Source organism: Pyrus communis, chromosome 8 (assembly GCF_963583255.1).
Source record: "Pyrus communis chromosome 8, drPyrComm1.1, whole genome shotgun sequence".
NCBI classification, from domain to species: Eukaryota; Viridiplantae; Streptophyta; class Magnoliopsida; order Rosales; family Rosaceae; genus Pyrus; species Pyrus communis.
Genome location: NC_084810.1, coordinates 6073961 through 6135018, shown reverse-complemented (window position 1 = coordinate 6135018; position 61058 = coordinate 6073961). Strand labels below are relative to the sequence as shown.

At 38.3% G+C, this 61058-nt stretch overlaps 7 protein-coding genes, 1 non-coding gene and 2 pseudogenes across 8 annotated transcripts; 7 read left to right on the top strand and 3 right to left on the bottom strand.

The window, feature by feature from the left end:
- Window positions 1–537: 537 nt before the first annotated feature.
- LOC137742846 (monodehydroascorbate reductase, seedling isozyme-like) lies at window positions 538–4091 on the top strand. Its single transcript, XM_068482794.1, has 4 exons — window positions 538–754; window positions 1456–1553; window positions 2269–2317; window positions 2384–4091. Exons 1-4 carry the CDS (start codon window positions 538–540, stop codon window positions 4021–4023), a joined length of 2004 nt encoding a protein of 667 aa, XP_068338895.1. The 3' UTR covers window positions 4024–4091.
- Window positions 4092–7767: 3676 nt separating this feature from the next.
- On the top strand, window positions 7768–9293 carry LOC137742845 (uncharacterized). The gene is made up of 4 exons (XM_068482793.1): window positions 7768–8024; window positions 8309–8379; window positions 9080–9169; window positions 9267–9293. Exons 1-4 carry the CDS (start codon window positions 7901–7903, stop codon window positions 9291–9293), a joined length of 312 nt encoding a protein of 103 aa, XP_068338894.1. The 5' UTR covers window positions 7768–7900.
- A 653-nt stretch (window positions 9294–9946) lies between these two features.
- Window positions 9947–12459, bottom strand: LOC137742761 (uncharacterized). The gene is made up of 6 exons (XM_068482708.1): window positions 11913–12459; window positions 11735–11812; window positions 11007–11041; window positions 10837–10892; window positions 10462–10557; window positions 9947–10223 (listed from the first exon to the last, which is right to left on the bottom strand). Exons 1-6 carry the CDS (start codon window positions 12315–12317, stop codon window positions 10165–10167), a joined length of 729 nt encoding a protein of 242 aa, XP_068338809.1. The 5' UTR covers window positions 12318–12459; the 3' UTR covers window positions 9947–10164.
- Window positions 12460–13349: 890 nt separating this feature from the next.
- On the top strand, window positions 13350–13422 carry TRNAF-GAA (transfer RNA phenylalanine (anticodon GAA)). The gene has a single exon. It is a non-coding gene; the product is annotated as a tRNA-Phe (tRNA).
- A 7154-nt stretch (window positions 13423–20576) lies between these two features.
- Window positions 20577–21827, top strand: LOC137741901 (protein ULTRAPETALA 2-like; annotated as a pseudogene).
- An 827-nt stretch (window positions 21828–22654) lies between these two features.
- Window positions 22655–25587, bottom strand: LOC137743679 (lysine-specific histone demethylase 1 homolog 2-like; annotated as a pseudogene).
- Window positions 25588–27846: 2259 nt separating this feature from the next.
- Window positions 27847–29238, top strand: LOC137742844 (uncharacterized). Its single transcript, XM_068482792.1, has 2 exons — window positions 27847–28081; window positions 28445–29238. Exons 1-2 carry the CDS (start codon window positions 27847–27849, stop codon window positions 29236–29238), a joined length of 1029 nt encoding a protein of 342 aa, XP_068338893.1.
- Window positions 29239–40144: 10906 nt separating this feature from the next.
- Window positions 40145–41482, top strand: LOC137741666 (uncharacterized). Its single transcript, XM_068481364.1, has 2 exons — window positions 40145–40376; window positions 40692–41482. Exons 1-2 carry the CDS (start codon window positions 40145–40147, stop codon window positions 41480–41482), a joined length of 1023 nt encoding a protein of 340 aa, XP_068337465.1.
- Window positions 41483–52229: 10747 nt separating this feature from the next.
- On the top strand, window positions 52230–53329 carry LOC137741626 (uncharacterized). The gene is made up of 2 exons (XM_068481321.1): window positions 52230–52359; window positions 52483–53329. Exons 1-2 carry the CDS (start codon window positions 52302–52304, stop codon window positions 53271–53273), a joined length of 849 nt encoding a protein of 282 aa, XP_068337422.1. The 5' UTR covers window positions 52230–52301; the 3' UTR covers window positions 53274–53329.
- Window positions 53330–54977: 1648 nt separating this feature from the next.
- LOC137742077 (receptor-like protein kinase THESEUS 1) lies at window positions 54978–58608 on the bottom strand. The gene has a single exon (XM_068481823.1). The coding sequence runs from the start codon at window positions 57842–57844 to the stop codon at window positions 55316–55318; it is 2529 nt and encodes an 842-aa protein (XP_068337924.1). The 5' UTR covers window positions 57845–58608; the 3' UTR covers window positions 54978–55315.
- Between the last annotated feature and the right edge of the window lie 2450 nt (window positions 58609–61058).

The following is a 61058-nucleotide window of genomic DNA, read 5'->3' as shown; positions in this document are numbered from 1 at the left end:
TCAGTTTATTTGAATCCGAAGGAAATCCAGTTCCGTAAAAAATAGTCTAGTTAAAAGAGTGACTTGTGATGACAAAGTCTACTGAAATAGATTGGACCTGAATATTTCCCTCCAAATTGTCGACTACAGTTCGGATCGCTGGTTTAATCAGGTCGGTCGGATTCATACCTACCCTATCAATTTTCAATGTATTTTCTAATTTCTTTCATGGAATGGTGTATTTTTTCACATCATTATTAAATGGTTGTAATGTTTATAACTATATTTATTATTGTTGAATAAATATAAATTCTGAATTTTATCTTTATTTATTAAATAAATTTTAAAATTTAAACTTGTTAACGATAATATATAAAATAACAAATATTACCACCACTAGAGAATTGGAGGAAAAATATTCCTTTCATGGAAAGAGTACTATGGAGTATGGACACCTTGACCCAAACCACCAACCATTGGCAGTGCCAGTGAGTTGTCACTTTCCCTGTCTTCACATCGCCTGAGCAGCTGAGCTTGAGCTACTGCAAAAATGGGGATATGTATTTCATTTCCGGCACAATCGATTCACTGAAACGGAACGCTCCGGATGCAACGGCTGCCAAGAGCTTGTGCTACACCGCGTACGGTTATGGGTCAGCCACCGTCACCAGAATCTATAACGCCGTCAGAGGCGAGGAATCCCGGTCCAAGTTTGTCCTGTTCGGAACGAGCGTCGTTAAACACAAAGCCGACGAGGGCCTTAAAAGCGTCCCAGGTTTACTTCCAATTTCATTTACATTTTTCGAATTTTGTCTTTCAAATTAAAAAAAAAAATTAAAATTTAGGACGAACTACTCTCTCTTTGCTTTTGAAGAATTAATTGTGTTTATTTATTAGTGTTTTTGTAGTTTATGAAATCTTGATCACGGATAATTAGGAAATAAAAAGAAATTTGTAGAAATAATTTGGTTCCTTGGACCTCGTCGCACCAATTCACTTGTCCCAACACTCTAATTTTTGCAACTTTACGTCTTGTTACATGTATCACTTAAAGATATTGTTACTCTATGACCTCGCGGTGCTTGATAAACATTTCGTTTTTTTGTTTTTCATTTGCATTGTTTGTGCTCGAGATAGAGGAATATGATCATATGAGTGGAAACTATGGAAGAGAAACAGTGAAGGGAGGGTGGTGGAAGAAATGTATGAAATAAAAACTTGAAAGTGAAACCAACTGAAAATTGTTTCCGGTTTTTGGTTTTCATTTTTGTGTACCATTACATTTACATTTCTTCCACGTCTCCTGCGTCATCCTTCCATCCTTCATCGTCTTTCCTCCAACTGTAAATATGTTGCTCAAACTTTATAAAGTCCGGGTTCCATGAGTTTCCAAAGTGTTGGTGTCATGCATTGATGCGGAGTTTGTTACAAGCCTAGCCGGCATTTGTTTTCTACTAACTTTTAGGTGGATTTTAGGTTACAAAATTCTTTCCAAATCACTTCGTGACGTTAAAGAGTCCGATAACCAAACTTCTCAAAAGGAGTCTGATAAAGAAAAAGTGCATTTGAAGGCGGTACAGGCTGATCTAGACGGATTCAAGAAGGAATTCAGTGAATTAATACAGGAAATTACACAAGCAAGAGGAGATAGATAAGCCATGTGCAGATTTGAAGTCAGCTGATAAGATTCGTTCGAAGATGTGATGGAGGAGTTTATGGGCGGGCATTTCTTGGACGATTTAATTGTTTTTTCGCCGGGAAACCTAAGAAGACCATAGGAAATGGAAGGCAATGCCAGGTACCGAGTGAAGATAGGTGGAGCTATGATCACTATTAGTCATGACTTTGTACTGTGTGTCAGGGCCGGACCTGAGTTTTTAGGGGTCCTGTGCAAAACGTAGATGGAGGCCTTTCATTTTTTTTAATGTTATATTTCTTTATTTATTTTTTTTCCATTTTTTCATCTATAAAATTAAAATATTACAAGTTACTGCAACAAAAATAAGTTGTTTGATCGGCCAGGTTTTTTTCCTTACCTTCAAAGGTCCTAGTTACATGTTGGATGCGTTTTTATTAACCTAGCACATGGGCAATAAGGAAGAAGAGCTAAACCGCTAGTGCTAGAAGCACAAATATAATTGTCTTTTGCATCTGATCTATTTTATATGCATTAGTATACATGTAATGAAAATTTGGGGGCCCTTCCGAATCGGAGGCCCTTTTGCACACCTTCAGGGCCGGCTCTGCTGTGTATCTCTAAGTGCATTTGCAATTCCATCTGTTTTATAGAGGGGCCTAGACTTAAGATTTCGCCAAAAGCTTTTTATTTGGTTGATTAGTGTAGCTCGAAATAGTTGGGATGTGATTAGTGTAGCTCGAAATAGTTGGGATGTGATTAGTGTAGCACGATGGTTAAAGTATCAACAAAACTTTGAAGTTACTAATATGAACACTCTAAGAGAAATGTTGGAAGAGCTAATTAGCCAAAGTGAAGATGTAATCGAAAAAATAGAGGCCGAGCCTCTCCTTCTAAGTAAACCACAACGGGATGAAGTCTACGAGTGGTTAGAGAATGTGGCAAGGATCAAAACTCAAATACTAACTATTGAAAAACTCGGCGAACGGAAATTTCTCTCGATTGCACATCTTGCAAAGCTTGTTGATGAAAAAATTGGAGAAGTTGAAGAATTGCTCGAAAAGGGTAGTCTCTTTAGTGAGATTTCCAGTAAGAAGTCGTTTAAGTACGTGATCATCGGTGGTGGAGTTGCAGCTGGATACGCAGCAAGGGAGTTTGTCAGGCAAGGGCTTGAACCTGGTGAGTTAGCGATCATATCCAAAGAAGCCGTTGCACCTTATGAACGTCCGGCACTTAGTAAGGGCTATCTGCTTCCTGAGGGAGCTGCAAGGCTTCCGGGGTTCCATGTCTGTGTCGGAAGTGGAGGAGAGAAGCTGCTTCCGGAGTGGTATGCGGAGAAAGGCATTGAATTACTTCTTAGCACAGAAATAGTCGAAGCAGATCTTCATTCAAAGATCCTCACTAGTGCAACTGGGGGAATGTTTGAATTCGAAACTTTGATCATTGCAACTGGTTCCAGAGTTATAAGGTTGACAGAATTTGGTGTGCAAGGAGATGATGCCAAAAACATTTTCTACTTGAGGGAAATCAGCGATGCCGATAAACTTGTGGAGGCAATTAGAGCCAAGAAAAACGGAAAGTTAGTGATTGTTGGAGGAGGGTACATTGGTCTCGAAGTCGGAGCAGCTATTAGAATCAACAAATTCAATGTCACCATGGTTTTTCCGGAACCGTGGTGCATGCCTCGGCTTTTCACTAAAGAGATAGCCGCTTTCTACGAGGGTTACTACGCCAATAGAGGAGTTCAAATGATCAAGGGCACCACTGCAGTAGGGTTCGATGCTGACACGAACGGAGAGGTAAAGGCAGTGAAACTCAAGGATGGCAGGGTGGTGCAAGCTGACATTGTTGTTGTTGGTGTCGGCGCAAAGCCTCTAATTGATTTGTTCAAAGGGCAAGTCGGTGAAGAGAAAGGCGGAATCCAAACTGATGGAATGTTCGAAACAGATGTCCCTGATGTATACGCCGTGGGGGACATTGCTACTTTCCCTATGAAATTGTATGACGACATGAGAAGAGTTGAGCATGTTGACCATGCCAGAAAATCAGCCGAGCATGCTGTGAGAGCTATCAGGGCAAGCGAGGAAGGGAAGTGGATTGAAGAGTATGACTATGTGCCGTACTTCTACTCCCAAGCCTTTGATTTGTCTTGGACGTTTTATGGAGACAATGTGGGCGATCTGTTGCTGTTTGGGGACCCCAATCTGGCATCAAACCAACCGAAGTTTGGAGCAGCATGGATCAAGGACGGGAGGATTGTGGGAGCGTTTTTGGAGGGAGGGACAGATGCAGAAAACAAGGCTATTGCCAAAGTTGCAAGGGCACAACCTTCAGCTGAGTATCTGGATACACTGAATAGGGAGGGCTCTTCCCTTGATATTTCCATGTTAACAAATTCCCACATATAATTTGGGAAGTGAGTTTAATAGGTTACTGGAACTGAACTCTATATATTTATGTTGCACCCTCTATAAATTTCAACAGATTGATAATGTGTGTCCTGGATTTGATATTTTTCAATTCTTCACAGTTCATTCTCTGTATATATTCCTTGGATTGGAAAAGAAAAATTGCCTTCATAATTTCATTGCTCTTTCCTTCTCTTTTCGCAATGCATTTAGATCCTAACTACGTTCTTTGTGAACTCGGATGGATGAGCGTGTCAACAGGATTACGTGAACTTTGGTTGGAACAACACTAAGAAAGCAAAATAATAACTATCAAATAACATTTAACGACGGTGGATATTTTGGACAGAAAATTGGTTGAGTTCTTGGTACACGCACTCGTGATTGTTTCTCGTTCTCCATTTTTCCATTGTTTTCTATCGCTGCAGGTAGGAAGCAAGTGCATCAGATTCTACAGGAAGGATTAAAGGATCAACCACCCCTTTCAGCATCTCCTGATGACAAGAAGAAACCGGAAGATCTTAAGTTGGTGATGGAGGAAATGCACGCGAACATGGAGCAGATGCAGGAAGGCACGGATATTGTGAAGCAACAATGTAAGACATAAGGGCATCCAAAGAAGATGCCGGATGAAGGCGTTCAGGGTTCAGATCTTCTGCAGGACAATAAGAAAAGGATCTTCATTCGTTCGCGTCTTTAGAACGAGATTTAATGTTAATGACCAAATGCAATGTGATATAGTATTGGGGATAAATCATATTTTACCAAGCATCCATTACTTAGTAAATTTAAAATACCATTTCATTCTGAAGTGAGATTTGTTCTGTATGATATGAATGTTTATGAACTTGAGTTGTGTTAGTATTTTTGGAGCAACTCCTTCGACAATCCATCAATTTCTCAAATTTGTTGTGGTGTATACATTTGCTTTTCTGAAACATAAGTTTTACATATCAACAACATTGTTATACTAAATTTATTTGCTAATTTTGTTGATCAAATGATATATCTACGCAAATGTAAGTACAATATGGATTAATAATAAATGAAATTCAGAATGAGCTTAAATTTCAATAAAATGAAATATTGTCCCATGATTTGGTGGGTATAACACTCAAATTATTAAGCAAAATTTTTTCCCAAAAGAACATTGGAAATTTAGTTATGTCCCATTAATCATAGACCTTGTTTCACCATGCGCTTTGACCTTTCAATTTGTGCCAACACTTCATGCGGTTTTTGTTAATTATCTTGTCAATTTGAGGGTTATTTTTGTCTGTTTAGTACATTAAAAACCTTTGAATTTACTGTAGTATGTAAATGTATACTTTTAATAACATTTGTTGTAAATGTAGCGTGTTGTTGACATATATGCCCTTGAAATTTTGGTGATGTGCATAGCACGAGATGGAATTTTCGGATATTAGAATTTACATACATGAATTGAAAGTCTAGGGATCAGAAATTCAAATTGGAAGTTCAAAGAACAAAGTGAAACAATGTTTTTAGACATCATTAAAGTTTTCTCGATGGTTTGTTTATACTTATTTTCTCTACATACGGAGCTTATATGAAATACGTCGTTTTGTTGATACTTTCGATTGATGTACAAAAAGGAAGTGACTTACATGATATATAAAGGGAAGCGACTTACAATGCACGAAAATGACACAATAACAATATAACGGTGCTGACACACTCCGATCCGGATATCCAAATGAACATTGAAATCGAGGCATGTTAACAGACATTTGGAAGGTGATGATGCTATAATATGCAAATGATAAGTAAAGTGTACGAATAAATTAAAACCAAAGTCTAGAACTAAATTAGACAAAGAGTGACAGTGCGTATGGCGGGAAGAACCCTTATTACAAATGCATGTAGTGTCAGAGCATAAAAGTGCAGTAAATGTAAGAAAATTCTCATCTTGGAGAGGACGGATATTACACAAGTAACATGAAATAGAAGTAGATGTCAGAATCCCCCAATGAACCCTTGCTCCCCATAGAGTCCAACTATTAAGTCCTGGAGGAACGCAAAGAAAAAGTGTAGGTGGGCAAAATAAGTATTTACCAAAACTTTTGCTTTTCGTAACCCAGTGACCTGTAGTTGTAAAACCCATAGTTTCCAAAATCATAATATGTATAAGTATGCAAAACCAACACGAATGGTATAAAAGTAGTTATACTAAGGACACTGGAAAATCACAAATGTGTCAACAAATGTAACAAATATGCTCATAAAAAATGCAAACACACAAGTCCATGTATAATGTAGCTACATGCACAGGTTAGGCATAATAATCTACGATTGAATACTACATACATGTGAAGCTAGCGCTAAGTATGTCGCATACGAGTCCTAAATGCAAAAACAACTAGTACATATTGGCATCTACAATGAATCCAAAATGAGCATAACAGTGGCATGTAAACATACACATGAAGTTGGTCTTGGCCCGAACAAGTACTATAGACATCCATGTAAGCAAGCATGATGAGTAGATAAATTATGAATGATTATGCCACCATAATTTCATAAATCTCATCTCAACCTCAACATGTAACATTTCTAAGTAAAAGCGTGGCATGGTGTAAAACATTCATAAAAGCCATCATCGAGACTATATAAATATAGTAGAGGTTTGAAAACAAAGCTCACTCACTCATATGTCGTTGGGTCGTAACCGCCTTATCTCGTCTAGCCTCTGTAATCCTCAGAGTGAGTCTCTCCTATATGAGAAACCACTATACTATTTATTACACTAATTTAAGGGTGCAGAATTCAAATCTGACCTCGGTTTGGCCTAAAGGTGGCAAAAAAACCGTGAAACCGAACGAAGAAGTCACAACTTGTAATTCAAGGTTTCGAATTCGCGTGGATCCAAGGTTGAAATTCAACGTTCGAATCCGCGTAGATCCGAGCATGAAATGCTCCTAAGGATGATGGTGGGTCAATTTGTGACCACAAACTCATCCAATTCAACGAGATTTAGGTCGGAATGGCCTGGCCGTGTTCTACAAAAGTCACTGGAAAAGAAACAGTGGTGATTAGCTTCGAATCTCACTCGTATGAAGCATATCCTCATGTACAATGGAAGGGAGATAGTGGTCTAGTGCACGCAAATAAAAAATAAAGTAAAATAAATTGGATTTGCTAAAATATCTGAGTTTTGTAAAATCTTTCTTGAGTAGTGTTGTTCATACCATATTTTCATACTATCTTAGGTGACATTTGATGTGGATAACCACATCATTTGAATTAATTAGATTTTTAAATTTAGTTCATTATTTAATAAACTAATAATTAAAAAAAAACTAGTTAACTGAATGATGATTGTGGTATACAAGGAGTCTTTCTTCTTCTTTTTCTTAGGTTTTACAAATTTTTCAAATGATGTGGCTGTTCACATTAGATGTCACTTAAGATGATATAGAAATATGATATAATAACATGATACGGATAACATTAATCATCTTCCTTTGGTTTCAAATTCTATTCTACTTTGCATTCACACGTTTGTATTAACGAGCACTCCTAAATATGAGAAGAAACGGAACAAAATATGAAATACTCTCAAATGTCCACGTAAGATTTCCACGTGCCCTTCTCGGAGTATTTTTGTATTTCACAAATTGGGAAATATAATACAACAAAATTAGGGACGGCCGTAACCGTGCAATGGGGAAGTCCCCGTAGAAAGAGGAAACCAAAAAACATAGAAGGGTATTTATGGAAATTCAGAAACAATTTTCTTTCCATTTGCGCTCAGGTTTCTTCTACATTGTTCCTTCACCCTCGTGTAGCTTCTCTGGACTTCCACATATTCACTCCGAGCTGACAACCTTGCGTAGAGAGATCAGACCACCGAACAATGGCGGCATGGACAGCGACGGCCCGTCAAGCAGCGAATATGGCGCGGCTTTCCTCTCCCAAATCGGCATCCACCGCAAAACCTGCTTCCCTCGTCCATCGGCGCAGTCTTGCCGGCGGCGGCGGTAATTCATTCGCCCTCGATTGACCTCTTTTCGTTTCATAAATAGCTCCCCGTTTAATCTTTTTCCTTTACTCGTTTGCGTTTGGTTGCTCAGAAAGTGTGAGAAAATATGTATGAATTGTTTGGGAAAATCTGTATGAATTGTTTGAGAAAAAGCGATGGGGTTATCAACTTTAAGCCAGTGCCCATGTCATGAAAGTTTTTGGAAAATCTAAATTATCCGGTCCACTATTTGTATCAGTGAATTGTTTACTTGATATTGTACTTGTTTTGACCGTGTTGCAGATCATCATGGACCTCCGAAGGTGAACTTTTGGGAGGACCCAATGCACCCATCTAAATGGAAGGAAGAACATGTGAGTTTTATATCATGTTATTTTTACCCTTACGTGTTCCATCTATTCTGTCTTGTCCTTAATGGTTTTGTTGCGGTTCGCTGTTGAGACCATCGGTTACTTATTTACTTGAGAAAGGTCTTGTTTTGGCATGATCATTCTTGTGGTCACGTTACGCGCATTCTCTAGCCCCTTAGTTGTGCTTATTATGTTCCGAGGAAGATCTATGCAAAGTCAAAACTCCATGTTTAATTTGTCCAAGTTTATAATCAATGGATAGCTCGCCGTTATATGTTTTGTAGCGTCAATCAAGAAGTTGCACCCCCAGGGTGAAATAGAAATCCGGAATGGATAGCTCTCAGTCCCTTTGTGATATTGAGGAACGAATTACCGGTGCTATGTATGCACTATGCAGTGGTCCTAGACTCCACTCCGAAAAGGTGGTATGTCTGTGAGAATGTTTGAATGCTACTATTATTCAGGGTGTATATTGAGGCTCTAGTCCATATGATAATGTGGGAGAGGAGGAGATATGCTGGGGAATGTCGTTAAGTTGTCTGTTGAATTACTCGGTAAAACAAGACAAAATGATCTGGTTAAGTCCTCACACCAAAATAAGTGGATTGCTTTCAACAATGTTGCATGCGAGCGCAAACTTATTGTTCATGATAGTCAAAACTCGCTTTGCTTCACCTGGTTTTTTCTTTTTGGTCCCTTACAGTTTGTGCTCGTCTCTTTAGCTGGATGGGGGACGGTTATATATGGGGGTTACAAGCTCTTCACAAAGAGCAAAGAGGATAAAAAGGACGAGGTATTATGTCTATTTCATTTTCATGTCATGATCTCATGAAACTAAATAATCAATGTGTTAAGTGCTTTCTCATACTCTATTATGTGGTTGTATCCAGTATTTAGTGTCTTGGGGCCGCATCTGAACCGTCAATTCTCAACCCTTGCATTATAAGTTATAGTATGAATGCAATGTAGGAAGCTCTGTTTGGTGTTGAGAACTTGGCCGCATAAAATGATTTGAGTTGCATGAGTTGGGTGGCTTGTTTATGTATGCTGTTTATGCAGTGTCTTGACGCACGTTTCACCTGCTAGAGGTGTTTTCTTTTGTTCATCAAAGCATTTGATTAGTTGTAGCTCTTGTTGGATGACTTGCATATTTTTGAAACTTTGAAATAAGTGTGCACTTGATGAAGTCTTCCTTATCTGCTTCCTTTTTCTTGCAGAGAGTTGAAGAACGGCCACACTAACTTTCGGGGGACCTGAATGTATGTGCAAATAAATAAACTGTGTTTTGGCGTTGGAATAATATACATTGAGGATGCGCTTTCTGATGTTACAAGACACAGTACATTTTAAGGCAGTTTCTGTTGTACATAGCAACTTTGTAACTACACGGTGCCTGTTCACTTTATCAACCGTTGGTTTTGCATATGGTGGATATGTTCCTCCCGACGCACCCAAGTTTGAATCCTCCTCCGCACCTCATAACAATGAATGGGCAAAAATTTGTCTCATAGCCTTATATGAAAGAAAGTTGAGTGAGCAATTTGCGAAAACTTAGAACAAACACAATTGGTTCCGTATGCTTCATCAAGCACAAGGGCAATGCAAAAGAATGCATGCAGAAAATGAACAATTCACGTCCTTAAATAATATACAACGCACGACGCAAAATGTTCTTTCGAAGCTTTCCAAATACAACTATTATGTTGTCTGTTCTATATGTGCTATTTTCCATTATCTACGAGTAACCAAATCATTTCGAAACATACGTAGTTTTTCTTCCAAGCAACCTCAGTCTGCATCTTTTACTTCTGCTTCGATATCAACGACTGCCTTCGAAGAATCCTTCCCTGTAACCAGTGTCAGCGCTCAGAAAACATATTGATTGGACGCAAACACTGATATAGAAAAGTCCTACGATTTATGGATTCATCGATGCTTATGAGTCGATTTATACCCTTCGCCCTTAATGCAGATAAAAACGAAAGCAATGGTGACAAGAAAAATGCAGACGTTAACGATCATCAAATGCAGGCTCTCAACATATGATCGGGAAGAGAAAATGGCGACAGGGGTTTCAGGGATAACCTCTTGTGGAACGGGTGAAGTCGTTGAATGCCTGCCCAAATGTTGTAGATTGTTTGGAGAATTTTATAGGGTCCATTACGAACTTGTCGTCCACCACTGGAATTAAAGCACATCTTAGAACATGAGGCAACATCAACAATACTTTCCCATCAAATACCAAAAGAAAATCATTCCTACTAGGGACGCCGTAGTGAAATGGCATTGCTCTACTGACAGGATAAAGCAGGGGTTCATCAACACGAAAAAACTCATGTAATATAGTCAGTAATGGTAACGAACGTATAAGGTCTGCAGAGTGCAGAAAGCTAAGAGGCAAAAAGCCGCAAGTATGATTTGGAACTCAGAAAAGCAAGAAACCAAAATATGAGAATGTACCTGAGAAAGGTTGACTACAGTAGGGGCACAGCTGCAAATCATCATTTAAAGTAGACCTGCAAGATAGGCCAACTTTCATTCATAACAATCCTTAGGAACTAGAGCATAACAATTCGATATAGGTATCCGTAAGTTAGCTTGGCATTATAACAGATTTCAACAGGTCTTACTTGAAAATCTGGAATGCGTTTCCACAGTTTGGACACTGCAAGTGCATAAAGAAAAGAAATCATTCAAGGCACAAGACTGCAGAGTAAGAATCTAAACGTAACATTGGAAAAAAATCACCCTCAGGATGGTACTCGAAAAATACTTGATTAAGAGTCGATAACATTTGAGTGGAGAGTTCAATAATTTTTGTACGAACAAGTATCATTCAAGTACTCAAATTTTTTTCAATTATTCTGCAGGTAACATGCATTCCTCTGATACTTCTCCCGAAGGGAAGAATGAACTGATTACGATTTGAATCCTTCAAAACCATGTATCCAAATTATCTACTTATAAAGCAGCTGCGATACAGTTATTTGACATCAAGACATCTAATACTGCAAATATTCTCAACTCCTAATGAACCAAAATCACAGAGCGTTTCGGTAAACCATCCATTCTTCATATATCACCCAAATTAAAAGATCACTAGTTTGAAACTTAACTCCCAACACACGCCAAAACATTATGTAAGACCAACATATCTAGCAGACAAAACTAATATAAACAAAAGGTATTAGCTCCCTATCCTGAATTACTAGTCAATGTTTGCAAATGCATAGAGGGAAATGATCAAGATGGGAACATGAAAATTAAAGCAACAATTGAGTTGCGATTTTCCGGCAAAACCCAACAACAGAAATTCGATACGCAGTCAAAGAAAACTTAAAAGTTGAAGTTGGCTTACACTGTCTTGAACCATATCGCGCCCTGCCCACCACAGAAAAGCACCCACACCAACAATTGGTACAAGCACTGCAATCAGCTGCATATCAAAACCCATCAATTTCATTAGACATACACAAAACAGTAGTAACATACCCAGAAATCTTCAGAAACGTTAGAGAGAGAGAGAGAGAGAGTACCCAAATGGAAACAATTGCATCCAAAAGCCAGCCAAGCTGCCCAGTAAAAGAAAGATAAGTCAATCCAATAGCCACAGCCAAATTACCCAGAAGTCTAGCAGTGGCTCCGTCATCCTTCCCACCACCACCACCACCGCCTCCGCCACCATTAAACCCACCAAACCCCTGATTCGACCTCACCACGACCTCCCTTTTCTTGTTCTTGTTCCTCTTCCACCCTTCATCTTCCACCAAAATCCCATCCCTGTCCCAATAAGCCTGCAACCTGAACTTGCTCTGCTTCAAAAACCCAATCTTTGTCCTCGATAGAGGAAAATATTTGATGGGTTTCTTGCTTATCTCATTGTGCAAACTGCTCAGCCTGTAAGCTAAGGAACTGATGGAGATTCGAGCGACGGTTGCCATTGAAAAGATTGGAAGCTCTTAAGAACAAAACGACCCAGTATCTTAAATCTCTGGTTTCAAACTTCTCATGGTGGGATTTGGCTTGAGTGAGAGGGGAAAAGATAATTTCTCTTTGGATTTGGCTTTTCTACTTTCTCGTGTGTCGATTTGGTTTTTCTACGTTCAGCACTGCACCAACTTCATCTGACGATTTTGGTATTTACCACGGATATGTGACCAACAATCATGCAGTTTCAGATGTGACTCGTGGACGGTAGTTGAAAAATGATTTCTACGCACTTTTTATTATCACATTGGTGTTCTTTGTATTATTATCTTATCTCTTCTTTTCTAAAGCCATTTTTGTTTATGTTTTGGTATGTAAATATAACACATAACGCGACAATCAAAAATCTTCCACGAGCACGACAAAGTTTATTCGAAAGTTTTCTTTTGTTTGAATTGTCATCTTGCACTTTTTATTTCATAAAAACGTAATTTAAAAAAAGAAAATTATTATTAGCACTCTAAAATTACAGCTGGATACTGATGAATGGAGAGATTCATTCGTATTAACATCGCGATATTGTATGGACAGATTCCATCATATTAGAGCTTGCTTACTATGGAATGTTGAATTGGGTTGGATCCGTTCATGATAAACAACATCTTGACCGATAATTTAATTGTTTGAAATTTTCAAAAATTCCAGAATCCCAAATTTAATCAGGCGACAAAGAGACAGTCGAACACCGAGCACGAAGCATATTAAAAGGTCAAGCTAGGTCAAGCTATGTCAACTGTGGCCGTTTGGTTGTAGAGAAAAACGCTTGCTTCTTCCGCTGCGAAATTTTCTTGCGTTTCTGGAGAGCTATGAGAAAATAAGCAACTGGTTTGTTGGCTGGTTCGGATTGAGATTATTGGGCGCTAAGAGAGGGAAGCGATTGGAGGCTTGGAGGTTGGAGCTCTTTGAACTTTAATGGTTGCAGAAATAGAGCTCAGATTACACAATATCTTATGTATTCAAATATGATATCCTCTGATACATCAACAGCGGGGATAGCTCAGTTGGGAGAGCGTCAGACTGAAGATCTGAAGGTCAGGTGTTCGATCCACCTTCACCGCATTTCGTCATCAATTAATTTTTTTTTTTTTTTTTTTTCTGTAGAAGCCGAAGGAGAAGCTCCGAGTCCGACCCGTCAAATCATAATAAACCATATCGCAACCACTCATGCAAAGGTTATCACGGTGGTGGTGGTGGTGGTGGTGGTGGTGCGACATAGAGTGAATATGGTGGCGTTAGAGACAAAATGGGATAAGAGAGATCAAGATTCTGTGTTCAGAGTCTGCGAATTAAGAAATCAAAACCATTTAGTTTCAATCTTACGACTCCAACTAGCCCTTCTCACTACTCCACTTTACATATCCCAAAAACTAAAACGGTCGAATCTCTCTCTTTTGAACGTCCGGATCTCTCATTTGCAATTCCCAACACCCATTTCCATAGTGGATCTCAATGCGAAGAAAAGGGGTGGGTGTTTTGGTGTTTTAGGATAGGGTTTTTGAAGAAAAGAGTGTGAGTTAGAGAAATCCGAACCACTCAGTTTCAATCATACGACCCCTACTAGCCCATCCCACTAATCCACCCAAAAACTAAAATGGTCTAGATCTCTCTCTGTTGAATGGTCCGGATCTCTAGTCCACAACTCCCAACACCGATTTCTAGAATGGATCTCAATGCAAAGAATAGGGGTGGGTGGTTTGGTATTTTATGATAGGGTTTTTAAAGAGAAGAATGTGAGTTAGAGAGGGGGTGGAAGAGGGCGGCAAACACTGCATCGCAGTCAGAGCTCATGAATCTCCGAAAGTAGGACAGAGGTGCACGTTTTACAAATGAGTTGTAATTTGGCAAGAAAAAGTAGCAAAGCTGCCAAATTTCCTAATATCATTAGTGAAACTTGTCAATTCAGCATTCATTCTTGCACATAATTGCATTGTATTCAAAGTTCATTCGACGATTTATGTATAAATATGTTCAGTGAATTGTAGAGTTTTCAAAATTTAAGTAAAGTATGTAAATGCCTCATTAATGTGAGTCATTTCAACATATTCCGCAACATATAGGTATGTTGTGCCTTATGATCTGTTGGGATGTCCCTTATAAAATGAGTTGATTTCCAAATTAAACTTTGAGATGTGCCTTATGATCTACTGGGGTGCAGGAACACAAGGTTATGGCAGGAGAATGTCGAGCCACCTGAGGTGTGTGTTATGTGGTGGCAGTAATTCGTAAGGTCGGATGACACATGTACAACAAGTTCACAATTTAAAACCACATAAAATGCAAAATAGGAGGAAAATAAGGAAATATAGTAATGTAAGATACTTGCAAAGTTACAAAGCTAGGCATCAAACTCCTCTTCACCATATCCCTCCAAGACTATCTCCATGTCGGACTCAAACTCAACTTCTTATCATCTCCTTCCATGTCCTCATTCGATATAAAATCTTCTTCATGAAGTTCTCGTACTTCAACATTTTTAGAACTCCCCCTAGGCTCTAGGGAACTACATACCTCCGATGTCTCTATAATTCCTGAGCCAAGCTCAAGTTCTTCATCACCACCCACCACAATCCATCCTTGAGCCATACTAGCTTCACTTGCAAGTAGTATGTCCACTTAGACTTAGATAGGTTTTTTTTTTTTTTTTTAACTTCAAAAAAAAGAAAGAAAAAAAAAAAAAAAGCCCAACCGATTTGCAAGAAAACACCTCAGGTCACCATCGCCCAGCATCTAGGCGGCCGCCTAGGTCCTTTTTTAGAACACTGGTAGTAGCTATAATACTTATCATTAAATAATAGTTATAGCCAAGCCTAGTTGCGTGAACTTGTAATTAGCCGAAATATTAAAGTGTTGATTGTATGAGGAAGTTCAGCTTGACCCTAAATCCACAGGATGCTCCCTACAGACCATAAATAGGTAGCAAGTAATATTTATAACACTTCCTACTAAGTAATAGGAACAAGAGTTTTTATCACAAATGGTCCCAAAAATTAACTCACACCATCAAGATGGTCCTGAAATTGACCCACACCATCAATATGATCGTTGAAATTGAAAATCAATCAATGTAGTACTTGAAAATATGTGTCGCAAATCAATATGATCTTTCCGCCATAATTCTGTAAAAAAATTTATTATATGCTGATGTGGGTTTAATTATTAATTAAAAAAGTTGTCTAATTACCTTTTTGCACAATGGATTTTTTTTTCTTTCTTATAATAGGGCCTACTTTGAAGAGAGCTCCCTTCTATAAATTCTCAAAGGCATAAGGCTTAACCAAGGCCTAACAGGGGGTGGGGAAATAGTTTTCAATCAACAATGGACGCACCTCGGTTATAACCTCATTATCTCAAGGCAGACCTCGTCATTCTTTGCATCACCAGACCACTAGGGAAGTGCCGAATGAGCTCTCTAAAATTAAGGTTGTGAGAGTGCTGATCGCCTAAATGTTAACGATGATGTCCCAGAAGTCGTTGCCAATAGGCCAAGCCGTCACCAAGGGTGATCTCGATCCAGGTTCAATTCGGTGAAGAGCGTTGAAGTGTGTAAAAATGAGTGTATTGAGATTTTTTTAGAGAATATAGAGCCCATGGGATGTAGAAATGTGGATTGAGATCAGAGGTGATTGCAGGACTGGGTTTTGGGTTGATAATTTTTTTATTAACTATTAAATTATTAAGCCTATTTGTAATTTTTTTTAAAATTTAATTAGACTTTGTGACCCATTTATGTGTCACATCACCACATAACATAATTTTTTACAGAATTGTGACAGAAGACCTTGGTTTGAGATACTTACTTGAGGGACTACATTGATCAATTTTCAAGTTCAGGGACCCTTTTGATGTTGTGGGTCAATTTTATAGACCATTTTGATGTCATGGGTCAATTTCAAGGACCATTTGTGAGAAAAAAAAGACTTATGAGATTCATTTATGTGCCACATCATCACTTAACAAATTTTGTAACAAAATTGTGACGGAATGACCACATTGATTTGTGACCCCTATTTCACGGACTACATTAATTGATTTTTAATGTCATAAATCATTTTGATGGTGATGGTCAATTTCAAAGACTATTTGTGATAAAAAAAAAAAAAAAAAAAAACCCGCAAAATAATGGTTACTGGGTGACATTAACAAAATCGAATTTATGGAACATAGGAAACAATTCTTTTACATATATAAAATAGTGTAACCTTTGTCCACATTCCAACACTTGGTGCTCGTGCTCAAATCTAATAAGGTAACACTTCTTTATTTTAATTTAGACGGTCAACCTAGTATGTTAGGTATTGACATATTTTCTTTTCATTTTCCAAGTTGGTCAATGACTACATATATATATTTTTTTTACTTTGAAATTCTTCGTTGGCATTGATTACCATGTTATTTCTTGCTTAGTATTCTATGTTTGTAATTATATTCGAATTTTAATCAAAAGTGCTCAGTCGCATGGTATTACCAAGTAAAAGTCACACGTGATGAGAAATGATTGAGAGGTTTTTAATCTTTATTTCTTTATCACATTTCTCATTTTCTTTAGATTTAATTAATATGTATAGAACTTAGCCGCGTATCGAGTGTATCGTTTAGTACGAAGTAGACGAGTGAATCATCTTTTCATTTGTCCATTAATGCACATTTTGGAAAATGTGTAAATTTGTTGTACTATTCTAGCTGTGAGAGCAGATATTGGTCAGTCTTACGTTTTATTCCCAAATTTGAATTTAATTATAATTCCATATATGTGAAGGGGGCTGTAGTTCTTATCACCATTTATGTATTTAGCTCTTGAGAATCAACCAGTAAGCGAGATTTAGAGTGAGAAAAGACAAAAAATTTATATAAGCACCCAAAAAACCTTGAAGAAGCTTAGATATCAGATTTATCTGCTCAAATGGGCCGAGGTAACTCTGATCTATTCAAGATTTTCTTGTGTATATTGTTTGGAATCATTCATGAAGATCAAATGTCATGCATGTCTAATTAGATATGTAATCTGCACTGATATGTTAAGGGAAGATTTTTATACAACCATTCTCTTTTTATGAACTCTCATGTTTATGTATGTTTATTAATTATTTTATTCATTTGATCCAATAGTAAAAAATAGACTAAGACGTGTAAGAGGAGAAAAAGAGTGTAATAAATCACATATTTGTTGATCCATGGCCGTCTTTTGATGTACACGCCTTTGAACTCGACCAATTTTTTTTTTTCGTTTCCAATTTATTTATAAGATTTGGATGAGATCTAAGAGCTTTAATGAGGTTTATGAATTTATATCAACTTTTGTTAAGAACAGACTTAATTGATCGATTTTCCTAACCACTATTGTATTTCATTTAGTTTTATTTTTTGTCTATATTTTAATGTTAACTTTCCCAAAACCTTGTATCTTTTTCGCACCGAACCCAAATAATTCAAAACTAGTACATATTAATTGATTATCATTTGACTTTTCTTTCTTTTTTTTATTTTTTATTTTTTTTATTCAATAACTGTCGTCGTCCAATATGATTAGAACTTATGATAAATCAAATGCATTTTACCAATCACAGTTTACAATGCTCCTTTCAATAGTAAAGGATTTATTTTGGAGCGTATTTTTCAGTAAATGCACTTAAATATAGTCAAATCACTTTATATTTTAGGTCAAATCGGACAAATGGTCATTGTGATCCTAATGTATTCGGAATATAAGTAAAAAAATTCGGATTTAAATCTATATGGTATAGTCTGTTAGTAAATTTAATCCAAAAGTATTAGTTCCGTTAAGTATCTATTAAATACATGGATATAATTGTACTTTCACAAAACCTTCTTCCTCATGCTTTATGTGTATCTTCACAAAACCATATCTGAGATCAACCTCATCACTGATCTCGATGCCATCCCACTCAGAGCCCTGAATACACTTTCCACAAATCCATCTGCTACAACTTTGGCAGGGATACCTAGGACCAATACTGGTGGTGTTTGTATTGCAATCGCAACACATCTTGCTGTCGTTACTGGGCATATCAAACTCGCCAGACAAAACCCGCGAGTACCTAATTTGTCTATTTGATCTTAGTAGTGAACGATCAGGTATACCCATTGAATGGTAACAACCCAACAAGAAGACTCTTTTTACTTTTTTTTCTCAAGAAACAAAAACACTGGCCTCGAAATTTGTCAATGATATGACCTCTCAGCTTTAAATAAAGAAGAAGAATTACAACCCAAAAATGAAAAAAGAAAAGCAACTTACTTTATTAATATCATGGTTCATTGCAGCAGCAGCTTTCATGGTCTGAAGATTAGTGCGTACTCTGGTATTCATCTTTTTTTCTTTCTGGAAAAAAAAAAAGAGATAAACAAACTATGATGCAAATTTAATGCATCCTGAAAAGATGAACAGAGGGATGACAACTAGAGAGAGAAAGAACGAGAGAAAGAGAGAGAGAGAGAGAGAGAGAGAGAGAGAGAGAGAGAGAGAGATTAATTATATTTCATCTATGGTTAAGAGAGCGGGAAGGTTGAAGTGGGTAAGACTCGGAAAAAGAAATGGTTCCATTTGTTGTATTTAGGGCTCTTAGTGGGACGGCATCGAGATCAGTGATGAGGTTGATCTCAGACATGGTTTTGTGAAAATACACATTCCAGAGAAAGCATGAGGAAGAAGGTTTTGTGAAAATACAATTCTATCCATGTATTTAACGGACACTTAACGGAACTAATACTTTTGGACTAAATTCCTAATGGACTATACAACATTGGTTTAAATCCGAATTGTTTTACCATTTAGGCTATGTTTCGAATACCTTAGGACCACAGGAACCATTTGTCCGATTTGGCCTATATTTTATTATGTTTGAATGGAATAACTAAAAGTTCATTTTGAGTGAGCTTCTCTTGATAGATTTTTTTCCCCTACTAGTATTTTTGCGTAGATCCGCATAACTACTCAAGTTTTATGTGCACTTCAAAATAATGGCGGACTCAACATGAGGTCATTGGTTATCCTTGACCCCAACAACTTCAAAAACCTTACGTATATTTGTTTGTATATTATATTTGACCGCTATAAACAGCTAAGGAAACTAAATTACAACCTTCTCCTCCTACTTTTATTTTCTTCTATCATACTTGTCTTCATTTTCTCTTTTCTTGTAAAAAGTACTTTAGTTGAAATACCTTGACAATCTTCAATTACTGCACAGTATCCTGCATCCACCGTTTACAAGCCTCTACAAATGTTGACGTATGTCGGCATAAACCTTTGGCATATGTTGACAGGAATTAGAATATGCCTACTAGATGCTTAACGAAATGACAACTTTTTTTATTGATATTATGATCCTATTATTTGAAAATCCTGGTTATGTCAATGTTTCAAAACATGCCTCTATTTGGCTATATAAGTTTTGTTTTATTTTTAAGTACACCTCTTAAGTACACCATCTATTGGTAGAAAAGATACGGCATCCATGTTCATAGTATAATTCGAAGGACATATATAAAATCGTCCTAATCCTAATCAATCGTCCTTAATTTGCTTTTATTTCTTTTAGTTTTCTCAAACTGCTTTTGTTTAGACCTCACAGTTCATGTTTATGTTAATTGATAGGCACAATCATTCATCAAAAAAATACATAAGTGACATTGAGAAAACACGGATATTGTCTATACAACCTTTCAAGGAAAATGGTATTTACACACCTAATTTTTAGAAAAATCTTAAACTTCTGCCTCCCACGTCTGTTAGTTTATATGTTTTTTAGCTCTCCTTTGCTTTTATTCAATTTCATGGTCAAAAAATTCAGAAAGGGTGTAGAGAGAGAATAGCGTGTGAAAATTATTTTCCGGAATTGTTAACGTGTATGCACCTTAGCCACCCCCACCCTCTCTCTCTCTCATCATTTCCACGTTTTTCTACCTCTGCATATGGTTGTTTAGGTGTCAATGATGAGTGCATTTCGGCTTCATTACGACATAACAAGGTTTCAAACACAAAAACACTCCGATAAAAATTCTCACTTCTTGTCGTGCTATTTCTAACAAGTTTTCGTTGATTAATTTTCGATGCATATTGATCCAGATCATCTCTTCTAATTATTTTCATCGTACTGGTGCTTTTATTTTTTTGAGTCACAGGTGCGACGACATCTAGTAATTCATCTGCAGCTGCAAGGGCTATCGAGATCAGAAATGAAAATCGAAAGATCATGTTCACCGACGAAGATATTAAACCAGTCGAGAACTTATATGGACTTGAGCGAGGTCCAAATTACATCGAAGTCGTTTGTGGCTGTACGAGCAAGAAGTACGGCGACTCTGTAGGAAAGCTGAGAATTTCCTCCACAGGGCAATTTTCGATTATTTGCCAATGCCTCTCATCATCTTGCAACGAAGGTACTCACTCTAATTTATCTAATTACCTGATATGGTATCGGAGAGGTACTTGTTTGAAACCATGGATCTGCATTCCCACCTGCATTATTTCTCGATCAGTCTACGCTTCATCCTGCCCGTCGACTGAGAGAAGCACAAACTGATCAAAAAATAACGTACGTTGCACATACCTACACACCTGCATGCATGAGGCTAACTTTGATACACAATACGTTGTTGGCTAATTTCTTGAGAACTAAGCAAGCTTTTACGTGCAATTAACGCAGTGGGGGTCTTAAATTGACACCCGATGAATTCGAGAAGCATCCTAAAGAAGGGGGGCCCAGAAAATGGAAAAGCAACATCTGGGTTACGATGGACGAAGATGGTCAGAAAGTGCCACTCTGGAAAACTGGGCTGATGAAGTTTTACAGGCATGCCTCAAACGAAGGCCAGTTAGGTTCTACTATTCGGCGGCGATGGAACCTTCACAGGGATGAACTGCTGCGCTGCTTCAAGTGCAAGAAAGAACGCAGGTTTCGCCTGCGGACTAAAGAAGAGTGCAGAGCCTTCCATAATGCCTCAAGGAATAGAAGATGGAAATGTGCTGACCACCCCTATGACATGTGAGTCTCTATCCTCTTTCTCCATTTTAATTTTTATGCACTTCATTTTTATTATTTCATGTCTACTACCTAGAAAAACTTGGTGATTTATTGTACTAGTAAATGTCATTTTTTGTAAGTCTGAATCATTGATCATGTTTTCATATCGGAGCATTAAGATTTCGTTAACGAGTTCAGAACTATCTTGAAATGAAATGAACATTCAGTTCAATGTATTGTCAGTTCAATGTATTGTGTATTTTGGAGATTAAAAAAAGGTCATTTTTGTTGTTGTTGCATGATAAAGAATAAAGTGTAGTGATGAGGAAGAGCGTGAAAGTCGGAAGAGCGGCAGGGGATGTCCTCATGCTTCCACATGCCAGGGTTGCACTTCCTGTGTGTGTAGGGTGCGTCAACTGCCGCTACTCGGACTGCAATTGCCGCACCTGTATTGATTTCATGCACAATGCCAAACCCTAATTAAACTCATCCCTCCTTTTGTTTTAGCTTTAGGTTGCTCCTTGTTCTACCACCCATGTTCATTTTGATGAGTTTCCTTTGACAGTAATGTGCTTTGTACTATTTATCAAATGCTACTCGGAATCAGAGAAGTCAGCTGATATGATTTCATGTATTAGATTATGGATTTCGTTATACATATAAACGTCTTAATAAACACTCGAAGGTCTTGAAACGGAATAATTTCAAAACTGAAGAACAGACAAGGGACTTAATTGTCGATTTCCACATTCAACTTTGGAAACTAGACAAGAAATTATCTTCTAAATTTCTATCAAACTGATTCAGGACTAGAGGTGGTTTAGTTAAGTTGCTCACATGCTGAAAAAATCATTCGATGAAATTAATTACAAAACAACTTCAGAAACTAGACACAAATTGCACCAAAATATGTCACCAATAACAGGTTTCTGCCGTCGCCCTTTTCAAACACCCGACGAAAATAAGAACCAGCACATCAATGCATCAACAGATGCTATATGGAAAAGTTCGATAACTTTCATTGTCTATTGATAATCTGTTCCCTATTAACATGGGATCTCCAGCCTAATCAAAACTTCACATCCGAATGAATGAATGGTCGATGACTCCTTAGTTAATCTGCTACCTGAATCAAGGTTAGACTAAAACATCTTCTACAGAAACGCAGAAAATGGATTTTCCTAGTTCAACCCTGAGAGATCAATTTCTCTCTTAAACCTATTTTTTCCATGTCCCGCCGCAAAAGTGTGCACCTGAACATGAAACTCCACACGATGCACAAAAGAACAAATGCAATTCCTTCCCCTTCCTCTTCGACCATTGGCAATGCTAACTGCCAAGGAGTTACCTAAAGTTCCTATGGCACGAGGTCCAATCAGCCTCAAGCCGAAAACTTTCACCAAGTATGATAGCCTACTTTCATCTTCTCCGGTCACCAGTTCTAACCCACATGCTTGCTCGTGAGATATAAACGTGTAAAGTTGCTAGGGTATGGTTATGGCATGTTGGGAGCTACAGCTTAACTCTTGTTTGTAACTGTTTTCACTACTCCCAACACCAACTCTCATAAGCCCTATTGATTTGGGGTCCTCTGTTGAAGGATCAAAAACACATGAAAAGTTCCCAAATTCCAAATCGGGCTTCTTGAATAGTTCTTCGAGCATATCACTGCTTGGTCCAACATTCTTTTGCATGACTTTCCCTGGATAGTTTTGACTACACCTTGTGGCATGATATATGCATGAAGCCTCTCTTAGGCCACTTAGAAAGGCCCCATGCATGGTAGCTGGATGTTGCCTAGTTGTGGCCTCACCTGCAAAGAACAGGCGGTTCCCACACTTTCTGCTAGTAAATCATAATCGCTGCCAGATGACTGTACTCGAACATGAGAATATGAACCATAGGAAAGGGGATCACAGCCCCATCTTGTACACATGCTTTGTATTGGACTAGATACATCAATGCCCTTAGGAGTATATATTCCTGAAGAGGGGGAAATGAAAATGGAAAAACCAAAATCTATAAGACAGGAAGGAAGACTAGATCTAGATGGATGTTTTGCAAAATCACCCCAATGATGAAGACACAGAGACGTGAGTCGAATGGAATCATAAATCAATTGTTTATTGATACATACATACCTCTGAGGACGCTTAAAACTCGATTGGGCAGTATTGATGGCTCTGTGCACTCAAATGTTTGTGCAGCTTCTCCAGCCACCAGTGCAATGAGAACTGGACCTCCGGATACAGTATGGTACTTGTAGAACAAAAAAACCTCTCCACGTTTATGGCTATGTTCATTGAGACATCCAAAAGTATCCAGTTCTTTACCCCAGAAAACATGAGGAAAAAGCATCGCTACTTTGTTCAGTAGCCCAAATCCCAACCTTTCAATTGCGGCGAGCTTTCTTTGGGGCAACTCAGGTTCAAATCTGATAGAACCCTTTTTCAGAACTCCAAGAGGAACCGCGCATAGGACCATATCCCCTTGAAACACTTGGCCCCCTGCAATAACTTCAACCCCTTCATCTCCATACCTAATAGTATTGACAGTCTTTCCATTGAATATGGGAACGCTTTCACACAGTGCTCTAATCAATCTCCCATTACCTCCAGCAAGAAAACAGTGGTCCCCACCCATTTCCTAAGGATCATCCTGATCCCAATACACGGCTGAGAGATCTGATAGACATCCAGCATTTGCATAATCCAAATTTGCATGATGCCAATCAAGAAGTTGCCTCTCCTCAGTACTTCTAGCGACAGAATACAACTGCCTCAGCGTCTCCAAAACCGAAGCCAGAGAAATATCATTTCCAAACCCACCCATTGTTTGTCGGAGTTCCATGACTTTGTCAAGCAACTTATTAAAGATGACTTCAATCTTAGAATCAATGTCCTTATCAACAGGTTTCCCATCAGGTTTGTACAAAGGACAATTATCTCTGACCTTATGAAGCAGAATGGAGAGTTGCCTCACCAGAACTCCAAGAGGGTTAGCATGGATGCCAGTGATGACACTGCTGCCAAGATCCACAGCAGAAAACTTTCCATCCTTCCCCATCTTTTGGGTGTAAACTCTTCCACCTGGTCGATTCCTACCTTCTAAAACAGCCACCTTGAAACCCAATTGCATGAGCTGCCTTGCAGCTGCTAGTCCAGCAAGTCCCGCACCAACAATGATGACAGACCCTTCGGTTACCTCCTCTGGCATATTAGCCATAAATGCTGGTGCAACCCCAAAATTGATGTATCCATTGTACAAAAGAAAATCATAAGCTGAAGATATCAAATGCTCATAATCACCACTCACAGTTTCTTTAATCTGGCCTTTTGAAAGCCACACTCACACATTACTCCGCCATGTTACTAAAATATGATTCCTCACGACAATATAATCGTTCTGCTGCTTCCCACCCAACTCGCTGACCACCCCAGCTTGTTTTTCCTCCTCAAGCAGATCATCAATGAGGAACCCGAGGGACAACGCTATCATGGCCTCTGTTTCGGTCTCTTTCTCCAAATCCACCTTTGTACCCTTCCTTTTCTTAAAAGTACCACCTAAATATCATCCATCAAATTCTCGTCATAATTTCACAAACTTGCTTTCTTCCTCAGAGACCGCTTAGAAACAGAACCATCTGAACCTGGTGTCTCCACTACCCTAGACCGCCTAGAATGCTTAGGAACAGAACCATCTGAACCCGGTGTCTCCATTACCCTAGACCGCACTCTCTTTACAACAACTTTTTAACCCAAATCAAGTAATCAGCTTAAAAACAAATAAAAAACACAACACCCCATTTCTGGAATACCACCAGTATGTCATAAGAAGTAAATATCACCAATTGGATATTTCATATCAAGCAATTCCTCACAACCCATTAACAGTGTGTTTCGGATTCTCGTATTGAGACATTGATCATCTTTACACACAAATTGAACAGCCAATTCACATATATGAATCTCTACCCTCAAAACCCATATTGTTTCTAGCTCCAGCCAGGGATTTCACCAAGAACTCACTGTTAATATCACTCAGAGTGTCAGTACGAACTAAAATTAATCTAAATCCGAGTCCTAATTCCCCAATTTTGCACTCAAAATTCAATTCACAAGAAGGTGCAAAATATAGTAGTTGCAAATGTTATCGGGAATTGAAAGTGAAGGGCGACTCACCTGGTTGGACCGAGTTGAATCAGAAACTGGAAAATTTAGCAGGGTTTTGCATGTCCAGTAGGAGTTAGGGTTTTTAATTTTTTTTTTACGCGAGCATGCGAAATGGAAACGACGAGTTAATTGAAATGGGGGATTGGAGGGAAATGAAGGGACGCTGGGCTTTGACATTGATGATCAATGCTGGACATGCAAATGAGTAGGTCCAGTAACAAATCGTCTGGGCCTGAAGTAGTGAAGTGGCCCACTATATTTTTTTCTTTCAATAAGAGACTGGAGAGAGGAATCAAACTCTGTACCTCAGGCAAAGGGATGAATACTCTTGATAAATTGAGAAACAAATTATTTCAGTGTTACAAGTACACCAAAAATTGATTTCCCATAAGGGATAATGCTCGTGTTCCCATAAGGGGACTTACTTGTCCTCCCACCTACGAATTATTACCGTCCGAACATCATAATCGGAATCACCCTGAGTCCTATTAGACATAGACTGTGATTCAAAGGTAAGGAATCCATAGAGAAAGATACCACGGGGGTCTTTGCTACCAAATCCCTTTATAAGAAAGATCCAACGTTCATTCTCTTTATCATTATCTAAAGATCATATTTGTTAAAAATTATTTAATTTGGAAATCTTTTAGTTATTCATATGCATAAAACAAATGAACGGTTCATCATGAAGATGTTATTTATTATCAAAATCGTTGATTGGTTTAACGTGTATGAATGACTAAACGATCTTCAAATTGAATGATTTTTTGTATATATGATATTTAAATGATGATAAAGAAAATGAATTGTTTCGATTATGATATCCAAAACGGTAAAGATTCGTTAATCGTAAGTGAAAAGAAAAGTTTCCCATATGGAAGCACAACTATTATCCCTTATGCGAAATCAAATTTTGGTGTGCTTGTAACACCAAAATGACTTATATATCTCAATTTATTAAAAATATTCATCTCTGTTCCAGAGATATCAAGTTTGATTCCTCCCTCCAGTATCGGTAGATATAGCTTCTTTTGACACCCCATAAGATCCCCATTATATAATTTTTCTCTCCTTTAATATCTTTCATTTAATTTAATTGTAAGACATATAGCGTTCGCTAGAAAATGAGAAAGAAATTGTAAGATAAAGCCTTCATCCCTAATTCAAATTTTTATGCTAATTTTGTTTTCTTCATAATAACTCAAAGACCCTCTCTTTTTGTCAACTGGACATCTTCATCTCAGAACCAGTCTAATTACATTTAAGTACACCTTAATTGTCGAAGGGGTTTCTCTACATTGCTACTTCCCAAAGAAAACAAGGCACAGACACAACCTAGGAAATACCTTAAGCTACAATTGACCATAAAATCAAATTGCATATACTACGAACTCCAAACCATTTTAGCACAAAAAATGCAACACTAATCACGTTTTTTATCCAAAGACAAAGCCGATAAATGCTCAAGGTGGTCGACTAACCCTTCTCAAGTTAACAAATTTTATTTTTATTAGACCTTCTCACTGAGTAAACCTTTAATCAAGCTACAAAAGCTGACATTTCTTAAATAAATTTTCATATCAGTAATATGGCACTTCAAAACGTCTATGAGGGGAAATCAACTTGTCAAATCTTTATCTACGGTTGACCCCTTTTAATAGATTTTTTATTTTTTATTTTTGCTCAGCCATTGAGTGTATCACTTCTCTAATAGATGTAAGATCTAAAAGTTGAGATTTCACTATAAAATTAATTAGCAATATGAAGAGTAGTTTAATTTACTATAAGTCCATGCAAGGTCCCTTGTCCAATACGTCAATGTGGGATTCATTTTCTATTAAAAAGGTCGTACAACTGTGGTACACAAATGTGGTAATTGTAGGTAATTAGGAATATTTACTCCACTCTGAAGTCATGTGTTTGAACAGTAGATCGTATAAAAAACCACCCTCTACAAATGTAGTCCAATCCTGAATCATCAGTAACCAAACCAGATAGTGATATAATTTGACATGTAGATAATCATGGCCGAAAGTCCAATTCCTGAATCATATGCAAGCAAACTAACCTAATTTGTATTTGAAGACATTCATCTTCTACAATATGCGAACATGCATGTATGTTCACAATGGCAAAGTGCTAGCCAACAATTCCGGTTCATACTTCTAATTTCAGCTATGGATCGATTCAGTCACAAGCTTTAAAATATAAGGATATCTGAGATGTAAAGCAAAATTAAAAGGTTAAATCTATAAATAGCAATGGGAAACTGATCCATTTCTTACAATTCTATCGACCTAAAATCTGCAGCCTATTAACAATTAAGCATGGAGATGTTAAGAAGCAGTTCCACCACATTAGTCATCGTACTAGTATTTGTTGCAGGTGCAGCATTTCAAGCTAAAGCATACAAATCTCTTTACTGTACCAACCCGGCAAGCCGATGCTTTGGAAAGTCTGTGGAATGCCCATATGAATGCCCTAGCAGTTACTCTGAAGACCAGAAAGCTAAAGTCTGCTATATTGACTGTGATTCCCCTATGTGCAAGGCCCATTGCAAAAGTATGTTAACAATCTCGGCTTCATTTGTTTTCTTTGTGTTAGTAGCGTCCTCAAAATTTAAATAAGTTAGCCCGTATGAATGTAGTGAAAATATTATTTTTAAGACAGTCCGACATATTATATATTATGAGTCTATCAAACTTGATCATTAGTCGATCAGGTGCACTTGTGTGAATGCATGGTCCAAAGTTATTGATCTGACAAAAGAACATTGCTTGAGAAATGCTATTTGGCTCTTTAATTTCGTTAAAATATAAGAGATATTGTTAATTTTACCTACCTTGTAGCTTGATATTGGACTTTAATTCTTTTTCCGTTAATTATGTATACAAATTAAATGAAGTAAATGTTTGATATTTCTAGACCGTAAACCAAACTGCAATAGTCCTGGATCAGCATGCCATGATCCCCGCTTCATCGGCGGTGATGGCATTGTTTTCTATTTCCATGGCAAGAGCAACCAGCAGTTTAGCTTGGTCTCAGACAACAACCTCCAGATCAATGGTCGCTTCATTGGCCATAGGCCAGCAGAACGAAGCCGTGACTACACTTGGATTCAAGCCCTAGGAATCATTTTCAGCACTCACAGCTTCTCTGTAGAAGCCACCAAAGCAGCTGCTTGGGACAATCAAATTGACCACTTAAAATTCACCCACAACGGAAACGATGTAGATTTACAAGAAGGGTATCTCTCCACTTGGTATTCTCCAGAAAAGGATATTAAAGTTGAGAGAATATCAAGCAAGAACAGTGTTATTGTGTCCCTAAAGGATGTTGCTGAGATTATGATCAATGTGGTGCCCGTAACCAAAGAAGATGATAGAATCCACAACTATCAAGTTCCTTCCGATGACTGCTTTACACATTTGGAAGTCCAGTTTAAGTTCTTTGCTCTGTCCACGAAAGTTGAGGGAGTGCTTGGAAGGACTTACAGGCCTGATTTTGAGAACCCGGCAAAGCCTGGAGTGGCAATGCCGGTCTTGGGGGGTGAAGATAAGTATCGAACCTCATCTCTTCTGTCGGCAGATTGTGTTTCTTGCAGGTTCTCAGCACAGGAAAGTGTGACAGAGGATGATAGATCAGCAATTGTGGATTATGGCACACTTGATTGCACCAGAAGATCCTCAGGAGGATATGGAATTGTTTGCAAAAAATGAGTGATTTATTCAAGATAACAAATAATATGGACGCTTAACAATTAGCTTCTAAGGGAATAACTGAATGTTGGCAGTGAAAACATGTACCTGCTGTTTGCTTTAGCTACTCAAAGCATGCGTGTTTATCAATAATTAATTATGGCCTTGATTATGAAATATCAAGATAAATAAAGAACATAAGGCTCGTTTGGATCCTCAAATTTAGATTTGAGTTTGATATGAGAATAATGATTATTTGGTCTATTGGAACTCGGTCGCTACTTTTAGAAAGGAGGTTGTGAGTTCAAATCTTATGAATGACGATTGTTAATTAATAAAATAAAGTTGTTATCAAGAGCTTACTATTGAAATTACAACCATAATGGGTTTTTCCAGCTCAAGAAAATGGCGAATTACCATTTAGAATTGAAACAGCCCAGACCTTGTTGGAATGATAACAAAATTCTAGACAGCAACATTATTCAACAAATATTCCTCTAAGTTTTTTACCAAAGCCAAAGTGGACATTGTTGTCTTAGATGGCATGGCGTTATTGTCTTCCACTTCAGACTGATAGGTGATCTTAATGCTCACCAGGGTCTCCTTCTCATGAATTGAAGTAAGTTGGAATATGTTGTTTTGTATGAAGAAAACCCAAAGTTCAGGTGTCCCCCTTCAATGTCTTGCAGCCCAAATTTGTGTACAGACTCATCAGCCCCACAATCTTTTCCTTTTGGTAACTCATCTTTGGTACATCTGAAATTGTTCCCAGAAGAAGGAAAAAAAAAAAAAATATATATATATATATATATATATATATATATATATATAATTTAATCATTAGCATTTAACATCATATAATTTTGAAAAGAAACGTCACCATAAAAATGTCAATGATGATGGATGTGGATTAGGCTAATTGGTTAGAAACAAACATGACATTTTTTACCCAGTTAGAATTCTCTCTCTCCAAACTATTCTAATGAAAAATGATTTTTGCAAAATCTTTTTTATCATCATACTTACTGTGGTAAAAAATAAAAAATAATAAAAAATAATTAAAAAACCAAAAATGATTTGAATACATTTGGTTTATTCGATTTAAAATCTAAAAATAAACATGTGTATAAAAGAATAAGAAATATGGTGGAAATCATTTCCATTAGAATGATTTAGATTATCGCTTTGTATAAAAAATTGTGATATGGTGGAGGGATTTCAAAGAAGCTGTTCATACTCAAACATTGAAGGCCGAGTTACATACCAGAGCCAAAACTGAAGAGAAGGGACTGTTCCAATGCCACCATCCCCTTCTATCACTTCCACACTCTTGACCAAATTTGGGATGATTTTGGGAATCAAGATTCTCAAATCTTTTGCAAGAGCTTCCCACAAGGCTTCAATCCCTACACATATTTTTGCTTCAATTTTAACTTCCTTGGCCATGGCTAGCTCTGAGATGCAGTTTTTGAGTGAGAGATAAGGGGCTGATATAACCGAGGCCATAAATATAGACAAAAGTAATTTTGAAGTGGCAAGACAGCATCTTTTGCATACATGGAAATTCTGGCATTGCTAGATGCTGTGCTCTTTTACAACCGGCTGGTTTCTGTAAGGACAAAAGTTCATCTGCATGTGGCATGCCCGATATGAAATTCTCAAATTTAACAGTACATGTTATTGACCACAAAAGAGGCTATTTAATATATGTTGTGGTGGTTTCCGCTTGTTTTACAATTCAATTTGGATGGGAAAAAGCATTAATCGGAAATTTAGAAATATGACCATTTTAAGAATCATTTAATGAAATATAGCTTATTGTTTCCGATTTTGAGAAAAATTAATTAAAAATTAAAGTTAAAAAGACTTAATTTCCTCCTCGGTGAGAGAAGAATACAATTAACAAAGTATTCTGAAGGTTCTAGGATGGGTAATAATTTAACCTAATGTATATGCATGCTGAACTTACCTGAGTAAATATCTTTGAAACACTTGTTATTTTTGTGATTGAAAGCATGAAAGACGTACTTAGACTAAAACAATTACAATTGAAACGTGCACTAGTCCAAGACATTACATACTCATGTGTTTTGTTTAAGAATTGCCAATTTTACTCTAACTAATTTTACGTTAGTTTAACCTAATGGATATGCATGCCGAACTTACCTGAGTAGATATCTCTTAAACACTTGTTATTTTTGTGATCGAAAGCATGAAAGACATACTTAGACTAAAACAATTACAATTAAAATGTGCACTACTTTAAGACATTACATTCTCATGCATTTTGTTTAAGAATTGCCAATTTTACTCTTAACATATTCAAACCCAAAGAATACGAATAAATTTGTTTCAATCGAATACATTTTTGTAGAACTTTGTTCTTACAAAACTGGTTTTCTATGTGTGACATAGGAATTGTAACATTCCTCCACGCTTTCATATCCAATACCGTCGTCAACACATGAACGCTGTAGACACTGGCTTGATATATAGCCAGAGGGAAGGTTTCCTTCCTTTGATTTCGATTATAATGAAAGGAAATAAAACTCTTGACCTAAGCTTAATGCCATTTCGACCCTTCTCTTCCAAGCCACCGGGATGTACTTTCAGAACCGCAAACGAACTTATCAACCCCCTCACACATCGGTGGAAGATTGATTTGTTACCATCGCTGTTTTTGAAGGAAGAAGAAACCTTAATTCGTTCCATCCTGTTAAGTATCCGCTCTTCACCGGACAAATTAACGTGGCATTACGAGAAAAATGGGAGGTTTACAGTGCGCAGCGCATACCACCTTGCTCAGAAATGGCTACAACCACCTACCCATGAGGCCTCTTCATCAACACAGCAAATTGCAAACAAGCTATGGTCCAGGCTATGGAATGCAAATGTCCCACCAAAGGTGAAGGTGTGTTTATGGAGGGTTACCAATGACTTCATACCTGCCGAGCACTCTTGGCAAAACGACATATAACTACGGACTTGGCTTATGTCTTATGCAACACTCACGGAGAGACCACCATCCACCTTACGAAGGAATGCCCATTTGCAAAGTGTGCCTGGCTGGCTTCAAGTCTTGGACCATTATTGAGGAATGTACACCACCAAAACTTTCTGACATGGATAGATGATGTGGCAAATTTAGTTTCAAAGAAAAATTTTGAGATTTTCCTTATGATTTGCTAGTCGTTGTGGGGCGCAAGGAATGGCAAGCTATGGAATGACAGGACGGACCCTCCTGATGTTTGTGTCAAACGGGCTACAATGTGGTGGCATGAGTTCGTTCGAACCTCGGTGCTAGGTCACCGTACTCGGGTACAAATTCTCTCCAAGTGGGTTGCTCCACCATCGGGGCATCTCAAAATGAACATTGATGGGGCCTGGAATGGGGAACGAAATGTCGCCGGTTTTGGTGCCATTTGTTATAATCTTGGAATTGTTTTGAAGTTGATATTTTAGGAGGGAAAATGTTACACGGAAGAGGAAAGGTTTTTTCTTAGAATGTGCAGAGCTCTCTGCACAGAGAACATCAGCACAGATATTTTATAGAAAATATCAGAACAACACTTTCTGTTACTAGCAATCTTAGCCCTTAATTTATAAACAGAAATCTAAGCCTACACTTGTCCTATGAGACTAAGTAAAGACTTAACAGTTGATCCTTTCCTTGTCAGCCATTAGATTAAAAACAACTTTCATTTGATTCCAACACTCCCCATCAAATGAATTTTGGTTTTGATCCCGAGCATTTCTCTGAGATAAACAAATCTGTCTTTAGGTAGAGCTTTGGTGAAGATGTCTGCCATTTGATCCTGAGACTTGCAGTAGATCAAATCAATGGTACTCTCCTGCAATGCTTCCCTTATGAAATGAAACTTCCTTTTGATATGTTTAGTTTTCTGGTGAAAAATAGGATTCTTAGTCATAGCTATTGCTGATGTGTTGTCATACATAAGTGGTGTAGCATCCACTTGCATTTCACCAAAATCCTTCAACACAAACCTCAACCATATAGCTTGAGAGGTAGCCATTGCAGCACTCACATACTCTGCCTCAGCCGTAGACAGTGCAACACTTTGTTGCTTGACAGAAGCCCAAGAAAATATTCCAGAACCAAACGAAAATGCATACCCTGAGGTACTTCTATGTCATCTTCACTGCCTCCCCAATCACTGTCGCAGAAGCCAACTAGGATTGCTTCTTTTCCATTCTCATACTTGATCCCATAGTATAAGGTCCCTGAGATATACCTGAGTACTCTCTTAGCAGTTCCCATATGAATTCTTGTGGGATTATGCATGAACCTTGATAAGAGACTGGCTGCATACATAATGTCAGGCCTAGTTGCAGTCAAGTAGAGTAGACTCCCTACAATTTTCCTATAGAGATTTTCATCAGCAGGTTCAGAACCATCCATTTTGCAAAGCTTCTCATTTGTGATCAATGGTGTTCCCACAGATTTGCATCCTTCCAGATTGAATCTTTTAAGTAGAGATTGTGCATACTTTTCTTGATGTATGAAAATTCCAGTAACATCTTGTATTACTCCAATTCCCAAGAAGTGATGCAGCAAGCCAAGATCTGTCATCTCATATTGCCTCATCATATCATTTCTGAATTCTTCAATCAATTCTTCACAATTTCCAGTAAAAACCACATCATCAACATATATGGACACAATAAGCATATCAGTTTTCTCACCAGTTTTTGTGTACAATGTAGCTTCACTAGGACTTTTGTTGAATCCACATCTGTTGAAATAGGAGTCTATCTCACTGTACCAAGCCCTGGGGGCTTGCTTGAGTCCATACAGTGCCTTGTTTAACTTATACACTCTCTCTTCTTCATTTGGAACTTCAAAGCCTTGTGGTTGATCCACATACACTTCTTCCTCCAGTGTGCCATTCAGAAAGGCTGATTTAACATCTAATTGATGAAGTTTCCAACCCTTTTGAGCAGCAAGGGCAACCAAGGTCCTGATGGTGTCTAACCTTGCCACAGGGGCAAAGGTTTCATTGAAATCAATCCCTGGTTGTTGTGAGTAGCCTTTGGCTACCAATCTTGCTTTATTCTTCATTATAGATCCATCCAGATTCAGCTTGGTCTTGTAGATCCATTTCACACCTATCACAGGTTTATCACTTGGTCTGTCCACTAATTGCCAAGTAGAGTTTTTTTCAATCATAGTGATTTCTTCACTCATAGCTTTCTGCCAAGATTGATCCATTTTTGCTTCTTCGAAACTCTCTGGTTTAGCAATACAGTAGTTGCAGACTGCATAGATCTCATCTAAACTCCTTAACTTTAATGGAGTTGTTCCTGGGGAGGAACCCTGCAATTCTTGTCCTTCTGCATTTGAAGTAGTGGACTGAGATCCTTGTGATGGTGTAGAGAAATCGTTTTGACTTCCACCTGTTGTAACAGGTTCATTTCCAGATTACACAGTTGCTTGTGTTCTTTCCATAGTTAATGGAAAAGAGATGGTGTCAATCTTCTTGGTTTCCCAATTCCATGCTTCATTTTCTTTGAACACCACATCCCTTGAGATTATAACTTTATGTGTCTCAATGTTGTAGAGCCTATAGCCCTTTTCACAGCTTCCATAGCCTACAAGAACACACTTGATACTGTTGACTTCAAGTTTGTGTCTTAATTGAGATGGTATCTGTGCATAGCAGATTGATCCAAACACCTTCAAGTGCTTTACACTTGGTTTTCTGCCACTAAATGCCTCAAATGGTGTTTTCCTCTTGAGTGCTTTAGTTGGACACCTGTTTAGAAGATACACAGAAGCATTGACTGCCTCACCCCAGAAAGAAAGTGGCATTTTCTTATCATGCAACATTGACTTGGTCATTTCAACCACAGTCCTATTCTTCCTCTCAGCTACACCATTCTGCTGTGGTGTGTAAGCCACTGTCAGTTGCTTCTGTAATCCTGCCCCTTCACAGAATTCTTGGAACTCCATGGAGGTGAACTCACCACCTCTGTCACTTCTCAGTCTTTTGATCTTCAAACCACTCTGAAGTTCAACCATTACTTTGAACTTTTTGAAAATAGTAAAGACTTCACTCTTGTTTCTCATGAGATAAACCCAAACCATCCTGGTGCAGTCATCAATAAATAACAGAAAATATCTGTTCCCACTGAGTGTAGGTGTTTTCATAGGACCACACACATCTGTGTGAATGAGTTCTAGAGGTTGGCTAGCTCTCCATGCAGTTCCAGTTTCGAAAGAGTCCCTGTGGTGCTTCCCTAGTATGCAACCTTCACAAGGTTCTTTTGTTTCCTGTATCTCAGGCAGTCCAGTCACCATTTGTAATTTCTCCAAGTTCTTCAAACTGTGAAAGTTGAGATGCCCAAACCTCTTGTGCCATAACCACGAATTCTCAGCAACACTAACTTTCAGAGCAACTGAGTCAGTGTAGTCCAGCATAAGTGGAAAACTTTTGTTTTCAGTCATGCCAACTTGTGTTACCAAGTTTTGAAGGCTTTTGTCATCAAAGATCTCCACCATGTCATCCCCAAAGAGTAAGAAGTAACCATGTGCAATCATTTGTCCCACACTAAGGAGATTTTCATCAAGGCCAGGTACTAGTATCACATCCTTGATGAATCTTCTTCCACCCTTTGTCTCTAGAACAAGAGTTCCTTTTCCAATAGCTTCCACAAGTTGACCATTTCCCATTTTAACTCTGCAATTGAAGCTTCTGTCAATGTTGACCAATAGTGATTCATATGCAGTCATGTGATTACTGCATCCACTGTCAATGTACCAGATACCTATTTTATTTTCAGTTCTTGCAACACTACACGCATAGAAAACATTTACCTCCTCTTCTTCTGCTCTATGTGCATAGTTGACAGCTTGGTTCCTTCTTGGATTACAGTCCTTTGCCATATGACCAAATCTTTCACACTTAGTGCATTTGGGCTTTCCCTTATACCAGCAGACACCATAGTGTAGTTTGTCACATATTTTGCACTTGGTTTTAGTGGATTCACTGCTAGATTCTGATCTTGGTTGTGGAGTGAACTTGTTATCCCATTTCTTCCCTTTTCCTTTCCAGAATTTCTTTTGATTTGAGTTGCTTCCCTGAGTCTTGTAGCTGCTATCTCTGTCAGTCACACTTAGGCTTGTAAAAGCTTTTTCAGATAAGCTTTCAGAGTGCATGTTTAATCTCTGCTCATATCCTTTCAGTGTACCAATCACTTCCTGAACCTCAATAGAATCAAGGTCCTTAGTTTCTTCTATAATGGATGCAATGGAATCATAGGATTTAGGCAGGCTTATAAGTATCTTTTGCACTAATCTTTGGTTTGATAGTTCTTCACCAAGAGTTTTCATTTGATTCACTATATCAGTCATCCTAGTTAGATAAACAGATAGAGATTCGCCATCATTCATTCTAGTGTACTCGAAATCTCTCCTTAAACATTGTAGTTTGACAGATCTAACCTTTTTGTCACCACGAAATTCTTGTTGAAGAACATCCCACGCAGCCTTGGATGATTCAAAGTTTGAGATTCGAGGAAATATTTCGTCAGAAACTGCCCCTTGAATGATGTCAAGAGCTTTTGCATCTCTGGTTTCATTAATCTTCATTGAGCTCTTAACTGACTTTTGATCTTCATCACTGGAATCATCATCAGACTCTGCATTTTCGATACCCTTGTCCACCAAGCTCCAAAGATCATATGATTTGAATATGGTCTTCATCTTGATAGACCAGAAATCGTAGTTTGACCCGTTGAAGATGGGAGCCCTCAGGTCTCCTCCACTGCTCGAAGTAGCCATGTGAGACTTGTAAGAACAGTAAGGTTTTCAAAAATCTGGAAATGAGTTTCCCTCCTTTTCAGTAGTACGAAGCACACAAAACGCCCAGTTCTGAATTCTTGATCAGAACCTAAGCTCTGAGGCCATGTTATAATCTTGGAATTGTTTTGAAGTTGATATTTTAGGAGGGAAAATGTTACACGGAAGAGGAAAGGTTTTTTCTTAGAATGTGCAGAGCTCTCTGCACAGAGAACATCAGCACAGATATTTTATAGAAAATATCAGAACAACACTTTCTGTTACAAGCAATCTTAGCCCTTAATTTATAAACAGAAATCTAAGCCTACACTTGTCCTATGAGACTAAGTAAAGACTTAACAGTTGATCCTTTCCTTGTCAGCCATTAGATTAAAAACAACTTTCATTTGATTCCAACACCATTGTCCGCGATGAAACAGGTAATTTTGTGTCGTCAAAATGTGGCAGGGAAGAGAATGTGTTTTTCTCCTCTCCAAGCAGAAGCAGTGGCCTTAAGGGCGGGTTTGTCTTGGGCAGTTCACAGGGGTTTATATATTTCTTTCGAAAGCGATTCACTTCAGATTGTGGAGGTGTCGTGTGATTTCTCTCCAAATTTGTCATTCATTGGGCAAACTGTAGAAGATATCAAGTTGCTCCTCCGTTCAATCACTGAAGGTAAAATTACCCACACTCGTTGCAACAAGATTGTTTATAGGATGTTACTCCCCCAAGTATTGTCACCGACTTACTTGTGGAGGATAATGTATTGCCATAACTGGCTCTGAATGTAACTCTTGTACCGCACCTTTTTTGAAGTAAATGAATCTACTACTGTATCTTCCCAAAAAAAAAAAAAAAAAAAGTCTTAATGCCAACCCTTTTTAACGCACCCTTATCACTTGGAATTTTGTCATGCTCCTTGGCTAAAGCTATAACTTGACCTAATATGTTCTACTTTTTCGGTTTTCTAGTCAATCTCCTTGGAATTTTGACAACAATTCTATGATCAATTACGACCTGTTCTCCATTTACTCTCAACAGATTAGGAACTACCAGGAAACATCGTAGTATTCGTATACTGTTTTAGAATTTTCTATACTAATATTGTTAGTGATTTCGGACCGCACATGGATTGGATTTGAAGTCTCTACTTGCCAAAAGACTCTCTTGACTGAAGACTTGAGGGACTCCTGTTATACCATTTATTGGGCGTTAGTATTTGGGCCTCATGACTTAACCCATGATGTATGTAGGAGGTGAAGGAAACTCTTATTCTATAAAAAGGATCCTTCACCCTCACTTGAAGGGGGAGGGAAAAAAGAATAGCGCAAAGAGAGCAAACCCTAGCCTCTATCGCCATGTACATTGTAACATTCAATTTACATAGTGAAACCGGATCAACATTAGTGTGGACGTAGCCCCAACTTGGGTTGAACCACGATATATCTTTGTGTTCTTGTGCGTTTGTGTGATTTACGATTGGATTTATGTTGGTTCAAGATCGACCCGATTTGTGCATCAACAAATATCATATGTGAGAGCTTGCAATTTTACTATATAAAATAACTGTCTTCTCCCTCATAAACAACATCAAATTCTTTTTCATAGATAAAGAATACATAATCTTATTAGTTATCTTTGTTTTTTTGACACACGATAGCGTTAGTGGGTTAAATAGTTATTAAAGGAGAGAATCAGTGAAGATTAAACCCACACTAGGGTGCATAAACAATGAATGTTTTCCGTCACTACGGCAGTGTCATTTCCTATGAAAGACACATATACTTGATTGAGAGTCCACGAGCTAATCATGCTCTAATAACCTTAAATATTGGGAACTAAATCAAATATTTACCGACTTCACCAGTTGTAGTTTTCTCCGTCATAACAAGCAAGTTTACTATTTTGGATGTCATTTCGGTTTTCAGCTATCCAACGCCAATTTGTTGGAATAGAGTAAGAAAATAACACTAAACTAGCACAAATTGGGGTTGTTGCATACACAAGAGTTTAAAACCTCTCTACTTTTGCTCACTAATGAAAGGCCGGTTGATAATCAGTGCAAAAACTTGTAACTTAAGTGGTTAACATTACTCTCTCTCTTGCACTTGAGGTCCTATATTTGAATTACTGCTTATATAAAAATAAAAAATAAAAAATAAAAATTGGTAAGAACTAATCTGATATTGGTTCCTGGCCTGATCCCTTAAGCTTTTGACCTATAAAGTACCCAAAAAATATATGTAGATTTGATTCCATGAGGTGATTTACTCCCAGGTTCAGTTTATGCCTAATTGTCCCTTGATTCAAACCAATAGAAAGTAGTATTCAAGTGAAGGCATGCATGTCGTGTGGTTGACAATAGGCCAATGGGGCAAGTTGCAAGAATATATATAACTCCATTGATGGTTGTAAAGCACTAGCAATTATCAAATAAATAAATAAGATGAAGGCAGACAATGCAGTATGCACGGCCATTATGTCGGGCGCAAAAATGGGTGCATTACATCACATGAATGAACCAAACCGTGTCTTTATCATGAGAGACCTTTTCCAGTTGATTTGGCTCGAAGGGCTTGCTGCCTAGGCACTTCTGACAACCCATTTTAATTCATTGCTTAATTTATATTGAATCACTAAAAAAACTTGTTGCGTGACTCCTGCAAGTGTATTACTACATTCAAACTATAAATTGATATTGTACCAACTTAGACTCCATACCCTAGTTAAAAATCAATTTTTTAATTCAAGGTTATTGTTGTACTCTTTCGACGTGAGATTCTTTGCATCGTTCTTTTAATCTTGTACAGAGCCAAACTTTACCAATAAAACTCATATATAATCAGATCGGAAAACAAAGGGAAAAGAATAAAAAACTTGTATTGTCAATAGCTATTTCTCTAATTCACAATCACCAAACCCCAAAGCATTGACCAAGATATAACAATTCCGGAAAGCATTGAAGAGGAACCTACGTTCATCTTACTAAACTTAGAATTTATGCTACTAAAAGATAATACTAAACTCCCACTTGATAGATTCGGTAATTATAGATCAACCAGAAAAGGGGAAGCTAACCTGGCTATATATATCAACATTTCATTTGTGAGGTATAAGGAGAAAGAAGCAATGGAGTTCTTAGGCAGCAAAAGTGTTTTGATCGTTCTGGTAATCCTTGTATCTGCTTCTGTTCTGGTACAAAGTAAGACAGATCTTAAGGTTTGTTACAGCAAGAAAAGCCCGTGCTTTCTCAAGCAGGTACACTGCCCTGCGGAATGCCCATCCTCTTCACCGAAAGATATAAAGGCTAAAATTTGCTATCTCAACTGTGATTCACCTATATGCAAAGCTGAGTGCAAAGGCAAGGTTACGACTTAGTGTCATGTGTTTAGAATGTTATCTCATGCATGTTAACATTTCAGAGTTGGGCATGCAATCCACTATTAATTACATCAATATTGTCTCAACTTAACTATCTACAACTCACAAAAGGCCTCGATATAGTAGTGGAACTATTCATTTATAAGTAGTAATATATTCTGTCAATCATCTGATGTGAGATTGCATTCTTCAACAATGCACTCCAATTTTTATTTTGTTTCAAACGTACGTGCCTTGGTTAAAATCATTGCCGATGCTGACAAGGGTTTTTGTTTGTTGTTGCTGGTAATCGTAGGTCGCAAACCTAATTGTGAAGGCCCCGGATCAGCGTGCATGGACCCTCGCTTCATCGGTGGAGATGGCATTGTCTTTTACTTCCACGGCAAGAAAAATGAGTATTTCAGCTTAGTTTCTGACCCCAACCTCCAAATCAACGCCCGGTTCATTGGTCTCCGCCCTGAAGGCCGAACCAGGGACTACACTTGGATTCAGGCCCTTGGACTCCTCTTTGGCTCTAACAGCTTGTCCCTAGAGGCCAGCCAAGCATCGTCATGGGATGATGAAATAGACCACTTAAAATTCACTTACAATGGAGAGGAGATAGTCATCCCAGAATCTCAACTCTCCGCATGGCAATCTCCGGAAAATGCCATTAGAGTAGAGAGAACATCTAGCAAGAACAGTGTTTTGGTCACTATCCAGGAAGTTGCTGAAATTTCAGTAAATGTGGTGCCTGTGACAAAGGAAGATGATAGGATCCACAATTATCACATACCATCAGATGACTGTTTTGCACATCTGGAAGTACAGTTCAGATTCTACGGCTTATCCTCAAATGTTGAGGGAGTGCTTGGAAGGACTTACCAGCCAGATTTCAAGAACCCGGCAAAGCCAGGAGTAGCGATGCCAGTTGTGGGAGGGGAACACAAGTACAGAACAACATCACTGGTCTCCGCAGATTGCGCTGCTTGTGTTTTCACTAAATCCAGGAAGATGGATCAAACAGATTCAAGGGTGATGAATTACGGAAATCTTGACTGCACTGGTAATTCCTTCAGTGGGAATGGAATCGTTTGCAGGAAGTAAATGATATTGCTACAAGCTCAGGGAATAAGTTTAAATTTAACTTCTCAGATGATAATCTAAAGATGTGTAATCAAGAGGTTTGAAAACCTTCTTGCACTCATATGTTAATTAATACACATAAGCTGATATAATCAGTAATGCCAATCTTCTTGCACTCGTAACATTTGACAAGGCTTTAGTAATGCCAATCTCTGTATCCTTTTTGTCCGGCTACTAGCATTAACATCATCATAATGCAGCATTACAATAATTTCACCACGCTTTCATACCCAAACCCGTTGTCAGCATATGCACTCCATTAACACTGGCTCAAGCCCCGTGAAAAGGCTTTAGTAAATTCACGTATTATACAAGTAGGTTCGTATTTTTTTAAAGTACTTCATTTTTGGTACATTTTCTTAATGATTCAAGAAATTGCATGTTAAAAGTCCAACATATTTCTCACGTTTAATACACATTATTTTGACACTTTTTCAATACTACACATAAAATTCACGTATTTTTAACTTATTATTGAAAAAACAAAAATAAATATTAAAATTTAATAAAAATGGCCGAAGTTTTCAAAAGATATTTTTAAGAAAGTTGCCAAATAATACGTATTTTTCATATACTATACCCGTTTGGTATATTACTAACTATGAAGGTAGCTTTCATTTGCAGCTCCCATAGCTCTCTTATTTATCACTTATAATGAAAAGGTATCGAACCCTTGACCTAGGCGACAACACTTCTCTACCCACCATTGTCCGTTAGACTAACTGTTTGTACCCAAATTTACACCATCGGCCCGTGCAATCAAGACTGTTAAATGAACATAACTTCACACCGTCATATGAAGAAATTAAGATAATTTTATTGTTAAGAGATAATATTATGATTTTTAATCATAATGATTATTTTTTAATAGTGAATTATCTTGGTTTTTCTCTTGTTCTAGATAAACATGATGCAAAATAGTATCTCTGACCTACAATTCAAATTAATTGGAGATATTCGGCATATGGCAGTGCATCTACTACTGGATTAATTTCATGCAATTAATCCATGCATGAGATAAAGATGAAATTGAAATGGTGACGTGGTCAGAATGGCTTTTGGGATTAGCTAAAGACCTACAGACTTGCTATGCACGTGGATTATCACTGGCAATGGATGATGAGGTGGCGGCTTTTAATTTTGCATGCAGCAAATAAAGAGTTCTATTAGGATTCTATCTTTGGCTAACATGTGGAGGTGATGATAATGATTATCCATGGTTCCATGCAATTTAGAATTCTATCATGATGCATGTGATGACTTCCAATTGGCCGACGAGTGTTGAGGGGACAATTATCCTAATGCAATTGCGTGTATAGGATAATCAGCGAGATTAAGTGATGATTATTCTACCTAGAGTAATATTCCAAGAATCGTGTGATGCGGCTACAACTTGAGGGTAAGGCAGTTCGTTCTTATAAATACCAAGCCGCGGACAACATTCAGAGCGCCCTCCAATTCAACACACAAATTGTCCTGCGCAAACTCTCGCTTTACGTGAAACCTCTCAACAACCTTGGATAAACGGCACTGTGAAGGCAACCGGCGACATTTTCAGTTTGGATAAACAGCACTGGAGCCGTAGAATCAGCCAATCAAGAAGCACCTTCAGTTTGGATAAACAACATTGCTTCTCGACCGACTGATTACCTATCCAAGTCTCGGTCGACAAGGATTTTTGAGTCCTTGTTGGTAGAGGTCATCTCATTAGCCTTCTTGGCGAAGTGAGGTGTTACCAGGTTACCACATTCGGCACATTGAAAGCCGAATTTGATATTCAACTTCGTAAAACTAGCAGCCTTGTCTTCAAGCTCTATAACCCAAAGGCCGAGACGTGTTTCTTTCTCGGCCGCAGTTGCAAGATCAAGAAGTCAGCAGCTCACCCAACGCTACATCAACATATTTTACTCCCCGGCCGAACTTGGCCGACTAATTGGCACTCCCCGCACACAACCGAATGACGTAGTTAGCTTATTAATTACTCGGCCTGCGTGCCACGTAGGATTGGTAGTTTTTAGGGTTAACACTAACCCAAAGGCTCAAGCTTTCTTTGATGATGTTTCCAAGAGCTCATATACTAGCCTAAATTTTTCTAGTTTTCGTTTTGGACAATACTAAGGAGACCATCTATTTAAGCCAGATTTTTGTAAATCATATGACGTAGTTATCGATGATTGGATCATTGTCTAAGTGTTAATTTACGTGCTTATTTCCTATTAGTGACCACATAATTTGCAAATTTGGTCTAAAAATTTATGACTCGTTTTTTTCCATCATTTACGACTTGTTCTCCATTTACTCTCAATTGATTAGCAACCCCAAGGAGCTGCTAAATTTCTAATAAGCAACTACATCTACTTCCTAATAAACAGCAAACTTAATGCTAGTAAACCCAATTTTAGCATATAATTTAACTGGCTTCTCCCTAATAAATAACTTCATCTACTTCTTTTTTATAAATAACGAATAAAATACTTATATCTTTCTTGTTCATTCCACTCATTGATTTGTTTGTAAGAATTAAAGATCTACTTAAATGACACTCCACTCCACACCTAAACAAATATTAGGAACTAAATAAACAATTAACCGACTTCGCTAGCTGTAATTCTTTCCATCAAAACAATGAAGTTTGAGCTAGAGTGCAAAATGTTACTATTTTGGTAGCATTTCAATTTTCAACTCTCTTGAGCCAAGTTGTTGGAATAGAAAATAGCACTCAAACTCACAGAAAATGTGATGTTGCATACATAAAAAGAGTTTAAAAACTCTCTACAATATTGTTCATTAGTGAAACGGCTGGTGAGCAACATATACAACGAATTTGTAGCTCAAGTAGTTAACCGCGCTTACTTTTGCATCTAAAGTTTTGTGTTTGAATCAACTTTGAGTACAATGCCTTCCACTGTGGGTTATCAACCCTTAGTACTAAAATGTGTACTTTACAAGAAAGGATTATTTCTATCAAAGAGGGATCTATAACTTCTATTTAAGTAGTTTATGTGCTTGCGGACAATTTGACCAATCCTACACATGCATTTTCACATTTAGATGCTAGTACCGTACAATCAAGAGGATTAGCTGCCAAAGATATTTATCCAGAAAGATCCTTTACATTCAACATATATCAAAAAATGGTGAGCAACCTATGAATGTTAAGACATATTGGTTTCAGGCCTAATACCTCAGGCTTTTGACTTATAAAGTACAAAGAAAAATTAAGTATGCTAGATTTGAATGTATGTCTTTTGCTGGACTTCATGAACAAATTATATTCTTGAAAGCAACTGGCCAATGAGGAAGTTCGAAGAATGTATATGAATCCGTCTCCATTGATATGGTTGTACACAGACAATGCAGTTTCCAAGGCCAGTTTATCGGGTGCAAAAGAGGTGATTACTTCACATGAGTGAACCAAACCATGCCATTGTCAATACTCTAAAGAGACCTTTTCCAGTTGACTTGGCTTGAAGCTTGTATGGCCATGCCTTGGGCAGTCCTCCACAATACACAACCCATGTATTTCAGGAGTTATTCATTAACTAAGAATCGTCTATCTATTTGTTACAATTGATTGATTAAACAATCTTGAGGTTTAAACTATTTTTTGGAGTTGTTTATAATATGAAAAGTTTGGATTCTAAACATGAAGTTCTATGAATCAGTTTTTGAAATATTCCATATCGGCAGTATGAGGAAGAAAATAAGAGTATAAATATCCTAAAGCCCACTCCAACTAATATGATGCGTTACGAATGTGACACATAAATTAAACCCTATTTGTGACAATTGTAGTAATGATGTAAGTAGGGATCGTTCTAACCGGGGATTAACTAGGGGTGCTAATCTAATATAAATTGACTTAAAAACACAAAAACTAAACTTAAAGGGTGCGTTTGTTGCACCGGACTATCTCGGACTGGACTAGCTTCAGGGACTAAGCTGGACTGGCTTAGATTAGACTAAGCTAGACTAATTTAGTGAGGCGTTTGGTGCAGTGTCGGACTAAAAAGCTAGATAATAACAAATATATTTTTAATTCATATTTTATTAATATTTTATATTATTTAATACACATTTAGTAATATTTTATTACTACCACTATCTTTTTTTTCATTCTAGAAACCACCCATCCCCATTCCTGATTCTTTTCCGCTAATCTCCCCATTTCTTTCCAAGTTTGCTCTGTCCCTCTCCCTCTGTTTCTTCCTCTTTCTTCTTCGCCCCTCTCTCTCTCTCTCTCTCTCTTCATCTCCATCTTTTTCTTCCTATTTCTCTCTGCTCATCTCCCTGTTTTCTTCTTAATTTTTTTTGGGGACCAATTGGCAAATTAGAACCCATTCAGAGTCTGGGTCATTTGGGTTTTCATGGGTCTGCTTCTCCAGCATCATTAGCAAAGGTCTACGATCAGGGAGTCTGGACTAGGTGGAGTGTGAGCACAGCTGCTGAGCGTTTCAAACGCACATCAATTTCTTTTTTTTTTTTTTCGCTTTTTTGTTCTGAATTTTGGATTTGGATCTAGTTTTGAAAATGGAAATATTGCAGAAATTTTTGCCTTTTGTTTCCAATTTTGTGGGATCTGGGTTTGAAAATGGTAGATGATAGGGACGACGATGAGGGAGCAGGGCAAGGACAACAATGAGGAAAGACGCAGAGATGAGGACGAGCAGGACGACCGACCTTGGGGGGTTCTTGGACGAGTGACTCTCTCGCGGTTTTCTCTCTATCAGAAGGGCTCACGAGTCCGCCCGAAATTGGGGATCCTCGTTAAGAACTCGTAAGGAGGTGTATAATCCGAGCGAGTCCGACGTAAGGTCATTAAACCTACTCCTGGTGCAGACCAAACAAGGGATTACAGTCTAGTCCAATCCAATCCTTCCTAATCCGGTCAAACAAACGGGCCCAAAGACTCTTAACAAGACTACTATGACTCAAAATAGATTTGAAACACTCAAACTGCCTAAAACAATCAAATTGACTCAAACAGAAACTAGAACTTGATTTGGACGAATTTGAAAGTGTTTATGACTCCAAATGCTTAAAGACACAAAATAAAACAGATTTGAATGACTAAGACTCAACAAAATAAAGGGGGATTGAGGTTTTGACGAATTTGAAAACAAAACTTAAAACTTTGTAAAACGAACAGATTTTAAAACGAATTTGGATTTAATGAATGGAATGAAGGCTAGCTAAGGGGTTCATCTCCACACATGTTATACTTGCATATAAAACGATTTCCAATTGCTTTTCAATAAACCATGATTCTCAACGCCCCAGATTAACCGTGAATTGCACTAATTAACCCTCAGATTTTCCTAACGTTATTGAATTGGATGATTGCATACGACAACCCAAAACATTCCCCACAAGTCCCCTACATGATTGCATAATAGAGATACAAGCAAGAATCATTAAGTTCTTTGAAAACCATAAGCATTGACGAAGCACTTGTTACTATGATTGCATGAAACTTATGCCAAGAATTTACTTAACACGATTGAGATCATCAACCTTTACTACTTGTGAATATAATTCCATAACGATTAGGTGAAATTTCCTTATATCCTAGCATCCAATTTATGCATGATAATTAAGCGTGCACTCTCAACCAACACACACAAATCAATGTAATTCACATAGATAAGTAAATTGAATTCACAACTTATGAAACGCAATTAGAAGTAATCAAATCATATCGCAAGCATAAACATGTATTTCGAATCCCCCCCTAGCCAAGGGGGGGTTTAGTTCCTCATACGTACAAGACAAAGATAAGTAAATTTAACCATTGAAATCAAGGAGAGGAAACACCTAAAAATTCCAACAACTCAAACTTGAATTGTATGAACGTTTAGGCCTCTTCTCCTCCTCTTTGTTGTGGCACAAGGTCTAAAGAAAGGTTTTGGGGTGGTGTTTGTATGTGGAATGGAGTGGGGAGTGGTTGGAGTTGGAAGGGGCATGCACGGCTTTGAAAGGGAAGTGCTGGAATGCAAGGTTATGCACGGCAAAAGCCTCCTCCTTGGTGTGAAGTGTGTATGGTTTTTATAGGGAGAGAATGGATGGGAGAGCATGTGAATGATAGCTAGGAGGGAATGATTAAAGAGGGAATGCATGTGGAAGTGTGGCTGATTGTTTTATGAAGGGGGAAAGCTGGAAATGGGATGGGAGTGCACGGCACACCAAGGATGTGCTGGAAATGAATGTGAAAGCCACGGCAAATGATTGTTTGGGTGCATGTGGCTGAATTATTTGTTGGGAAAGCATGTGAGTGAATGATTAAAGATGCATGTGGATTAAAGAGGGAATATGGAAGAGAATGTGATGCAATGATGAAGTGGGAAAGCTGGAAATGCAAGGGGAGGCCACGGCAAGGTGTGGATGGTGCTGGAATTGGTAGGTTATGCACGGGTTAGGATGGTTTTTGGGAAGAGAATGGGCTAGGCCCTTTGTTTTATGTCCTAAAGTGCATACAAGGCCTTCAATTTCGTCCAACACTTTGGCTCCAAGCATAAGCTATCCATCCTTAGCCCAAAAGTGCTCCAAAAGGCTCCAAAATGCACTTCTTTGCTCCTTTAGCCCTTAGAACCTGAAAACATACGAAAATAACTTAAAAGACTTAAAGAACTAAGAAATAACAACGTAAATGCACAAGAACAAGCCAACTAAGTTGCCTAAATATGCTCCTATCATAATACCGAAGCCTTTTGTGATAAAATCCCACACATGTCAGATTGTGCATGTAATTAACAAGTTGGGGACAATATCAGTGTTGTTGGAAGTAGGCGTTTGGCTTATCTCTCTGATAATTTAACATGGTACAAAGTCAGGGAGCAGGTCCGTATTGCTACGTAATGGGTGGGTCCCCTTCGCCTTGAGTGATGATGGTGGGTCCCTTGGCCTCGCGTGTTGGGTGGGTCTTCTTGGCTCCATGTGGTTGCGGATGTGTGGATCTCCCACGTTTGACCCACTAATTGGGTCCATATGAGGAGCGTGTTGAAATATTCCACATCTGCAGTATGAGGGAGAAAATAAGAGTTTAAATATTCAAAGCCCACTCCAACTAATATTGAGACCTTCTTTGATTAAAGCACACACCTGTCAAACTGTGCAGGTGGTAATTAACAAATTGGGAACAAATTAGTATTGTTAGAATTAGGGGTGGGCACAGGCCGGGCCGGGTATTGCATTATTGGAACAAGACCTAACCCGGCCCATTTAAAACGGGCCGGTTCGGGATGAGTACATGGGTCATTCTTACATTTTTTTTTTCTGACTTCGATGGCCTCCTAGACTCGTCATCCTTCAGATCTTCAACTCAGTCTCCGACATCAAGACCCACATCCACTTGCCGTGCCGTTTGCAAATCTGGTACAAAACCATAGACCCAATTCACCATGAAAATTTTATTTTCTCAGTAGCCAAACAGAAAACAAGAAGGGACGACCATCGATGGTGACCATTTGAGCTCCGAACTCGACACCAATGGTAAAATCATGCACATGCTGGAATCTCTTATCCGTGAATTGCAACAGCAAGCAAGATTTTTCAACACCTACAAATCCAAACCAAAAACCCAATTGTTTTAAAACCTCAATTCTCAAACCAAATAAACAAAAAAAGAAAAATCATAAGGCTATGGGAGAGAGAGATCGAGGGACTGGGGGAAAGAGAGATCGAAAGGGAGGAGGTTGAGAATCGACAGATCCAAGATGTGAGAAATCGGAGACAAAGGCATCGGGAGAGAGAGAAACTGTGGAGAAGAGAGAGAGGAAGAAGACTAAGGAAAGAAGAGTCTTCGAGAAGGTGTGAGACACTACGGTGGAGGTCGCGGTGGGGTGTGGGTATGGGTGTGTGTGGTCTGTCTGCTCCGGGAAGGAGAGTTGCAGAGATGGGGGAAGAACAAACAAGGGGAGGAATGAGAGAAAAAGATCGAGAGATTGGGGGTGTGTGTGTGTTCTCAGAAAGGAAAAAGCATCGAGATAAGAGATAGGGAGACAAGGAGACAATGTTTAGGGGGAGCCTGGGAGACCGAGACAGTAATATATTTAAATTGGGATGTTACACAAACGGATCGGTCCGGGTACCTCTTTTTTTAATACTTCTGGACTCAACCCGCCCCTAAATTCTAAAGCCCCGCCCCGCCCCGTTTCTCTTTTTAAAAATTAGGAACCGGCCCGTACTTGCCTCGAACCTTGATTACCCGCCCCGACCCGCGATTCCTGTACTTGTTTGCCCACCCCTAGTTAGAATGGGCTTTTGGATCGTCTCTTTGATAAGTTGACAAAAAGGAGGGTTTAGGATTTTTGTTGACTCGTCCCCATAGAAAGAGTAAAAAAAAACAAAAAAAGATCAAGAAAAAAGAAGGGATTTTGGTGATCGGTGAGGAGTTGCTGAAGTGAAAAAGGTTTGAGTTTGTTAGGCCACTTGTTGCTTTAAAGGTGATAAGCTTTGTAGGCCCAAACATGGTCCACCACCAATGTCATCAATATTGTCTCAATTTAACCATCTATTACTAGTGTTGAGTTTTATTACAAAAAGTCTAGGTGATATTAGGGGTGGAAACTTCCATATATTAATTGTATATTATTTTGTTATATGACAGATGTGGATGTTCGAGCCCAGTAACTCAGCCCCAGGACAAGTCAAGATAATACTCTGCTCTAGCACCAAGATAAACTTTGTAGGTCCAAACAGGGTCCACCACCAACAACACCGATATTGTCCTAAATTAAACACATATTACTAGATATTGGGTTTTTATCACAATGGTCTTGGCAATAGTTGGAGTACACACCCTTCACGTGAGACCCAATTAGTGAGTCACACGTGAAAGACCCACAATCGGCTACTACGTGGAGCCAAGGGGAATCACCCAACGCAGGGGGCCAAGGAACCCACCATCATCGCTCAGGCCAAGAAGACCCACCCATCACATGGCAACACAGGGCGCTCTCTGGCTCTGATATCATTGTCAAATTATTAGAGAGATGAGCCAAAGGCCCATTTCCAACAACACCGATATTGTCTCTAATTTCTTAATTACCATCTGCACAGTCCAACAAGTGTGAGGTTTATCACAAGAGACCTCAGTGATTTTGTTATGTGACCGCTGTGAGATTCTATTCTCAACATTGGCCACTAAGTCAATTGAGGAGAAACTACTTAATCTTGAGGAGCCAAGTATTTTAATTTAATTCATAGCTTAGATCACATTCAATCACTAAAAAAATTATTGTGTCACAGATTTTATAATTCAATACTAAGGTTAAACCACACACCCAGAACCAGCATATGTAGATGGTGCTACCACACAGAATTCCGAAAATTCATTTGGTGCATGTATATATTATATCAGTAGTATATTACTTATCCAATTAGCGGGTACAAAGTAACAACTTGATAGTTTCCTTTTTTCTCTCAGAATCTTATTTTGTTGTCAGTGAATATTATGCACTAATAGAAGAGAATTTAGTATAACAAGTAGCTGGTTTGATTGGTTTAGTTGTTTTAATTTGCACCACAGCCATATTATTTTGTATGCTTGTTTTCTTTCATTATTTGTTTTCCAAAACATCAAAAAAATTTCAAATGTCATGTTAAAATATACTTTATATGTAAAGATAATAAACTTCTAATTTGTTAACTGATTAAAGTTTGATTTTTATGTTTTCATATTTATGACCATGTCTTCCAGTGATTGACAAAACTAAATTTTTTTTCCCTTCATGCTTATATGTAGCCATTTTTTATCTTCACACACGTCTAAAACTCAAGACCGGCCCTGCATGCACATATATTGTTCTCAAATTAACCATAAACCTCATATGTGAGGTTTTATCTTAACACTTATGGAAAATTAGTGAATAATTAAAATTGTGAATTATTGTTGTGCAAATTGGATTTTGGATCATGCACAATATTCCTTATGGATTGCATTGAGCCAAACTTCACCAGCAAAGGTTGCATCAAATTCAAAACAGTTCCGAAAACAAAAGGAAAAAGAAAAAGGAATCAAGAACTCATAATGTCATTAGCTATTTCTTTAATCCCAATAATATCACCAAACTTATCCAAAGCATCGAATTATATCAGCAAACTTAGAATGTATACGTGAAAAAGATAATACCAAAACCCCCACTTGATAGCCTTGTAATTATAAACAAGAAAATCGTGCGGAAAAAGGTCAAGTTAATTGGGCAATATATATACATCAACCTTTCATTGCTGAGGCATTGAAGGAGAAAGAAAAGAAGACATGGATTTCTTAGGCAGCAAAAGGGTTTTGATCGTTCTTGTAATCCTTGTATCTGCTGCTGTTCTGGTACAGAGTATGCAACCTCCAAACGGTAAGCAACCTCCGAAACCTTCAAACGGTCAGCAACCTCCGAAACCTCCAAACGGTAAGCAACCTTTGAAACCTCCACACGGTGAGCATCCTCTGAAACCTCCATATGGTGAGTTTCCTCCGCAACCACCAAACAGTAAGCAACCTCTGAAACCTCCAAACGGTGAGCATCCTACGAAACCTCCAAATGGTGAGCATCCTCCGCAACCACCAAACAGTAAGCAACCTCTGAAACCTCCAGGCGGCAACCAACCTCCAAAACCTCCAAATGGTAAGCAACCTCTGGAACCTCCAAATGGTAAGCAACCTCCAAAGCCTCCAAATGGCAAGCAACCTCCAAATATTAAAGTTTGCTATGCCAAGAAAAGCCCGTGCTTTGGGAAGCAGGTACAATGCCCACAGGAATGTCCATCCACTTCACCGACAGACAAAATGGCTAAAATGTGCTATCTCAACTGTGACTCTCCTATATGCAAAGCTGAGTGCAAAAGTAAGGCTACTAGACTTTGTTTTTACAATGTTTTCACTCTTTGTTTTCTTTTTATTTCAAACGTACCTAGGTAACTAAAAATCCTTGCTGACAATGTTCTTTTATTGTTGATGGTAATCGTAGGTCCCAAGCCTAATTGTAATGGCCCTGGATCAGCATGCCAGGACCCTCGCTTCATTGGTGGAGACGGCATTGTCTTTTACTTCCACGGCAAGAAAAATGACTACTTCAGCTTAGTTTCTGATCCCAACCTCCAAATCAATGCCCGCTTCATTGGTGTCCGCCCTGAAGACCGAACCAAGGACAACACTTGGATTCAGGCCCTTGGACTCCTCTTTGACTCCAAAAGCTTCTCGCTTGAGGCCAGCAAAGCATCAACATGGGTTGATGAAATCAACCACTTGAAATTCACTTACAACGGAGAGGAGCTAATCATCCCTGAATCTCATCTCTCCACATGGGAATCTCCGGACAATGCCATTATAGTGGAAAGAACATCGAACAAGAACAGTGTCTTGGTAACTCTACTGGGAGTTGTTGAAATTTCAGTAAATGTGGTGCCTGTGACAAAGGAAGATGATAGGATCCACAATTATCAGTTACCATCAGATGACTGTTTTGCTCACCTGGAAGTACAGTTCAGATTCTTCAACTTATCCTCAAACGTTGAAGGAGTGCTCGGAAGGACTTACCAGCCAGATTTCAAGAACCCGGCAAAGCCAGGAATAGCTATGCCAGTGTTGGGAGGTGAACACAAGTACAGAACAACATCACTCTTCTCTGCGGATTGCACTGCTTGTGTGTTCACTCAACCCAGTAAGCTGGATCAGACAGATTCAAGCGTGATGGATTACGGAATGCTTGACTGCACTGGTAATTCCTTCGGAGGGAATGGAATAGTTTGCAGGAAATAGCTGATAAGTCACAAGCTCATGGAATAAGTGAAGGTTTTAAACTTCTCAGATAACAATTTAAAGTTGTGTGGTAAAGAGGTTTGGGACATAATCCACCTCTTAGTGTTTTTCGTTTTCGTTTGTATGAATTGTGAATTTCCAGAATTTCTTTCTTCAGACAATTTGGCTTAAATGTAGCCGTTTATTTTAAATTTTGTACTCATGTAAAAAATAAAAGTACGCAGTTTATTGAAAAAAATTTAGTTTCATGCCTATCACTAGGAACTACCTTCAGAAAGCAAAAAACTCACTTGCAATCTCATATTATGTATGCTAACTCAGATGCAGCAATGCAGATAACTCTAATTGTTTGGTTTAGAGTTATCAAGGCCTAAAACTAAATAAACAAAGTCCTGCATGTCAAGGCCTAAAACAAAATTGTTTGATTTGTTTTCTTCCCCTTTTTAGATCTGCTCAGCAAACCCAACAAACAAATTCTTGTCCATTATTACATAACTAGAAGAATTGAACCAAATTTCCCAAAAGTTTTATGAGAGTATTCCAGATCGTTTTGTAGCCATTTCATAGATAATCTTTGAGGATGGTTTCAGTGTTTTCTCCAGGAACAAAACTCCGATAACAATGTGGAAATAAGCAACTGTATCAGAAATACTAATCGAAGGAAAGGAAATATTTACGAGGTTAAATAGCCAAAATGGTCCTTGAGATTTGCATAACTCATCACTTTGGTCCTTGAGATTGAAAATCAATAGAAATGGTCCCTGAGATTGTCCACCATCCATCATTTTGGTCCTTCTGTTAAAAAACTCTTTGGGCAATTTTCAAAGCTTCGTAACTCAATCGTTTCTTAACCAAATTTGACCCATAATATATCAAAATGAAGATAGGAAAGTGTAGAACAAGATTATACCATTTGGAAGCCCAATGGTTTCCAGAGATGGCCGGAAACTAGCCTCAAAGGTGACTGGTCCACGAGAAAACTGGAAAACTCACCAGAAACTGGGTAAACTTTAAACGTTCATAACTTCTTCAATACTCAACAAAATCAAGCAATTCCAAAATGAAAATCATACTTCTCAACGAAATGAAGAGAATGGTACCTTTCTTGATTGCTAATTCACCGTGGTTTGGCCGGAAAACGGCTCGAAAGTGGCTAACCATTTTCGAATTAGCCACTTTCAAGCCGTTGTCCGGCCAAACCACGGCAAGTTAGCAGTCGGGAAAGATACCATTCTCTTTGTCTCATCGAGAAGTATGATTTTCATTTTTGAATCACTCAATTTTGTTGATTATTGAAGAAGTTATGAACATTTAAAGTTTACCCAGTTTCCGGCGAGTTTTTAAGTTTCCCTGCGGATCAGTCATCTTTGAGGCTATTTTCCGGCCATCTCCAGAAACCATTGGGCTTCGTATAATATTGTTCTAAACTTTCCTATCTTTATTTTGATATATTATGGGTTGAATTTGGTTAAGAAACGATTGAGTTACGAAGTTTTGAAGATTATCCAAGGAGTTTTTAACGGAATGACTAAAATGATGGATGGTTGACAATCTTAGGGACTATTTCTATTGATTTTCAATCTCAATGACAAAGTGATGAGTTATGCAAATCACAGGGACCATTTTGGCTATTTAGCCTATTTTCGAGGGTTGTAACTTGTAACTTGCAAGTAAGAAATACGCAACAGATGTCACAAACTCTGCTTATTTTTCCATTTCTTATGAACAATGAGATTATATGTAAATACAATGACATCAATTATACTTTAGAAGCATGGGAAGCTCTGAAACCCAGATGCATTTATATATCAAGACAACAACCAAATCCTTTGGCACCTTACCTGCAACTTTGACGGATTTTGATTGGCACCCACCATAACTATATTACAAATAAATCGTGATACGAAAAATTGAGGTAATAAACTAGAATAATGAACTATGAAAAACCTTTTCTCTCGCTGCGGCCAGGATGACCAATATCTTTTAAGGGGGCGTTAGGGAACAAGATTCAGATAGGCAAAGCCTCAAAAGGATCTGTCACCTCATCTTCCGCGAGGATTAACAAGCTGAGAAAACACAGCACTTGTGGCAGCATCTTCTGCGTCATCATCTGTGCCGGAGCGTCCCCCATCGATCATGCTCACACTGTTATCAAATGGCTCTCCTTGGGTTAATTGGATACCTGGTATGTGGTTTGTGCTGTTATCGTCGGGTTCCATGAGTGCAGATGATGTCTCCTCGAGCTGAAAAGCATATTCAAGATTCCACAAGACATCTCCCATTGATGGCCTGTCAACACCATACTCCGCGAGGCACTTCTCAGCTGTCTCCCCGAACTTCTTAAGAGAAGCTGGATTTACCTTCCCCACCAGATTTGGGTCCATGATTTGGTCTAGCATGCCCTTCTTCTGCCATGTCATTGCCCATTCTGCTATGTTGACCTGCTCCCTTGGAAGAACAGGATTTAAAGCAGGTCTTGTGCACAGAACTTCCATTAGAACTACCCCGAACGAATACACATCAGATTTCTCAGTGAGTTGTTGCCTTCGGAAGTATTCAGGATCAAGGTAACCGAAACTACCCTTAACAGCTGTACTCACATGAGTCTGATCAAGAGCTGGTCCTGCTTTTGAGAGGCCAAAATCAGCAACTTTGGCTACAAAGTTCTCATCCAAGAGAATGTTGGTTGTCTTCACATCTCGGTGAATTATGCTTTGAGCTGCACCAGTGTGGAGATAATGGAGCCCTCTTGCAGCCCCAATGCAAATTTCAAGGCGTAGCTTCCACGAGAGCGTTGGCAGGTCTGTTCCATACAAATGGCTCCTGAGGGGTCCATTGGCCATGTACTCATAGACAAGAATCATTTCTGATCTTTCATCACAGTAGCCAATAAGAGACACAAGGTGGCGGTGGCGAAGCTTGGATAACATTTCAATCTCAGTTCGGAATTCAGCCAGACCTTGTTCGGATCTGGGATTTCCCCTTTTGACAGCTACTTTAGTCCCATCTTCAAGTGTTCCCTTGTAAACCCTGCCAAAACCACCGACGCCAAGAAGTAGGCTCTCATCAAACTTGTTGGTTGCATCCAGGATTTCCTGGAACATGAAGAATTTGCCAAGATTGGAGGAAGCTAATGAAATGCAGCTAGCTGTTCCACTTTTTTGTGAAGTTGTCGACATTTTTGTCATGGTCTGAGAATTTCCATACAAGGGCAAGGGCAGCCATGTCGCTTGGTTAGTTGTCTTCGACTTGTGGGATGCCAAGCAGCAATAAAGGAAACCAATAATTGCCACAACAACAACAGATCCCACAACAGAGCCAACTATGATTCCTATATTATTCTTCTTTGAGGATGAACTAGGAAGAAAATTCCTCACGGATAGAGACCCGTCCAAACTCCCCAACTCATTGCTGATCTTCATAATCTCCAACCCATTCAGAATTGCATTGGTGATATCAGCCATTGAATCTGGACCAACACTGACGGTCAAAGTATCTGCACCCTCTGTGGAGTTGGAAACAAAGTCCTTGTAATAAGGCACACCCAAGTCACCAGTAATGGAAGAGAGGTCGAGACTCCCAAGCACATTGTCAGAATTTATGAAAACATTGAAAACGAGACTATTCAGAGCTTTGCTGACAATATCACAGAAATGTACGCGAACAAGATACATGAAATTTGGATCTACTGTAAAGACCCAAGTTATGTTGAAGTTCACATTGGGCACGTTTGCATTTCCCATGGCTTCAGCAGTGGCATAGACCCAGTTTGGGGCAATTTCGGGTGTGACGGCCTGTGGATATTTTATGTTTGCAGGGTTCACCGATACATTCACTGCAGAACTGTCCACATGGAGGTACTTCATGTCATTCTCCCAAGTTCTTCCGAGGGTATCATTTTGAGATGTGAGCAAAGGACCCCCCATGTTTAACCTGTAAACTGTTTGAAGGGCAAGCTCAGAAAGTCCACTAAAAGGAGCAGATGGATGCACAGCATATGCCTGGTCAGGGAGCAGTGCATCCGGGATAGAAACTACTTCAATTGCATTAACAAAAGCAACTGAATTGTTTGAAGGAATGAAGTTAAGAGTCAAGGTACCCGAAGTTACATTAATTGCATACTCCTTGAACATATAAGAACCATTATAGTTCTTGAAGGTGAAGTTGTTCAAGAGTACAAAATTATCAGTAACTACAGTTATTTGAGCAGACTCCAAGTTTTGGCCAGGGCTTGTAAGAGGGAAAAAATAAAGGCGAACCCAATGCCGGCCTTCTTGCTGGATTTTGAATTTGTAAGAAGCTGCTGCCTTGAAAACTCGAGCAGATTGGTAAAGTGGAGAAGGGGCATTAGCATTGGGACTAGCAACTAAGGAATTTGCACTTTTTAGTACAAGGGAAGATTGTTGTGTATCAGGAACAAAGGTTCGACCTTGGAATGTGACATTTTTCGAAGAACCGCAGACAATTAGGTAATTATCGACAGCCGTGAATGAAGCAGATGACCTATAACTCAGGAACACAACAACAGCAAGAATCAAAGCTACCCAATTTACTAGTTTCATCTTCACCATACCTAACAAACCAGATCTTCAATGCCAAGTAAGACTAAAACAATCAACTCAAGATTTTAAAACACCAATCCCACAAAACCAAATTCACCAAAAACAAGTTCTTATAATCCCAAATGTCAAAACCCAAAACCCCAATCCTCCAACGAAACAAAACCCACAACCCAAAATTTCAACTACCCCAGATCTATCCAACTCAATAAACAAAAACCCAATTGAAAACCAAGTAGTACAATCCCAGCATTATCAAACTAGGCAAAAACATAAACATTGCTCATATCATATGCAGAGCAAAGTACCACTTTCCCCACCAACTTCACCAACACAAAAATACACAAAGATTTGAGCTTTTACCTCAATGGAAGTGAAAAATGGGAACAATATGCAGCAGAGTGAATTGGGTCAGCGCCAAAGAGAAAACCCAGTTGAGAGAGATACTACGTGAACCCCACCATGAAAACCCATCAAGCTTCTGCCTTTTTAGTGCGGTTGTAACCATTAACCACCCTTTCCAGGCTGTTGATTAGGCTGTCAAATGCAGTACCCAAATACAAAGAGGACCCCACAAAGAAGAAAAAGAATTGGATGTGAAAACTTGAAATTTTCAAAACTTTATGTCCGAAACCAGCTGTTTTAATAGATTTTGTGGTTTGATATGATGCTCAGAACCCTAGGAAAGTTTGGAATATAATGTAATAGAAAAAGCCATGGAAGTTCTGTAACTGAGGGTGAGAGGAGGCTTGTTATTATTATTATTGTTATTTTTTTGTTTTTGTAGGGCTCATGAATATGGAAGGGATTTCATACCTATTTTCTATTTTGTTTTTTATTAACATAATATTCAATAAGATTTGAACAGAATGGTTGATGTGCTGGGACCAACAGGCTCTGGGACCATCATTCTACGCGGCTTTGAGATGGAAGAGCTGGCGGTGTGTAGTGTTGATACAAGTCCACTTGACCGTTTGGAAAGCCTGCTTTTAAGGTCTTTTTTTACAAGGATTTGAGTTTCGATTTAGTAGAGAGATAGGTAGTTTCGATTTAATTGAGCTATCGATGGTTCAAATTCAGTGAAATATTTGGTGAAAGTTTTGAGTGCAAAGTATAAAATGATTGTGGTAATTTTTATCACTAATGGTATAAAGATACGTTTGTTTGGAGAAGCCATTTTTGACGGACTTACTGTATGAATCTTCGAACAAAAGATATGCGTGGTTTAGTCCACATGAAGCCTCGATGGAATAGGGTGGAAGCCTCATCTATCACGCTTTCATATCATTCACGCCAAGCATGGCTAAAAAACTATTAACCCCTGTTTGAGATTGCTTGAAATGGCTAAAGGTATTTTTAAACTACATTTGTCAGAAAAATTTAGAAATATATTTGAGATTGCTTATCAAATGTTTTTTTAAGAAGCACTTTTAAGTATTTTTTACGAAGCACATAGATCCCAAAGAAGTGAATAGCCTAACCATGCCAATTAAGGTTTAGGCTTGGCAATTTTTTGTGTGATCCGTAAACCGGACACGAAATGACACAAAAATAATAGATTTTGGGTCAACCCGTTAACGAATTGGGTTGTCATTGGGTGACCTGTTAACGAGTATAGTCTTTATCGGGCCACCCATTAAGAAAATGAGTATGACACGAAAAACAACTTGCTTGCAATGGTTTTTGCATGACTCGTTAATCCGATAGAAAACAACACGAAAATAACAGGTTCTGAATCAACATATTAACGAGTCGGATCGTTATCAAGCCACCTGTTAAGATAACAGGTTTGACATAACACAATCTGTTAAGATAACTGGTACAACAAGAAAACAACACGAATACAACAAACACAACTTATTTGCCAGATGTAGGTTAAATTATGCAGATAGCTAAATAATCCATGTTTCATGGTCCATGGCTTGATCATGATACACAATCTAGTTACGGACCCAAAACAATGACTTTTAATTACCTCAATAACCACGTCTTTCGAAATCAAACGACTGATGTGATCAGTCGAAATATTTACGGTTAATATTAGAATCCTAACTTCTGATTGATAATGGTTAACAACTCAATAAACTATCATCCTGGTTATTGCTGCCATGATAAAAGGAGATTACCTAATTCTTCCTCTACCAGAAAACTTTAGCTATTGAATTCTCATTTTACTTGTCTTTTTTTCTTGATTGCAGATTACAAGACATTCTAAAGCTTTTGTGAAATTCATTAATTCTCCACAATGACGAAAATTATATATTTTGGTAACAGATTCAGGAGATTTTAATTACCACAAATACTTTAACAATTGGAGAAATTTTTCAGTGTGCTGGGAACATAACATCAAGTATAATAATAATACAATGGTTTGAAACTTAAAAATAAAAAAATAAAAAAAATTCTAGCTAATTGTATTTTGACATTTGGTGTATCAGGGCGTGTTGCCGACCCACTGAAAAAGTTCTCTAACAGTTCAACTCAATGCCCCTTTAAACCAAACTCAACATACCACCCAAGAATTAGCCCAGAAAGGCGTGGACTTGCCCAAACCCAACCCACTCTCGACCCAATCACGCGCCCAACTCGCCCCACTCAGGCTGCGGCCTTCAACGCTCGACAGGATGGGACCCACTGTCAGGGCTGTTGTCGGCCACCATCATGAGCCCAACAACTCTTTTTATCATCCGACGGCTGAGATTTTTGGACAGTTGGTTGATCCAACGGTCCAAATTTAAATTTTGTTTTTAAAAAATATGTAATTTTAAAATACATTGAATCCAACGGCAAAGATCGAATATAATCAAATCTAACGGTTAAAAAAAAGATCTAATGGCCCAAATTTAAATCCAACGGCTAAAATAATTAAAAAAAATTATTTAACTCAAAATTCATCCAAAAACTCTATAAATACCTATGTATTTGTTCAAACCTCCACACAAAACTCACTTTTCTCCTACAATTCTTCCAATTTTTCTTTCTACCATTTCTTCCCATTTCCAAATTTTTTAAGATGGCAAGAGAGCATATTAAATGTCGTAATTGGACCTGTGAGGAAGATGTTGCTTTATGCTTGGCATAGGTTTCTGTTAGCGAAGATGGTGTAGTTGGCACGAATCAAAATAAAAAGGTTTTGTGGGATAAAATCATTGAAAAGTTCCATGAAAACTGTAATGGCGGCTGGAGGGAAGGTGGTGGTGTTTACGATCGATGGAAGGTTATCAAC

Bases quoted from the DNA above. Each gene is read 5' to 3' on its own strand.
- LOC137742846 (XM_068482794.1), top strand. From the start codon at position 538: ATGTATTTCATTTCCGGCACAATCGATTCACTGAAACGGAACGCTCCG. The intron at 755-1,455 runs GTTTACTTCCAA...GGTGGATTTTAG, and splicing joins GGGCCTTAAAAGCGTCCCAG to GTTACAAAATTCTTTCCAAA. The intron at 2,318-2,383 runs GTGTAGCTCGAA...TGATTAGTGTAG, and splicing joins GCTTTTTATTTGGTTGATTA to CACGATGGTTAAAGTATCAA.
- LOC137742845 (XM_068482793.1), top strand. From the start codon at position 7,901: ATGGCGGCATGGACAGCGACGGCCCGTCAAGCAGCGAATATGGCGCGG. The intron at 8,025-8,308 runs GTAATTCATTCG...ACCGTGTTGCAG, and splicing joins CAGTCTTGCCGGCGGCGGCG to ATCATCATGGACCTCCGAAG. The intron at 9,170-9,266 runs GTATTATGTCTA...GGTTGTATCCAG, and splicing joins AAGAGGATAAAAAGGACGAG to TATTTAGTGTCTTGGGGCCG.
- LOC137742761 (XM_068482708.1), bottom strand. From the start codon at position 12,317: ATGGCAACCGTCGCTCGAATCTCCATCAGTTCCTTAGCTTACAGGCTG. The intron at 11,813-11,912 runs GTACTCTCTCTC...TTTGATATGCAG, and splicing joins ATGCAATTGTTTCCATTTGG to CTGATTGCAGTGCTTGTACC. The intron at 11,042-11,734 runs GTAAGCCAACTT...ATGCACTTGCAG, and splicing joins GCGATATGGTTCAAGACAGT to TGTCCAAACTGTGGAAACGC.
- LOC137742844 (XM_068482792.1), top strand. From the start codon at position 27,847: ATGGAGATGTTAAGAAGCAGTTCCACCACATTAGTCATCGTACTAGTA. The intron at 28,082-28,444 runs GTATGTTAACAA...TGATATTTCTAG, and splicing joins GTGCAAGGCCCATTGCAAAA to ACCGTAAACCAAACTGCAAT.
- LOC137741666 (XM_068481364.1), top strand. From the start codon at position 40,145: ATGGAGTTCTTAGGCAGCAAAAGTGTTTTGATCGTTCTGGTAATCCTT. The intron at 40,377-40,691 runs GCAAGGTTACGA...TGGTAATCGTAG, and splicing joins ATGCAAAGCTGAGTGCAAAG to GTCGCAAACCTAATTGTGAA.
- LOC137741626 (XM_068481321.1), top strand. From the start codon at position 52,302: ATGGCTAAAATGTGCTATCTCAACTGTGACTCTCCTATATGCAAAGCT. The intron at 52,360-52,482 runs GTAAGGCTACTA...TGGTAATCGTAG, and splicing joins ATGCAAAGCTGAGTGCAAAA to GTCCCAAGCCTAATTGTAAT.
- LOC137742077 (XM_068481823.1), bottom strand. From the start codon at position 57,844: ATGGTGAAGATGAAACTAGTAAATTGGGTAGCTTTGATTCTTGCTGTT.